This window comes from Rhinichthys klamathensis, unplaced genomic scaffold, assembly GCF_029890125.1.
Source record: "Rhinichthys klamathensis goyatoka isolate OS25496 unplaced genomic scaffold, OSU_Roscu_1.1 h1tg000357l_1, whole genome shotgun sequence".
NCBI lineage: Eukaryota > Metazoa > Chordata > Actinopteri > Cypriniformes > Leuciscidae > Rhinichthys > Rhinichthys klamathensis.
Window position 1 is genome coordinate 336,082 of NW_026606866.1, and position 68,721 is coordinate 404,802.

At 49.7% G+C, this 68,721-nt stretch overlaps 1 protein-coding gene and 17 non-coding genes across 18 annotated transcripts; 6 read left to right on the forward strand and 12 right to left on the reverse strand.

Annotated features, from left to right (window-relative positions):
- Positions 1-7,872: 7,872 nt before the first annotated feature.
- Positions 7,873-16,330, reverse strand: LOC130069130 (uncharacterized). The gene is made up of 10 exons (XM_056232853.1): positions 15,586-16,330; positions 15,245-15,466; positions 13,524-15,116; positions 13,186-13,389; positions 12,510-13,061; positions 12,321-12,385; positions 11,946-12,199; positions 11,508-11,753; positions 8,411-8,884; positions 7,873-7,942 (listed from the first exon to the last, which is right to left on the reverse strand). Exons 1-10 carry the CDS (start codon positions 16,328-16,330, stop codon positions 7,873-7,875), a joined length of 4,425 nt encoding a protein of 1,474 aa, XP_056088828.1.
- A 1,897-nt stretch (positions 16,331-18,227) lies between these two features.
- trnay-gua (transfer RNA tyrosine (anticodon GUA)) lies at positions 18,228-18,314 on the reverse strand. The gene is given in 2 exon segments: positions 18,228-18,263; positions 18,278-18,314. It is a non-coding gene; the product is annotated as a tRNA-Tyr (tRNA).
- A 598-nt stretch (positions 18,315-18,912) lies between these two features.
- trnae-cuc (transfer RNA glutamic acid (anticodon CUC)) lies at positions 18,913-18,984 on the forward strand. The gene has a single exon. It is a non-coding gene; the product is annotated as a tRNA-Glu (tRNA).
- Positions 18,985-20,384: 1,400 nt separating this feature from the next.
- Positions 20,385-20,471, reverse strand: trnay-gua (transfer RNA tyrosine (anticodon GUA)). Its single transcript is given in 2 exon segments — positions 20,385-20,420; positions 20,435-20,471. It is a non-coding gene; the product is annotated as a tRNA-Tyr (tRNA).
- Positions 20,472-21,069: 598 nt separating this feature from the next.
- On the forward strand, positions 21,070-21,141 carry trnae-cuc (transfer RNA glutamic acid (anticodon CUC)). Its single transcript has one exon. It is a non-coding gene; the product is annotated as a tRNA-Glu (tRNA).
- A 1,400-nt stretch (positions 21,142-22,541) lies between these two features.
- On the reverse strand, positions 22,542-22,628 carry trnay-gua (transfer RNA tyrosine (anticodon GUA)). The gene is given in 2 exon segments: positions 22,542-22,577; positions 22,592-22,628. It is a non-coding gene; the product is annotated as a tRNA-Tyr (tRNA).
- Positions 22,629-23,869: 1,241 nt separating this feature from the next.
- On the reverse strand, positions 23,870-23,956 carry trnay-gua (transfer RNA tyrosine (anticodon GUA)). Its single transcript is given in 2 exon segments — positions 23,870-23,905; positions 23,920-23,956. It is a non-coding gene; the product is annotated as a tRNA-Tyr (tRNA).
- Positions 23,957-24,554: 598 nt separating this feature from the next.
- Positions 24,555-24,626, forward strand: trnae-cuc (transfer RNA glutamic acid (anticodon CUC)). The gene has a single exon. It is a non-coding gene; the product is annotated as a tRNA-Glu (tRNA).
- A 1,400-nt stretch (positions 24,627-26,026) lies between these two features.
- Positions 26,027-26,113, reverse strand: trnay-gua (transfer RNA tyrosine (anticodon GUA)). Its single transcript is given in 2 exon segments — positions 26,027-26,062; positions 26,077-26,113. It is a non-coding gene; the product is annotated as a tRNA-Tyr (tRNA).
- Positions 26,114-28,183: 2,070 nt separating this feature from the next.
- On the reverse strand, positions 28,184-28,270 carry trnay-gua (transfer RNA tyrosine (anticodon GUA)). Its single transcript is given in 2 exon segments — positions 28,184-28,219; positions 28,234-28,270. It is a non-coding gene; the product is annotated as a tRNA-Tyr (tRNA).
- Positions 28,271-30,340: 2,070 nt separating this feature from the next.
- On the reverse strand, positions 30,341-30,427 carry trnay-gua (transfer RNA tyrosine (anticodon GUA)). The gene is given in 2 exon segments: positions 30,341-30,376; positions 30,391-30,427. It is a non-coding gene; the product is annotated as a tRNA-Tyr (tRNA).
- Positions 30,428-31,025: 598 nt separating this feature from the next.
- Positions 31,026-31,097, forward strand: trnae-cuc (transfer RNA glutamic acid (anticodon CUC)). The gene has a single exon. It is a non-coding gene; the product is annotated as a tRNA-Glu (tRNA).
- A 1,400-nt stretch (positions 31,098-32,497) lies between these two features.
- trnay-gua (transfer RNA tyrosine (anticodon GUA)) lies at positions 32,498-32,584 on the reverse strand. Its single transcript is given in 2 exon segments — positions 32,498-32,533; positions 32,548-32,584. It is a non-coding gene; the product is annotated as a tRNA-Tyr (tRNA).
- Positions 32,585-33,182: 598 nt separating this feature from the next.
- On the forward strand, positions 33,183-33,254 carry trnae-cuc (transfer RNA glutamic acid (anticodon CUC)). The gene has a single exon. It is a non-coding gene; the product is annotated as a tRNA-Glu (tRNA).
- Positions 33,255-34,650: 1,396 nt separating this feature from the next.
- On the reverse strand, positions 34,651-34,737 carry trnay-gua (transfer RNA tyrosine (anticodon GUA)). Its single transcript is given in 2 exon segments — positions 34,651-34,686; positions 34,701-34,737. It is a non-coding gene; the product is annotated as a tRNA-Tyr (tRNA).
- A 2,070-nt stretch (positions 34,738-36,807) lies between these two features.
- Positions 36,808-36,894, reverse strand: trnay-gua (transfer RNA tyrosine (anticodon GUA)). Its single transcript is given in 2 exon segments — positions 36,808-36,843; positions 36,858-36,894. It is a non-coding gene; the product is annotated as a tRNA-Tyr (tRNA).
- Positions 36,895-37,492: 598 nt separating this feature from the next.
- On the forward strand, positions 37,493-37,564 carry trnae-cuc (transfer RNA glutamic acid (anticodon CUC)). The gene has a single exon. It is a non-coding gene; the product is annotated as a tRNA-Glu (tRNA).
- A 762-nt stretch (positions 37,565-38,326) lies between these two features.
- On the reverse strand, positions 38,327-38,399 carry trnar-acg (transfer RNA arginine (anticodon ACG)). Its single transcript has one exon. It is a non-coding gene; the product is annotated as a tRNA-Arg (tRNA).
- Positions 38,400-68,721: the final 30,322 nt, after the last annotated feature.

Genomic DNA, 68,721 nt, shown 5'->3' on the forward strand with positions numbered 1-68,721 from the left:
CAGAACATACATTTAACACATATCTCACTGTAGCTCCCGCTACCTGTATCGTCACATAATTTTGTTCATCCTTGGGATAGACTGTCATTTTCACCAATTGAACAGACAGCATGTTTCACCTGTCACTGTAATCATATTCACCCATGAATAACAAAATTATTAGAATAGCAATCCTATCTCCTATCATTAAGCCTTTTCCATTAATCTACGCCCATCTCCATATTTCACCTCGGTTTTCCTAACCATATTTTGTTCACTTCTAATTCAATTTAGTAAGCTCTATTTAATGCCATATTTAACTAAATCTAACCAGAGAAGTCTTATAATTTTATCCATTCTTCTAACCAATGCAGTTGTTCAATATTAACTCTAATATTTCCATTACGGACACAATCAATATATTTTCTACATTTACAATCAAATCAATACCTAGTTTGATTCAATCAAACAAAATCATCACAAAAACAGATTCTTCTGTTAAACTTAAACCATCAGTTGTGTTGATCATCTCGTTCGCCCCACGGACGTTCCGTGTTCTTTTACCTCTAACTTTTAATTCAAACATGCTGTGGTTCTACTTAATAAGCTTCAACAATTATCCCTACAATTTACATTAATTAATAGATCTTCTCTTCCCAAAAACATTTTCCTTAAATATTTCCTAATGAATAAGTAACCAATCAAATCTTTTGATCTACTGTATATCAATACTAAGCCCTATTTTGATTTAATCAAATAAAATCCTCAAAATAATCACAAAACCACATTCTTAAACCATTAGTTGGTACACATCCTCCTCCAGGCGTGTTGATCATCTCGTTCGCCCCATGGACTATGGGATGGTTGTGGCCTGTTGGTGTAGGTGAGAGGCTTGGACCCAGGTGTCACACTCTCCAACCATTTTCTGATCCTTATAAGGTTTTCCCTTAAATCACGACCGCACCCCCACTGGAGTGAACTGTCACCTGTGAATGGAGACCTTAAGTATTTTGTTAGTGGCCGCTTGTCTTTCCCTCGTCCCTTTTGATGTGACCTGTGGAATTTTCACCATCTGTTTACAAACTGAAACATTATCTCCGGATAATTTCTTGCTCACTTAATAGCACTCGGGGTCCTTTTACCCTGAAAAACACTCAACCCACTTTGCTCATGTCCACACAATATTTATACATTTGGAACAGAATTAGTTCTGTTTGATCCAATCCATCCCGACATTCTGCAAAAGGAAAATCTTAAGTTATGCGCTGCGCAGGTGTGGCACCTTTCTGCTACAATAATAACCCAGGCCAGGATAGTTAGCCAAATTCATCCATAGCCATCATTTTATTGGGCACATTTTGCCCTGTCTCCCAATCCTGCATGCTCTCTGTAAAGAGAAACAGATTTCGAGGTTATTGTCAGATAGTAAAGTACGTAGTTTCTTTTGTCTACTGTTCTCCCGTGGCCTTCGATGCCCTGGCGTTTCCTGTTGAAACAATCTTTGTTATTGGTGTGTGCGGCACACTCACAGACATCAATTTTGTTAGGCAGAAAAATGGCTTCTTTCAGGGCTTTTATCCAATTACCCCTAGTGTTCTCCCAACATTTATTCAGCAAATGTGAACCCCTTAATAAACCATATTTGGCAATTGACATACCATCTCCCTCTTGATGCACGACACAACTCGAGCATCAATTTAACATAACATTTAACATAGTGTTTTTTATAAAGTTTGCCATCAACACTAACCCAAACGTTGTCCTTCAGACAAATTTCCTCCAGACATCTTTCTCTGCCTCTGAAACAAAAATATTACATTCTTCACTTAAAGCCACAATCTCATCTTCTTCTCGAAGTATTTGAAAGGCAACGGCCCTCAGTCTCACATCGAATCTTGCTTTTCAGGCCTGTTGTTTGGTCTCTCAAGTCAGTCATCTACAAACATTTCCAAAGTCATCAATTTTCCCTATCAGGTCAGGTCGTGCTGTACAGACTTGGTCAATGTCAGTCAATCATTTCTCCCCCTTTGTTCACAATAATCATAAATGTGGGAGGCTCTCTTGATAATTTCATGTTGACTTAGCCAATATGTCACTTTGTTGTTTCCATCAAATCTACAACATTTTCATTTATCTCAGCCCATGCCAGATGGTGATCTACAACTACACAATTCCAATTTACATAAACTGATCTTCAAATCTACATTATGTATGACAAAAGTATTACTACCAGACAGAGCTTGATGGCCAATCAACTTAAAGCTTGTCCCATGTTCTGTATTGTCTTTTCATCAGAATTATCAGCTTCTTTAAAATTTGTCATTTGCCTTGACCCATCTGTAATGATAAACTCATTCCAGAGGTTAATGACGCAATATACACACCATTCAGGCGGAATATTAGTGCCCCAAACTAATACATACAAGACATAAAGTGCTGTCACCATCACACACACTCATACTAGACACACATATGTTAACTGCTCATTCTCAATGTTAACTTTTCTTTATATTATTGCTTAAAGATTTAAATTTTAAATAAGATTTTAACCTCTAAAATCTATTTTAACCTCTAAAATCTAATTTTACATGGTCTCTTAACCACTTTCAAAGCATGTCTTGTTCATTATTCATTTGATTTTTAGACAAGTCAGCTGGGTTGTTTTGATTCCTTATCATTATTTTCCTTCAGCTTGCTCAGGCAGGCCGATAACAGAAAGACAGACACAGTTACCATCCCTTCCTCCAACTCAGGCAGTCTCTCTCACTATAAACAAATCATTTTTCCACCAGCCTCCTAAGGCTGTAACTTGGACAAAATTTGTATTCATTACAATAACCTTTGACCATTCACCTTTGTCATCCAGACTTTCCTTAAATCAAAAGCTGTCTTCATCTTTAGCCACCACCATGTCTAACGACCTTCAAGAGTTAAAACTATGTCATAGACCCATTAGTTCAAAATCAACACTATGATTTTCCTCGCCCATAAGGCAACCAGTACATAAAAAGTTTTGCTACTGTCTCCTAGGGATGTAACGATTCACTCGCAACCGGTTGAAAATCGATAAAAATGTGTGACGATTCAAGTCGGTTGAAATGTTAAACGAATCGCGATACACGTTTTAAACAGCAGGGCGCGTTTACTATAGCCTACTGTGAAGTTGTGAACCTCGCTTTACAATAGCACAATAGCAGCGAGCACACACTGGCGTGAAGCTAGCGAGTGTTTTCACTTCATTCATGGAACTTGATCTTGTGTGAGCCAAGCTCAACTTCCATAGGAATGAACTGAAAACGCTCGGTTTGCTCCGCTCGCGCCGCACCAGTGTGTGCCATAGACTGCTGTGCACGTGCCGTCAAACAGTAGACATGGCTTTGGCGACGGCAAGCGTAGATGTTGACGTTGACTCATTCAAATCGGAGGTGTGGCGGCATTTTGACTTTCCGTAGACTAATAATAATCACCACCGTGAGTAACACCAGTCACCTCCGTTTTCATGTAAAAGTCATTAATACTACAATTGCGAGAGCCACGGAGATCACAAGGTGCATCAGTGTTTCCGTGGCAACCAGGTGTTGTATTTATTTTACTATCTCTTTCTCTAAATGTGTTTTTTTTTTTACTCTTACTAGTGTAATGATACAAATTATAACAAAATTAGAATCTTGCCTTTATTACAATGTAAAACCCCTGTCAATCTGGTACTACTAATTTTACACAGTCTTTTACATAGTGTGCGAAGGTACCAGTGTCCAGCCTCTTGACCAAACAGACAGAAAGACTGAGTTGAAACAACCTTGAAGGGAATTTTTTTAATGTAGTTTTATTATTTGAGAAATATATTTTAAATTAAAAAGAAATGTGCAGCATTTTGTCTGAGAAATAATAAAAGGGACACTTTTGTCTTAAATCGCATTTGTTAAAAAAATCGTGAGAAAATCGTATCGTGAAACCAGTATCGTGAATCGTATCGCATCGTGAGATGAGTGAATCGTTACATCCCTACTGTCTCCACAACAACTAATGGCAATCCCCTCATGGTCTCAGCTGGCCCTTGAAAGCCCATTTCTGTTAGCCCTTTATCTATAATCTCCATCAGGGTGTTTTCCCCTGGCATATTTGCAGACAATGAAAAACAAGCCATACAATGAATGCGGTTTCTGGTGATTGGTATAGAGGAACACTCACGTTTCTGGGTCAGACTGCCTGTAACTCCTCACAGCTCATCCGCCCTAAAGATAAAGGATGCTGCTGGCCTCACAGTCATCCGCTCCACTCTCATACCTTTCTCACATAAACACCTCCATCTCGAGATGCCCAGTGTCTGCGGTGACTCTCTGTCTTAGGTTGCCCTCTGTCTGGCCAAAGAAGGGCTTACCCGTCGTCGAGAAATCACCTCGTGCACAACTGGTACCCGCTCTTTTCCATCACAGACTGTTTGCTTCAACAGAACTCAGCTGTTTTCTGGAGCTTAGAAAGGCACGTTCAAGAGTCACCAGAGCCATTCCGATTGCCTAATAGTGTTCACACAGGGAGACAGGTTAATAACAGCAGTATTTAATCACTTAAATCCATTAACCATCTTAAAAGCAGAAACCTAGCTGCTTAGATTATACTCAGTGAATTTAGATCACAACCGTACATTCAGTGTACTTCATCTGTAGCCGGAGCCATCGGTCCTGAATGGTGGAGACTAAATGAGACAAAGAAGTTACTGGTCCTACAATAAGCTAATCAAAATGTCATATCTATCTGTATTATTATTTTAAATACTTCTTTAAAGTCATTCAGTTTTATTTTTAAAACATCTCTGTGTCTATGATCCTTCAACTGAAACACTGTGCTTTACTTATTATCACTCATTGAATGAGAGAGACTCTGAGACTCTATTGGATGGTTCACTGCTCTCTCATATACTTCTAACATCAAACTTTTATCTATCATCTTTTAACTCTATCCCAGCTGAAGGCATCTTTGCCAGAAATTACATACGGTTTTAAATAAACATATTATTTATATTTGTCTTTTGCCCACCTCAGGGAATTTAGACATTACAAATTTCCACTCAGATTGAGTCTCTGTCGCACTGGCAGTTTCAGGCACAGCACACATCAGATTTTAGATAAGCGAACTGTTTCATTACAGCCAATAACAAACTTATCTTTTGAAAACAAAACATCAGCTTCTAGTTCTTTCATGGTCAACTTTTCAAGCTGTTTGTTTAATCAGATGCCTTTCAACACATTTTACATTTAGCAACTGTTAATTTCAGTAGCCTACTGCTTCTGCTTATTTGTTCTTACATAATGGTAATTATTCTAGTTCTCAATAACGTTTCACATTTCTCAATCTCAATTACCATAGTTTAATCTCTGACTTCAAAGTTTTCTCTTCTAGGAGTTTATCAGTCTCCAATCAGGATTCACACTAACTTTGACAAGGCTACTCTGCATCTTTTGCAGTTATTATAAATCATCTTTGAGATCTGTCTCTCTATATTACCTTTACATATTTTGCAACTCACATTTGTTGGAGTGACAAAAGGATTCACTTTAAGACTTCAATCTTTTGACCTTGTTTTTTATCTCTTATTTCTCAGACCAAAAATTGTCACTGTCGTCATTTAAACACTGATCTATTTTCAAACCAATATTATTACCAGAAATGTGTTGTCATTTTATCACATTTTTAAACACCTTCTTGGTGGTCATTTACAGTTACCTATTAAATGGTCCTGATGACCACCATTAAAACACTCTCTGTCATCTTGTGAATTTGTTTCAGCCTCAACTTCAGCATCAGACACCTGTCCTTGACTATAGTTTGATCACTGTGAGCTTGCAAACGGCTCCAACTAACTGCACACCCTTGAAGCAGTGTGTGTCCCATTCAGGAATGTAAACAGACCCACTGATAAGCAGTTCTCTGTATTCCTTTGACCATCCACCAATGGCGGATTCAATCACAATAGCCAAATCATACTCTTCATCATTATTATTGGCAGAACATAATTTCATGAGCAGCACAGAAAATGCTCAAAATATTCAAATTTGTTTTCTGTCTTTACCTTACTAATTTGGTATTATCATCAACAACACTAATTACAAGTACTGTTGCTGTTATCCCAGCTTATCTTTTACAAAACATCATCTGCAAATCTCTTCAAAGTGAGATCTTCAGAGCAGAGCTGTTTACAGCATTTGCTCTCTTCTGTCTCACTATTTATTTATTTATTTATTTTCCCGGACTGTTCCGTTACTCTTAAGTGTAACAATTTGTACATCATTATTTTCATTACAACTGGTTTGAAGCCTTTTTCCTTCCATCACATGGTTAGTCTGCAGATTCAACTTAATATTATCATTATTGTCTCAGTCTTATCTCTACTGTTTCTCCAAAACAGATTATATTACTCAGTTCGTAAATTACACAGACAACCATTATAGCTACTTGCTTCAATACCCTTATTTTCTTAACATTAATAAAATAAAGCAGATATATCATCATTTCAATCATTATTTTATCAAAATCTAGAATTGTTCCCCATTCTGCTTAAAACATTCTTCATATCATGTTAATCCCTGTCAATCATACAATGCCTTATTTTATTCTAAAACTTTTCATATCATTTAAACAGTTAATTTGACTTCCATAAATTCTGTCAGACTATGTCTATTTTCATCACATATAGTTTTCTACTATATTTCTCCTTTCTTTTCCCTACATGCCAGTTCCTTCATTATCCTCTCCTTTCTTTTCTCAAACATGCCAGTTCCTTCATTATCTAACCAGTACATGATTGTTTGCACAATCCCCACACACACATGTCTCACACACCAACCTTTTGTTTTTTTCACTTCCCTCTTCCACCAAGTCTCACTTACAGTTCCCTCTATTTCACACAGACAGCCTTATTGCTTCTTGCTACTTCAATCCTTGTCATATAAATTTAAGTTCTATAGACATCTAATGTCATGCATCCATTTACTGGATGAAGAAGTAAAAACATTATTTCTCCTGGCAGTTCGACATTTTATCTTCAAGCCAACAATCCATTATCTGTTCACATTTTTTACACACATGTTGAACGCAGCCACAACAACCTTTTGTCCCGCTGCCCTGTTCCACTGATTCTCGCACACTCTTAGTCTATTTGTGCTCAGTGTTCCCTCCCTGGGGAAATCATGGTATTTTCTCAGTTTTTTTCAATATCTAAAACATACATTTCCCCCCATACTTTCCTAGTTCTACAGAAAACCGGTGTGTCAAATTTGGCATGCTTACTCTGAGATTTTCCCATACTGGCTGTTTTCTGTTCCCTGTGGATTTCTCTTCAACGCGCGTTTTCTCTAATCTGTTAGGCGTCCCCAACAGACCCGATTCTTTCTTTTAACCCAAATCGGTCGGGTTGCACTATTAGTGCCCTCCTAATTATGGTTTACCAAAAACAACTGTTCTGGTTCCCCCTAATTAGCCTCAGCACCTAAAAACAATTTGCTCCGTGGTGGAACAACTCATTTTCAGGTTACCTATCTGTTTGAAATCTCTTGATCTGTCACAGTTCTCACTTAATCCCAGATTATTTATCTGCTTGAAATTTCTTGTTCTGTTACAGACCTCAATTAATCTCAGATCACGTACCACAGAAACAGCCTTCAGCCAATATGGTTCAATTTCACTCTTCTCCCCAATTAAACTGAATTTAATTAACTTACCCAAAAGAAAATAAATTGAACTGTCTCTTACCAGAGATGCTTCTGTTGCCACCGGGTTCTTTCAATTGATTCCAGTGGAGTTTCTCCTGGCCCTGATAGCGGTCGGCCCCTCTCTCTGAAATTTACGAGGTAGAGCTGGAACTGCTCAGTCCAGGTGGCCAAACACCGTCCGCTCTCAGATCCAGAAGGCACTTCCAAGGAATCCCACTATTCTGACACCAATCTGTTGTGGCAAAAATTCATCTCTAACAAACATCACTGCGTAAGAGACACTCAGAGTCAAATTATATAAAATAGAAGTATTTATTCTTGCAAGAATAGGAGCAGTCTAATACACAGTTGTTACCCTGTGCAGAAGAGTGACACACCCCCAGACAGACTGAACTAGCTTTTATCTTAGTTTCAAGGCCTTCTTCCCCCCAGAGCCTTCCTCCCAGTAGTTTTCCATAGACGTCACTAGTTGGCCCACTAAGCTCCCCTGCACCAAATGGCCTTCTGACATCTAGGTCAGAGGTCCTTGTTCGTCTGTTCTCTGGAGTGTCTCCCTCTTCTGCCTCCCCAGGTACATAAACAGAATCTTCTCTCACTACAAGTGAGAGACACACATGTGACATTCTTTGAATCATCTATATTTAACTAAAGATCAATGAATATCATTAAAATTGCCACCACAGCACTTTCTGCAAAGAATGACGTCTGTCTTCCTAACATACTTTCTTGTCACTGTTCCAGCGCTCTCCCTCTTCTGTTTTCTCTTTCTATATTGCTGAGTGGAGTAAGGAACCGGTTGACTGGATGTCTGTGTCTGAGCTGATGGTGGCATAGCTGAAGGTAATGGGAGGTTGAAGAACATCACCTGTGAGCTACCAGGAACTGTAGGAAGCTGCACAGGTGGTAAAATGAAAGGGAGAGAGACAGTTGGTGCTGGTGCAATGACAGGAAGTCTTTGATGTGATGGTGGAGCCTGGAAGATGGCCTGAGGTTGCAACCTCCCTTTGAGTTTAGCCTCCCCAGCAGTATTTGGTGGCAGGATAAAAAGGTGTGGCTCTGACAAATTGCTGGAACAGAGAGTCGGTCCTCTCTGCATAGCAGCAGGAAGGTTCTCAGGTCCTGCCATGGGTGCTTCAGGGGCTTGGAGACCCTGTTTCAATATCTCCTGTTCCTGTGACTTACAACGCCTGCTGTACCTGGGAAAACATAAAGCAACCAATTTGAATAAACATTTAAGCAGTAATACAAAAGATGGTATGTTCAACTACTGTTTGATCATGACTATGATGCAACAGCAAGACACAGCTGAGATCACAGAGCAATTGATCTCACCCTTGTCTCGTGTATCATTGCTTTAGTAAAATGCCGCTGGTACGGTAGTAGCTGTTCGTTTGTGTGTTGGAAAGCTGTTAATGGAGATACGTTGTACTGATTATTGATTCTTGCAGTCTGTTGAAGACCATGTCGTGAGCAATAAATCTTATTTTTCATAATGGAGAAGAAAGCAGAAGTTGGACTCTTGTTGATTTGTTTCTAGCCAACAAGTCAAAGCAGCCATAGCTATATTACAGTTTTTTTCAGTCGCTAACAAGTATTTGTCCAAACAGTTGTCACATTTTCAAAACTCTAAACACAATTAGCACAGCATCGATCTTTTGTGGCCATACCATTCACACGTTATGTCGTTTTCACACAATATGCAGTCAGTGAACACATTTCCACAATGCTTACATTCTCTTAACAGACAAGCAATACCTCCCAACAAAATTATGGATTGTTTTTGTAGTATTTACAAATGTTACAGTAACACACACCATCCCACAATAGCAAAAACAATATTCCAAACCTTAGATATATTATAAAAACCTCTGCTTCTGCAATGATAAGTTCAAAAACAATATATCTCAGCTGATAATAATAAAAAAAATAATAATAATTGACCCCATGTAGTGAGAGATGCAGTGAGAGATGCAGTGAGAGATGCAGTGAGAGGTGCAGTGAGAGATGCAGTGAGAGATGCAGTGAGAGATGCAGTGAGTGATGCAGTGAGAGATGCAGTGAGAGATGCAGTGAGAGATGCAGTGAGTGATGCAGTGAGAGATGCAGTGAGAGATGCAGTGAGTGATGCAGTGAGAGATGCAGTGAGTGATGCAGTGAGAGATGCAGTGAGAGATGCAGTGAGAGGTGCAGTGAGTGATGCAGTGAGAGATGCAGTGAGAGATGCAGTGAGAGATGCAGTGAGTGATGCAGTGAGAGATGCAGTGAGAGATGCAGTGAGTGATGCAGTGAGAGATGCAGTGAGAGATGCAGTGAGTGATGCAGTGAGTGATGCAGTGAGAGATGCAGTGAGAGATGCAGTGAGTGATGCAGTGAGTGATGCAGTGAGTGATGCAGTGAGAGATGCAGTGAGTGATGCAGTGAGTGATGCAGTGAGTGATGCAGTGAGAGATGCAGTGAGAGATGCAGTGAGTGATGCAGTGAGAGATGCAGTGAGAGATGCAGTGAGTGATGCAGTGAGTGATGCAGTGAGAGATGCAGTGAGAGATGCAGTGAGAGATGCAGTGAGAGATGCAGTGAGTGATGCAGTGAGAGGTGCAGTGAGTGATGCAGTGAGTGATGCAGTGAGAGATGCAGTGAGTGATGCAGTGAGAGGTGCAGTGAGTGATGCAGTGAGAGATGCAGTGAGAGATGCAGTGAGAGATGCAGTGAGTGATGCAGTGAGAGATGCAGTGAGAGATGCAGTGAGTGATGCAGTGAGAGATGCAGTGAGAGGTGCAGTGAGTGATGCAGTGAGAGATGCAGTGAGAGATGCAGTGAGAGATGCAGTGAGTGATGCAGTGAGAGATGCAGTGAGAGATGCAGTGAGTGATGCAGTGAGTGATGCAGTGAGAGGTGCAGTGAGTGATGCAGTGAGAGATGCAGTGAGAGATGCAGTGAGTGATGCAGTGAGAGATGCAGTGAGTGATGCAGTGAGAGATGCAGTGAGTGATGCAGTGAGAGATGCAGTGAGAGATGCAGTGAGTGATGCAGTGAGTGATGCAGTGAGAGATGCAGTGAGAGATGCAGTGAGTGATGCAGTGAGAGATGCAGTGAGAGATGCAGTGAGAGATGCAGTGAGAGATGCAGTGAGTGATGCAGTGAGAGATGCAGTGAGAGATGCAGTGAGTGATGCAGTGAGAGATGCAGTGAGAGATGCAGTGAGAGATGCAGTGAGTGATGCAGTGAGAGGTGCAGTGAGAGGTGAAGGTGCAGAGAGAGGTGAAAAAAACTGATTTGCTTTTTACTGGAATGCTTTTGAATGTGAACAGTACGGTAAATGTGGACATAAAAGTCCCAACCAAGAAATTTAGTGTAAAAATGGGGGATTGCATTTTTTGCATGCAAATACCTGTAAAACTGACACATAAAAGTCTATGTAGTTTTTGTAATGTCAACAATAGCCATTATTTTGAAACCTGGTGTACTTTGATTGACTGCATGTACCTTGTGAAATGAAAACAAGTGTTATTCTTTGACAGAATAATTTCATTTTCAGATTTCCAGTGTTTTGGGAAATTTAGTGTGTAGAGAAAGATGTGTTCTATTTTGAAAGTTAGTATATATTTAACAAAATGTGTTTTTGAGAAGAAAATCATCCATTTGGCCAATTGTGTTTTGTTGGTGTGAGTCTGTGTTAAGAGTTTCGAAAAAGTATCTGAAGTATGGGTAAGCGCTTGTTGGCGATTGAAAAAAAAACTTTAAGACAACCACATAAAAGACTTTAACGCTTTGTGTGGCACTTCAATTTATGCTTAGCTGGAACAATGCTAATTTACTCACCATTGTGTGACTGTTGCAGTGTTAACTTCTGGGAGCTGGATGGTGGTCTCGCTCATCACCTTAGCATTGTTGAGGATGCACTCTCGGATGTGCTTGTAGGCACGCACCACCATTGTGAAGCGGGACACCCTCACTCCATCACACCGCACCACGTTTGGATAGAGGGCACAGAGCCTTGTGAAGATGGCCTCCACCACTCGGTTGCAGCTAGGCCACTGTGCAGGACTATGAGCCCCAACGAAACACCTGCAAATTACAGCAGAATACATATTCATTTCAATGTGTGATCTTACTCTGTTATTTTTCTTGTTTTTTTCCCCCTTTTCTAATCTGTCTGTTTTGTCTAATTTTTAATATCTGTGCATAGTTATGTTTTGTGGTTTGTTTTATACAAAATTTAAGACAATCAAGAACCTGTGTTTGCTAAATTTAACATACCTTTTGGTGCTCTCCACACCTGGTGCCACAATCTTCTTAGTGGCTCTGAATCGTCCCTGTTTTAGGGAGGTTTGGTGACGTCGTGGGTAAATGGTTTTCCTCTTGTCATACTCCCCCAATGCCTGCCATAGGGTGATGATCTTGACGCACTCTTCTCCAGTCAAGGCCAGACGGTGGTCTCTGAGGCTAACCAAGAACTCTGCCAAGTCCTGCACGGCTCCATACCCCCCAATATTATCAGGTCCAACAGAATCCTAAAATAAAAGATAATTAAGGAACTTTTGATAGCAGCAATGAATACAAATATTTACATGAAAGCACAGCAAACATAACTAAGATTTTGTTTACAGACGTAAATGTACACTGGGCCCTTACATCATGTGAAGTGTTCTCTTCAGATGTCAGAAGACCAGTTTCAGCTGATAATTGGTCCACTGGAACTACATGAAAAAGGCAAACATTCAGTTTAAATTTGTATTTTTGCCTTTCAATAAGACATATATACATAGAGGTGGTGATAATTGTTGTCACAATAACTCTATATAGATACTTTGGTAAACTCACAGCTATGTGCTCCAGGAAAGAGTCCTGGCTTTGAATGACTGTGCAGTGGGCTGGTGACAGAAGACGGAGGGACCACAGACAATGATGAAATGGAGCAGGTGACAGATGTCACTGGTGATGGAGGAACCACAGACGATGATGAAATGGAGCAGGTGACAGATGTCACTGGTGATGGAGGAACCACAGACGATGATGAAATGGAGCAGGTGACAGATGTCACTGGTGATGGAGGAACCACAGACAATGATGAAATGGAGCTGGTGACAGGAGATGTCACTGGTGATGGAGGAACCACAGACAATGATGAAATGGAGCTGGTGACAGGAGGGGTTGGAGATGATGCTGCAGACACTGATGCTTGTGAAGAGGCAACAGGTGTCCGTTCTGTGTCAAAGGTGGGGACAGTGATGTCCTGAAACTCCTCAAGTTCAGCATAACCTTCATCCACTTCTATACCAACCTCAGTGGTCTCGGACTCTTCAATGGCCAACTTGTAGTCCTGCAGAACTTTACCAGTTTGCTGGTAAAGGTATTCCACTCCAATAAGCTCACCTTTAAAATATTAAAACATTGAAAATTAGATAATATACCAGGATATTATATTATAATTCAGAGGTTAAATGGTATGTGTACACTTAAAAAAAAATGTGACCAAAAACAACAAATAGTTATCTACCAGTGTACTTTCTTGGCCCAACATAAGGGATGATTTTCTTGCCCATAACCTCCTCTGCAAGAGTATTGACAGCATGACGCAGAAGATGATTGTAGGAATGGGGCTGCTGCTCATCAGTTGTTGCTGCCACAGCCCGGTCCTCATTCCACCTTGCAAGTCCATCCAAAAGATACGCCTGGAAGAAGGTGTCACTCGCCAGCGTACCTGTAAATTAAAAAAATAAAAATAAGACCACACAAAAATGTCATATGGATACACAAATAGCTGTTCCCATAGTTATTTTAATATATAATTAAATCAAATCTTATTTTAATAATTCAGTTAAGTCACTTATTTACCTGGGATGAATCTGTTAAGGTGCAGGTGAAATGACTCAAGCGAAGTGGAACCTCTGGCACAGCGGTAGGTTGGCAGACGGTGCCCTCCCTTCACTACAGTGCCCGTCTGCATGTAGAGCTGCACACCAACAGGATCCTGGATGCAGGCCACATGCTTCCGCTGGGACTTCAATATCTCTCTCATCCGGGCTGAGTTTATTAGTGGGACTCCCATAGTGTCACGACCAGCATCTCCATCAAAGGCCTGAATATGGCTCTCAATCAGCGCCAGGGTGTCCTTGGTCCCGCGAGTGGTTCTCCTGCAATGTAGGGCTAGCTCGTTACGGCTGATACTGCGCAGCACATCAGCCTCGGATGTAGGTTTCCAGTTAGCTTCTAGCTCTGCATGCTTTGCCTTCTTCAGGGCCGTCAGGTCAACCTGGTCCCACATGAAAATACAGTGGCTGAGGCGACTCATAAATGTGGCATACAACTGATGAGAGTCAGTGGTGCAACCCACAGCAAACCTCCGCATGAAGTGCCATACATCCAAACGGATGATCATTTGCTCCCACTCTTCAAACATTCTTCTCAGAAGAGTGTTGCCACAGCAGTCTCGGTCGACGTACAGTATCTCGGGAGGAGCCACCCCAGCCACTCTGTATCTTTTAATGAGGCCTTCAATCATTGGCCCGAGACCAAAACCTTCACTGGCTGTGAGCACGGACATGATCACCTGTCCGTGCTCATTGCCAACATTGGTTGCCCAGGTAGCAGTGCCATGGCTGCGTCCAGCTAGTTTTCTGGCCACTTTTTTTGTTGAATCCAATTTTAAGATCCGACCATATTGCGATGTGATAGTGGCCTTGATCTCATCCAGCCTTTGCAGGACATCCTGGGCGTACACCTGCATCAGCCACCGATGCTTAGGGACAGAAGGCATTGAAGGAGCAGATTCAAATGTCACAGGCAGGATCAGGCTCGAAGTGACAGCACTGGCAATCCCCTTGCAATCTGTCAGATACTGGACTGTCTTTTGCAACCACACCTCAGTATGACGTTCCTGCAGCTTGCGCTGGATCTGGCTGCTGCTGTTTCCCAGCCCTCGCTGACGCATCAAACATACTACCTCGACGTCACATGCAAGTTTTGATGTAAGAATGCAAGGGAACTGCACCCTGTGGCCAATGTCGAGCTGGGAGACGATATCATGGCTCCAGCTGATGACCTTCCTCTTACATCTTCGGCAGGCCAGGTACTCAGATGCCACAAAGTATATCTTACCCAAGGCAAACACCTGCCTGATCTTTTGATGCAAGCCAGCTGAGGTCAGAAGGTCTTTCTGACAGTCTGGATGTGGACAGGTCAGCTTCACTTGCCACAGTTTTCGTGGCATCCAGAGCAGCAGGGGATGGCCAAAGTAGTTCTCTAAGGGAGGGCAATTACTGGTCTTCAGTGGAACCTGTGGAGGATACCACCAAAGTTTGTCCACCCTGCTAAAGATCAGCTCAGGATGGCCCTGTGCTGTCCACCTGAACAGGGCCTTGGAAATCCACCTCTGATCCACTTCAGGCAGAGTGTGTATCCATCCAGATGGAAGACAGACTCGTTGTGCTGGGGAAAAAAACAAAAAATGTAATAAATACAACAAATGCAAATTCACAATAACTTCCCTTAACTTTTTTATCCCTGGAATGGAACTTGAATATTTTGTTGCATATTTTAAATAAGTATAAACGTACATGCCAGATGTGCCATCTCAAACTTAGTTGCCTCTGCCAGCAGTGTGCTGTCATCTATCTCAATGGACACAGTCGGGCGAGTGAGGATAGCTGAGGTCCCTGTGGCTGCCTCAATGGACACAGTCGGGCGAGTGAGGGTGGCTGAGGTCCCTGTGGCTGCCTCAATGGACACAGTCGGGCGAGTGAGGGTGGCTGAGGGCCGCGTACGTGCCTGGGCCAAAGCTTCAAAACAAAACACAGAACAGATAAACATGACTACAGAACAATAAATCCTAAAATCCTACAAAGCAATAAATACTAAACACACCAAAAAAGTGTTATACAAATAAATGTTTGCTTACAAGGTGTGGATTTGACGGGGGAAACCAGCCTTTCAATGGTCTTGGTCAGGCTTTTCTGGTTAGGCAACTTCCTAAACAAGAGGGAGCGGAGAGAGGCGGTGGAAGTATGGGTGGAGGCAGCGTGCTGGGTGGTGGTTGTAGCGTGCTGGGTTGAGGCAGCGTGCTGGGAGGTGATGGTAGCGTGCTGGGTGGAGGCAGCGTGTTGGGTGGTGATAGCGTGCTGGGTGGTGGCAGCGTGCTGGGTGGTGGTAGTGTGCTGGCTGGTGGTAGCATGCTGGGTGGAGGTAGCGTGCTGGGTGGTGGCAGCGTGCTGGAGAGCTTTCCCAGCATATTGCTCTTCCTTCATGGCAATGGCAATTCTGCCAGAAGGAAAAAGCTCAAAATACTCCCTGAAACTCTCTTTGTTGTGGGCATGTTCTTGGGAGTCTTTGCTGCCTCCTGTGGGGTCCCTCTTCATAGCTGCCACCAAGTAAGCTGCATTCCCCAGGGCATTTTCAGCCACCCACTTGAATGTTTGCCCTCGAAATACACCAAACTGGATTTCAAAGAAACCCAGCAGGTGCTTTCTGTTAGCTAGATCTCCGTGGTGCTGACTTAAGCTTTTCTTGGCCTTGTCCAGCACTATGTCAGGGGACAGGGGTCTTGTGTACGGCTTTCCTTTGTTGGCCTCCTTCACCTTTGCCGCTTCCATTGTATCAGTCAGATTCAGGCTGCCATCAGCTCGTCTCCTGAAGCGAGGTTCCATCTAAATAAATAAAAAAGTTTGAAGATATAAAGACTTTAGAGAAAGAAACAGACAAACACATTTGGTAACACATTAGTTAATACAGCCGTGCATATTACATTACTATATTTACTCATGATCACCTTGTAATGTTGATTATATATTATGCTTTGTGTGTCTATATTTTTCTACCTTGTAATGTTGATTATATATTATGCTTTGTGTGTCTATATTTTTCTACCTTGTAATGTTGATTATATATTATGCTTTGTGTGTCTATATTTTTCTACCTTGTAATGTTGATTATATATTATGCTTTGTGTGTCTATATTTTTCTACCTTGTAATGTTGATTATATATTATGCTTTGTGTGTCTATATTTTTCTACCTTGTAATGTTGATTATATATTATGCTTTGTGTGTCTATATTTTTCTACCTTGTAATGTTGATTATATATTATGCTTTGTGTGTCTATATTTTTCTACCTTGTAATATTGATTATATATTATGCTTTGTGTGTCTATATTTTTCTAACAGGCTTAAAATGTTGATTTACATATCAGAATCTCAGAATGATCCCAGAGTAAGAGGTCATTTTTTCAATAATTATTATACCATTATTATACCATTGTTATACCACTACTTTCCCCTCTTTTAAATCCTTTGCTCTATTACAAGTAACAGTTAAATGCAATGCATTCAAAATGTTAGCCTACTTAACGTTAGCTAAAACAAGTTAGTTTAGCATCAAAATATAGTAAAAGTACTAAAAGTAGAAGCATAATGTACACTATATTACAGTAATTGAATTATAATTAGTGATGCCTTAGTGTGTAACAATCATTTTAATGTTGCAACTGGTAAAGCTGTAGTAAACTGTAACGTTATATGCTTTGTTCTGCTTGGTCGCTTTATCTATAAATACATTTTTTAATTATATTTTGTATTAATTACTTGAATTATTAGCTAGTCTGAGACACAGGTTATTCATATAAAACAACTATATATTTGGCACTTCACTTTTATTGACAAAAGACTGACTTACTTTGCGAATTTTGATCCGAAGTTAATCAATGAATGTTATCCTCTTCTCCGGTCCCAATTCGCAAGTCTCTGGGGGGGAGGTGACTCTTGACGTTTATTGGTCAATTCTTGGTTAGTTACTAGGCTGAATCATGGTAGCGATGAGAGCCGCGATTGGCCATAAGCGTACGAATCTTGGTTGCAGCAGGGAACGTGATTGGCTGTCATAACCAAGAATAGTACGAATCTTGGTTGCAGCAGGGAACGTGATTGGCTGTCATAACCAAGAATAACCACGATTTACAGGCGGCATGAAGCGCCACTGGCCCACCGATCAGGTGTCCTTGAGCTTACACGGGACCTGTTGGTGTTCGACTGGGCAGAGGCCTGTCATGACATCTACTCTTTCTCATGCCATTAACAGGCCTCGAGCCAACGTCAGGAAGGGGTCCGATGAGGGGCCTGCTATAAAAACCTTTGAGATGGAGGCTTCACATATTGGGGATCTCGGTTGCTTTGTTTTCATGGCAAGTTGTGGTGTTGTTAGGATATTCCTACAGAGCCTGTGACAGTTTCTCAGCGGAAGAACTGGGATCCAGAGTCAGAGACGTCTCCTCTCCTGGAGGAAAATACAAGCCATAGTGGTCTTGCTGGGAAATGTGATAGAGTCCCACAGCCGGGCTTGAGGGGAAGGGCTCAACAGACCTTCCCTGGTTGTCTAGTGGTTAGGATTTGGTGCTCTCACCGCCGCGGCCCAGGTTCGGTTCCCGGTCAGGGAACGAGCTTTTGCCCTCCAGCGGCGGACGTGATTGCAAAATGGCGGACTACGAAAACAAACGCTGATGGCCTCGTCGAGAAGCACGGCCAAATAAATGTTTGCATGTGAAAAAGAACTCCTTCGAGCCGGAGTCGAACCAGCGACCTAAGGATTGCCAATTTGCCTCCTACAGTCCTCCGCTCTACCAGCTGAGCTATCGAAGGCACGCTGGTTGGGGACAAAACCTCAACCTATCAGGTTGCTGAAGCTCCGCCGCTGGCTAAAAGTGCTACTAGCACAGACAGACGTGCTGGCTGTTTCGATAAGTGAAGTAAAGGCAAACCCAGCTTCCCATACCGGGAGCCGAATCCGGGCAGCCTGGGTGAAAACTAGGAATCCTGACTGCTAGAGCATATGGGATCTTCCTCCCGCCTGGAGCAGGCCTTTTGGCTTTTAGTGTTTGACCGCCCCCTTTAAGAACATGGGAATGATCAGAAGGGATTGTTTACTGAATTCAATTTCATCAGGCTCACCGGAGGGAGCTCTCATTTGCCTTGCCCAGGGGGTTCAGTTTCCTCCCATTCCTGCGTTGGCATAACAGACACTGTAAACTGGTCGTAAAGCAAGGTCCTTGTGACAGTACTCATGCAATGCATTTGAAAAGACGCATGGTATTGTATGGTAACCGCAATCCCACTGACAAAGCAGCCTATTGTTGGACTGTCAATTTTCTCCTGGAGGAAAATACAAGCCCTAGTGGTCTTGCTGGGAAATGTGGTAGAGTCCCACAGCCGGGCTTGAGGGGAAGGACTCAACAGACCTTCCCTGGTGGTCTAGTGGTTAGGATTCGGCGCTCTCACCGCCGCAGCCCGGGTTCGATTCCCGGTCAGGGAATGAGCTTTTGCCCTCCAGCGGCGGTCGTGATTGCAAAATGGCGGACAACGAAATCAAGTGCTGATGGCCTCGTTGAGAAGCACTGCCAAAGAAATGTTTGTGCGTGAAAATGAACTCCTTCGAGCCGGAGTCGAACCAGTGACCTAAGGATTGCCAACTTGCCTCCTATCGAAGGCACTCTGGTCAAGGACAGAACCTCAACCTATCAGGTTGCTGAAGCTCCGCCGCTGGCTAAAAGTGCTACTAGCACAGACAGACGTGCTGGCTGTTTCGATAAGTGAAGCAAAGGCAACCCCAGCTTCCCATACCGGAAGTCAAACCCGGGCCGCCGCTAGACCATACGGGATCTTCCTCCCGCCTGGAGCAGGCCTTTTGGCTTTTAGTGTGTGACCGCCCCCTTTAAGAACATGGGAATGATCCGTAGGGATTGTTTACTGAATTCAATTTCATCAGGCTCACCGGAGGGAGCTCTCATTTGCCTTGCCCAGGGGGTTCAGTTTCCTCCCATTCCTGCGTTGGCATAACAGACACTGTAAACTGGTCGTAAAGCAAGGTCCTTGTGACAGTACTCATGCAATGCATTTGAAAAGACGCATGGTATTGTATGGTAACCGTAATCCCACTGACAAAGCAGCCTATTGTTGGACTGTCAATTTTTAATATTAATCAACCAATCCAATAATAAGAATAACAAAAACTACGGGCTAATAAAACGGAATAATAAAATGGCTATGGGCTGACAGCGAAGCAAAAGAGGCAGAGTGAGCCAGCCAGGAGTCAAACCTAGAATCTTCTGATCCGTAGTCAGACGCGTTATCCATTGCGCCACTGGCCCACCGATCAGCTGTCCTTGAGCTTACACGGGACCTGTTGGTGTTCGACTGGGCAGAGGCCTGTCATGACATCTACTCTTTCTCATGCCATTAACAGGCCTCGAGCCAACGTCAGGAAGGGGTCCGATGAGGGGCCTGCTATAAAAACCTTCGAGATGGAGGCTTCACATATTGGGGATCTCGGTTGCTTTGTTTTCATGGCAAGTTGTGGTGTTGTTAGGATATTCCTACAGAGCCTGTGACAGTTTCTCAGCGGAAGAACTGGGATCCAGGGTCAGAGACGTCTCCTCTCCTGGAGGAAAATACAAGCCATAGTGGTCTTGCTGGGAAATGTGATAGAGTCCCACAGCTGGGCTTGAGGGGAAGGGCTCAACAGACCTTCCCTGGTTGTCTAGTTGTTAGGATTTGGCGCTCTCACCGCCGCGGCCCAGGTTCGGTTCCCGGTCAGGGAACGAGCTTTTGCCCTCCAGCGGCGGACGTGATTGCAAAATGGCGGACTACGAAAACAAATGCTGATTTCCTCGCCGAGAAGCACGGCCAAATAAATGTTTGCATGTGAAAAAGAACTCCTTCGAGCCGGAGTCGAACCAGCGACCTAAGGATTGCCAATTTGCCTCCTACAGTCCTCCGCTCTACCAGCTGAGCTATCGAAGGCACGCTGGTTGGGGACAGAACCTCAACCTATCAGGTTGCTGAAGCTCCGCCGCTGGCTAAAAGTGCTACTAGCACAGACAGACGTGCTGGCTGTTTCGATAAGTGAAGTAAAGGCAAACCCAGCTTCCCATACCGGGAGCCGAATCCGGGCCGCCTGGGTGAAAACTAGGAATCCTGACTGCTAGACCATATGGGATCTTCCTCCCGCCCTGAGCAGGCCTTTTGGCTTTTAGTGTGTGACCGCCCCCTTTAAGAACATGGGAATGATCCGAAGGGATTGTTTACTGAATTCAATTTCATCAGCCTCACCGGAGGGAGCTCTCATTTGCCTTGCCCAGGGGGTTCAGTTTCCTCCCATTCCTGCGTTGGCATAACAGACACTGTAAACTGGTCGTAAAGCAAGGTCCTTGTGACAGTACTCATGCAATGCATTTGAAAAGACGCATGGTATTGTATGGTAACCGTAATCCCACTGACAAAGCAGCCTATTGTTGGACTGTCAATTTTCTCCTGGAGGAAAATACAAGCCCTAGTGGTCTTGCTGGGAAATGTGGTAGAGTCCCACAGCCGGGCTTGAGGGGAAGGACTCAACAGACCTTCCCTGGTGGTCTAGTGGTTAGGATTCGGCGCTCTCACCGCCGCGGCCCGGGTTCGATTCCCGGTCAGGGAATGAGCTTTTGCCCTCCAGCGGCGGTCGTGATTGCAAAATGGCGGACAACGAAATCAAGTGCTGATGGCCTCGTCGAGAAGCACTGCCAAAGAAATGTTTGCGCGTGAAAATGAACTCCTTCGAGCCTGAGTCGAACCAGTGACCTAAGGATTGCCAACTTGCCTCCTATCGAAGGCACTCTGGTCAGGGACAGAACCTCAACCTATCAGGTTGCTGAAGCTCCGCCGCTGGCTAAAAGTGCTACTAGCACAGACAGACGTGCTGGCTGTTTCGATAAGTGAAGCAAAGGCAACCCCAGCTTCCCATACCGGAAGTCAAACCCGGGCCGCCGCTAGACCATATGGGATCTTCCTCCCGCCTGGAGCAGGCCTTTTGGCTTTTAGTGTGTGACCGCCCCCTTTAAGAACATGGGAATGATCCGTAGGGATTGTTTACTGAATTCAATTTCATCAGGCTCACCGGAGGGAGCTCTCATTTGCCTTGCCCAGGGGGTTCAGTTTCCTCCCATTCCTGCGTTGGCATAACAGACACTGTAAACTGGTCGTAAAGCAAGGTCCTTGTGACAGTACTCATGCAATGCATTTGAAAAGACGCATGGTATTGTATGGTAACCGTAATCCCACTGACAAAGCAGCCTATTGTTGGACTGTCAATTTTTAATATTAATCAACCAATCCAATAATAAGAATAACAAAAACTACGGGCTAATAAAACGGAATAATAAAATGGCTATGGGCTGACAGCGAAGCAAAAGAGGCAGAGCGAGCCAGCCAGGAGTCAAACCTAGAATCTTCTGATCCGTAGTCAGACGCGTTATCCATTGCGCCACTGGCCCACCGATCAGCTGTCCTTGAGCTTACACGGGACCTGTTGGTGTTCGACTGGGCAGAGGCCTGTCATGACATCTACTCTTTCTCATGCCATTAACAGGCCTCGAGCCAACGTCAGGAAGGGGTCCGATGAGGGGCCTGCTATAAAAACCTTCGAGATGGAGGCTTCACATATTGGGGATCTCGGTTGCTTTGTTTTCATGGCAAGTTGTGGTGTTGTTAGGATATTCCTACAGAGCCTGTGACAGTTTCTCAGCGGAAGAACTGGGATCCAGGGTCAGAGACGTCTCCTCTCCTGGAGGAAAATACAAGCCATAGTGGTCTTGCTGGGAAATGTGATAGAGTCCCACAGCCGGGCTTGAGGGGAAGGGCTCAACAGACCTTCCCTGGTTGTCTAGTGGTTAGGATTTGGCGCTCTCACCGCCGCAACCCAGGTTCGGTTCCCGGTCAGCGAACGAGCTTTTGCCCTCCAGCGGCGGACGTGATTGCAAAATGGCGGACTACGAAAACAAACGCTGATGGCCTCGTCGAGAAGCACGGCCAAATAAATGTTTGCATGTGAAAAAGAACTCCTTCGAGCCGGAGTCGAACCAGCGACCTAAGGATTGCCAATTTGCCTCCTACAGTCCTCCGCTCTACCAGCTGAGCTATCGAAGGCACGCTGGTTGGGGACAGAACCTCAACCTATCAGGTTGCTGAAGCTCCGCCGCTGGCTAAAAGTGCTACTAGCACAGACAGACGTGTTGGCTGTTTCGATAAGTGAAGTAAAGGCAAACCCAGCTTCCCATACCGGGAGACGAATCCGGGCCGCCTGGGTAAAAACTAGGAATCCTGACTGCTAGACCATATGGGATCTTCCTCCCGCCCTGAGCAGGCCTTTTGGCTTTTAGTGTGTGACCGCCCCCTTTAAGAACATGGGAATGATCCGAAGGGATTGTTTACTGAATTCAATTTCATCAGGCTCACCGGAGGGAGCTCTCATTTGCCTTGCCCAGGGGGTTCAGTTTCCTCCCATTCCTGCGTTGGCATAACAGACACTGTAAACTGGTCGTAAAGCAAGGTCCTTGTGACAGTACTCATGCAATGCATTTGAAAAGACGCATGGTATTGTATGGTAACCGTAATCCCACTGACAAAGCAGCCTATTGTTGGACTGTCAATTTTTAATATTAATCAACCAATCCAATAATAATAATAACAAAAACTACTGGCTAATAAAACGGAATAATAAAATGGCTATGGGCTGACAGCGAAGCAAAAGAGGCAGAGCGAGCCAGCCAGGAGTTGAACCTAGAATCTTAGTCTGACGCGTTATCCATTGCGCCACTGGCCCACCGATCAGGTGTCCTTGAGCTTACACGGGACCTGTTGGTGTTCGACTGGGCAGAGGCCTGTCATGACATCTACTCTTTCTCATGCCATTAACAGGCCTCGAGCCAACGTCAGGAAGGGGTCCGATGAGGGGCCTGCTATAAAAACCTTTGAGATGGAGGCTTCACATATTGGGGATCTCGGTTGCTTTGTTTTCATGGCAAGTTGTGGTGTTGTTAGGATATTCCTACAGAGCCTGTGACAGTTTCTCAGCTGAAGAACTGGGATCCAGGGTCAGAGACGTCTCCTCTCCTGGAGGAAAATACAAGCCATAGTGGTCTTGCTGGGAAATGTGATAGAGTCCCACAGCTGGGCTTGAGGGGAAGGGCTCAACAGACCTTCCCTGGTTGTCTAGTTGTTAGGATTTGGCGCTCTCACCGCCGCGGCCCAGGTTCGGTTCCCGGTCAGGGAACGAGCTTTTGCCCTCCAGCGGCGGACGTGATTGGAAAATGGCGGACTACGAAAACAAATGCTGATTTCCTCGCCGAGAAGCACGGCCAAATAAATGTTTGCATGTGAAAAAGAACTCCTTCGAGCCGGAGTCGAACCAGCGACCTAAGGATTGCCAATTTGCCTCCTACAGTCCTCCGCTCTACCAGCTGAGCTATCGAAGGCACGCTGGTTGGGGACAGAACCTCAACCTATCAGGTTGCTGAAGCTCCGCCGCTGGCTAAAAGTGCTACTAGCACAGACAGACGTGCTGGCTGTTTCGATAAGTGAAGTAAAGGCAAACCCAGCTTCCCATACCGGGAGCCGAATCCGGGCCGCCTGGGTGAAAACTAGGAATCCTGACTGCTAGACCATATGGGATCTTCCTCCCGCCCTGAGCAGGCCTTTTGGCTTTTAGTGTGTGACCGCCCCCTTTAAGAACATGGGAATGATCCGAAGGGATTGTTTACTGAATTCAATTTCATCAGGCTCACCGGAGGGAGCTCTCATTTGCCTTGCCCAGGGGGTTCAGTTTCCTCCCATTCCTGCGTTGGCATAACAGACACTGTAAACTGGTCGTAAAGCAAGGTCCTTGTGACAGTACTCATGCAATGCATTTGAAAAGACGCATGGTATTGTATGGTAACCGTAATCCCACTGACAAAGCAGCCTATTGTTGGACTGTCAATTTTCTCCTGGAGGAAAATACAAGCCCTAGTGGTCTTGCTGGGAAATGTGGTAGAGTCCCACAGCCGGGCTTGAGGGGAAGGACTCAACAGACCTTCCCTGGTGGTCTAGTGGTTAGGATTCGGCGCTCTCACCGCCGCGGCCCGGGTTCGATTCCCGGTCAGGGAATGAGCTTTTGCCCTCCAGCGGCGGTCGTGATTGCAAAATGGCGGACAACGAAATCAAGTGCTGATGGCCTCGTCGAGAAGCACTGCCAAAGAAATGTTTGCGCGTGAAAATGAACTCCTTCGAGCCTGAGTCGAACCAGTGACCTAAGGATTGCCAACTTGCCTCCTATCGAAGGCACTCTGGTCAGGGACAGAACCTCAACCTATCAGGTTGCTGAAGCTCCGCCGCTGGCTAAAAGTGCTACTAGCACAGACAGACGTGCTGGCTGTTTCGATAAGTGAAGCAAAGGCAACCCCAGCTTCCCATACCGGAAGTCAAACCCGGGCCGCCGCTAGACCATACGGGATCTTCCTCCCGCCTGGAGCAGGCCTTTTGGCTTTTAGTGTGTGACCGCCCCCTTTAAGAACATGGGAATGATCCGTAGGGATTGTTTACTGAATTCAATTTCATCAGGCTCACCGGAGGGAGCTCTCATTTGCCTTGCCCAGGGGGTTCAGTTTCCTCCCATTCCTGCGTTGGCATAACAGACACTGTAAACTGGTCGTAAAGCAAGGTCCTTGTGACAGTACTCATGCAATGCATTTGAAAAGACGCATGGTATTGTATGGTAACCGTAATCCCACTGACAAAGCAGCCTATTGTTGGACTGTCAATTTTTAATATTAATCAACCAATCCAATAATAAGAATAACAAAAACTACGGGCTAATAAAACGGAATAATAAAATGGCTATGGGCTGACAGCGAAGCAAAAGAGGCAGAGCGAGCCAGCCAGGAGTCAAACCTAGAATCTTCTGATCCGTAGTCAGACGCGTTATCCATTGCGCCACTGGCCCACCGATCAGCTGTCCTTGAGCTTACACGGGACCTGTTGGTGTTCGACTGGGCAGAGGCCTGTCATGACATCTACTCTTTCTCATGCCATTAACAGGCCTCGAGCCAACGTCAGGAAGGGGTCCGATGAGGGGCCTGCTATAAAAACCTTCGAGATGGAGGCTTCACATATTGGGGATCTCGGTTGCTTTGTTTTCATGGCAAGTTGTGGTGTTGTTAGGATATTCCTACAGAGCCTGTGACAGTTTCTCAGCGGAAGAACTGGGATCCAGGGTCAGAGACGTCTCCTCTCCTGGAGGAAAATACAAGCCATAGTGGTCTTGCTGGGAAATGTGATAGAGTCCCACAGCCGGGCTTGAGGGGAAGGGCTCAACAGACCTTCCCTGGTTGTCTAGTGGTTAGGATTTGGCGCTCTCACCGCCGCAACCCAGGTTCGGTTCCCGGTCAGCGAACGAGCTTTTGCCCTCCAGCGGCGGACGTGATTGCAAAATGGCGGACTACGAAAACAAACGCTGATGGCCTCGCCGAGAAGCACGGCCAAATAAATGTTTGCATGTGAAAAAGAACTCCTTCGAGCCGGAGTCGAACCAGCGACCTAAGGATTGCCAATTTGCCTCCTACAGTCCTCCGCTCTACCAGCTGAGCTATCGAAGGCACGCTGGTTGGGGACAGAACCTCAACCTATCAGGTTGCTGAAGCTCCGCCGCTGGCTAAAAGTGCTACTAGCACAGACAGACGTGTTGGCTGTTTCGATAAGTGAAGTAAAGGCAAACCCAGCTTCCCATACCGGGAGCCGAATCCGGGCCGCCTGGGTGAAAACTAGGAATCCTGACTGCTAGACCATATGGGATCTTCCTCCCGCCCTGAGCAGGCCTTTTGGCTTTTAGTGTGTGACCGCCCCCTTTAAGAACATGGGAATGATCCGAAGGGATTGTTTACTGAATTCAATTTCATCAGGCTCACCGGAGGGAGCTCTCATTTGCCTTGCCCAGGGGGTTCAGTTTCCTCCCATTCCTGCATTGGCATAACAGACACTGTAAACTGGTCGTAAAGCAAGGTCCTTGTGACAGTACTCATGCAATGCATTTGAAAAGACGCATGGTATTGTATGGTAACCGTAATCCCACTGACAAAGCAGCCTATTGTTGGACTGTCAATTTTCTCCTGGAGGAAAATACAAGCCCTAGTGGTCTTGCTGGGAAATGTGGTAGAGTCCCACAGCCGGGCTTGAGGGGAAGGACTCAACAGACCTTCTCTGGTGGTCTAGTGGTTAGGATTCGGCACTCTCACCGCCGCGGCCCGGGTTCGATTCCCGGTCAGGGAATGAGCTTTTGCCCTCCAGCGGCGGTCGTGATTGCAAAATGGCGGACAACGAAATCAAGTGCTGATGGCCTCGTCGAGAAGCACTGCCAAAGAAATGTTTGCGCGTGAAAATGAACTCCTTCGAGCCGGAGTCGAACCAGTGACCTAAGGATTGCCAACTTGCCTCCTATCGAAGGCACTCTGGTCAGGGACAGAACCTCAACCTATCAGGTTGCTGAAGCTCCGCCGCTGGCTAAAAGTGCTACTAGCACAGACAGACGTGCTGGCTGTTTCGATAAGTGAAGCAAAGGCAACCCCAGCTTCCCATACCGGAAGTCAAACCCGGGCCGCCGCTAGACCATATGGGATCTTCCTCCCGCCTGGAGCAGGCCTTTTGGCTTTTAGTGTGTGACCGCCCCCTTTAAGAACATGGGAATGATCCGTAGGGATTGTTTACTGAATTCAATTTCATCAGGCTCACCGGAGGGAGCTCTCATTTGCCTTGCCTAGGGGGTTCAGTTTCCTCCCATTCCTGCGTTGGCATAACAGACACTGTAAACTGGTCGTAAAGCAAGGTCCTTGTGACAGTACTCATGCAATGCATTTGAAAAGACGCATGGTATTGTATGGTAACCGTAATCCCACTGACAAAGCAGCCTATTGTTGGACTGTCAATTTTTAATATTAATCAACCAATCCAATAATAAGAATAACAAAAACTACGGGCTAATAAAACGGAATAATAAAATGGCTATGGGCTGACAGCGAAGCAAAAGAGGCAGAGTGAGCCAGCCAGGAGTCAAACCTAGAATCTTCTGATCCGTAGTCAGACGCGTTATCCATTGCGCCACTGGCCCACCGATCAGCTGTCCTCGAGCTTACACGGGACCTGTTGGTGTTCGACTGGGCAGAGGCCTGTCATGACATCTACTCTTTCTCATGCCATTAACAGGCCTCGAGCCAACGTCAGGAAGGGGTCCGATGAGGGGCCTGCTATAAAAACCTTCGAGATGGAGGCTTCACATATTGGGGATCTCGGTTGCTTTGTTTTCATGGCAAGTTGTGGTGTTGTTAGGATATTCCTACAGAGCCTGTGACAGTTTCTCAGCGGAAGAACTGGGATCCAGGGTCAGAGACGTCTCCTCTCCTGGAGGAAAATACAAGCCATAGTGGTCTTGCTGGGAAATGTGATAGAGTCCCACAGCTGGGCTTGAGGGGAAGGGCTCAACAGAACTTCCCTGGTTGTCTAGTTGTTAGGATTTGGCGCTCTCACCGCCGCGGCCCAGGTTCGGTTCCCGGTCAGGGAACGAGCTTTTGCCCTCCAGCGGCGGACGTGATTGCAAAATGGCGGACTACGAAAACAAATGCTGATTTCCTCGCCGAGAAGCACGGCCAAATAAATGTTTGCATGTGAAAAAGAACTCCTTCGAGCCGGAGTCGAACCAGCGACCTAAGGATTGCCAATTTGCCTCCTACAGTCCTCCGCTCTACCAGCTGAGCTATCGAAGGCACGCTGGTTGGGGACAGAACCTCAACCTATCAGGTTGCTGAAGCTCCGCCGCTGGCTAAAAGTGCTACTAGCACAGACAGACGTGCTGGCTGTTTCGATAAGTGAAGTAAAGGCAAACCCAGCTTCCCATACCGGGAGCCGAATCCGGGCCGCCTGGGTGAAAACTAGGAATCCTGACTGCTAGACCATATGGGATCTTCCTCCCGCCCTGAGCAGGCCTTTTGGCTTTTAGTGTGTGACCGCCCCCTTTAAGAACATGGGAATGATCCGAAGGGATTGTTTACTGAATTCAATTTCATCAGGCTCACCGGAGGGAGCTCTCATTTGCCTTGCCCAGGGGGTTCAGTTTCCTCCCATTCCTGCGTTGGCATAACAGACACTGTAAACTGGTCGTAAAGCAAGGTCCTTGTGACAGTACTCATGCAATGCATTTGAAAAGACGCATGGTATTGTATGGTAACCGTAATCCCACTGACAAAGCAGCCTATTGTTGGACTGTCAATTTTCTCCTGGAGGAAAATACAAGCCCTAGTGGTCTTGCTGGGAAATGTGGTAGAGTCCCACAGCCGGGCTTGAGGGGAAGGACTCAACAGACCTTCTCTGGTGGTCTAGTGGTTAGGATTCGGCACTCTCACCGCCGCGGCCCGGGTTCGATTCCCGGTCAGGGAATGAGCTTTTGCCCTCCAGCGGCGGTCGTGATTGCAAAATGGCGGACAACGAAATCAAGTGCTGATGGCCTCGTCGAGAAGCACTGCCAAAGAAATGTTTGCGCGTGAAAATGAACTCCTTCGAGCCGGAGTCGAACCAGTGACCTAAGGATTGCCAACTTGCCTCCTATCGAAGGCACTCTGGTCAGGGACAGAACCTCAACCTATCAGGTTGCTGAAGCTCCGCCGCTGGCTAAAAGTGCTACTAGCACAGACAGACGTGCTGGCTGTTTCGATAAGTGAAGCAAAGGCAACCCCAGCTTCCCATACCGGAAGTCAAACCCGGGCCGCCGCTAGACCATATGGGATCTTCCTCCCGCCTGGAGCAGGCCTTTTGGCTTTTAGTGTGTGACCGCCCCCTTTAAGAACATGGGAATGATCCGTAGGGATTGTTTACTGAATTCAATTTCATCAGGCTCACCGGAGGGAGCTCTCATTTGCCTTGCCTAGGGGGTTCAGTTTCCTCCCATTCCTGCGTTGGCATAACAGACACTGTAAACTGGTCGTAAAGCAAGGTCCTTGTGACAGTACTCATGCAATGCATTTGAAAAGACGCATGGTATTGTATGGTAACCGTAATCCCACTGACAAAGCAGCCTATTGTTGGACTGTCAATTTTTAATATTAATCAACCAATCCAATAATAAGAATAACAAAAACTACGGGCTAATAAAACGGAATAATAAAATGGCTATGGGCTGACAGCGAAGCAAAAGAGGCAGAGTGAGCCAGCCAGGAGTCAAACCTAGAATCTTCTGATCCGTAGTCAGACGCGTTATCCATTGCGCCACTGGCCCACCGATCAGCTGTCCTTGAGCTTACACGGGACCTGTTGGTGTTCGACTGGGCAGAGGCCTGTCATGACATCTACTCTTTCTCATGCCATTAACAGGCCTCGAGCCAACGTCAGGAAGGGGTCCGATGAGGGGCCTGCTATAAAAACCTTCGAGATGGAGGCTTCACATATTGGGGATCTCGGTTGCTTTGTTTTCATGGCAAGTTGTGGTGTTGTTAGGATATTCCTACAGAGCCTGTGACAGTTTCTCAGCGGAAGAACTGGGATCCAGGGTCAGAGACGTCTCCTCTCCTGGAGGAAAATACAAGCCATAGTGGTCTTGCTGGGAAATGTGATAGAGTCCCACAGCTGGGCTTGAGGGGAAGGGCTCAACAGAACTTCCCTGGTTGTCTAGTTGTTAGGATTTGGCGCTCTCACCGCCGCGGCCCAGGTTCGGTTCCCGGTCAGGGAACGAGCTTTTGCCCTCCAGCGGCGGACGTGATTGCAAAATGGCGGACTACGAAAACAAATGCTGATTTCCTCGCCGAGAAGCACGGCCAAATAAATGTTTGCATGTGAAAAAGAACTCCTTCGAGCCGGAGTCGAACCAGCGACCTAAGGATTGCCAATTTGCCTCCTACAGTCCTCCGCTCTACCAGCTGAGCTATCGAAGGCACGCTGGTTGGGGACAGAACCTCAACCTATCAGGTTGCTGAAGCTCCGCCGCTGGCTAAAAGTGCTACTAGCACAGACAGACGTGCTGGCTGTTTCGATAAGTGAAGTAAAGGCAAACCCAGCTTCCCATACCGGGAGCCGAATCCGGGCCGCCTGGGTGAAAACTAGGAATCCTGACTGCTAGACCATATGGGATCTTCCTCCCGCCCTGAGCAGGCCTTTTGGCTTTTAGTGTGTGACCGCCCCCTTTAAGAACATGGGAATGATCCGAAGGGATTGTTTACTGAATTCAATTTCATCAGGCTCACCGGAGGGAGCTCTCATTTGCCTTGCCCAGGGGGTTCAGTTTCCTCCCATTCCTGCGTTGGCATAACAGACACTGTAAACTGGTCGTAAAGCAAGGTCCTTGTGACAGTACTCATGCAATGCATTTGAAAAGACGCATGGTATTGTATGGTAACCGTAATCCCACTGACAAAGCAGCCTATTGTTGGACTGTCAATTTTCTCCTGGAGGAAAATACAAGCCCTAGTGGTCTTGCTGGGAAATGTGGTAGAGTCCCACAGCCGGGCTTGAGGGGAAGGACTCAACAGACCTTCCCTGGTGGTCTAGTGGTTAGGATTCGGCGCTCTCACCGCCGCGGCCCGGGTTCGATTCCCGGTCAGGGAATGAGCTTTTGCCCTCCAGCGGCGGTCGTGATTGCAAAATGGCGGACAACGAAATCAAGTGCTGATGGCCTCGTTGAGAAGCACTGCCAAAGAAATGTTTGTGCGTGAAAATGAACTCCTTCGAGCCGGAGTCGAACCAGTGACCTAAGGATTGCCAACTTGCCTCCTATCGAAGGCACTCTGGTCAAGGACAGAACCTCAACCTATCAGGTTGCTGAAGCTCCGCCGCTGGCTAAAAGTGCTACTAGCACAGACAGACGTGCTGGCTGTTTCGATAAGTGAAGCAAAGGCAACCCCAGCTTCCCATACCGGAAGTCAAACCCGGGCCGCCGCTAGACCATACGGGATCTTCCTCCCGCCTGGAGCAGGCCTTTTGGCTTTTAGTGTGTGACCGCCCCCTTTAAGAACATGGGAATGATCCGTAGGGATTGTTTACTGAATTCAATTTCATCAGGCTCACCGGAGGGAGCTCTCATTTGCCTTGCCCAGGGGGTTCAGTTTCCTCCCATTCCTGCGTTGGCATAACAGACACTGTAAACTGGTCGTAAAGCAAGGTCCTTGTGACAGTACTCATGCAATGCATTTGAAAAGACGCATGGTATTGTATGGTAACCGTAATCCCACTGACAAAGCAGCCTATTGTTGGACTGTCAATTTTTAATATTAATCAACCAATCCAATAATAAGAATAACAAAAACTACGGGCTAATAAAACGGAATAATAAAATGGCTATGGGCTGACAGCGAAGCAAAAGAGGCAGAGTGAGCCAGCCAGGAGTCAAACCTAGAATCTTCTGATCCGTAGTCAGACGCGTTATCCATTGCGCCACTGGCCCACCGATCAGCTGTCCTTGAGCTTACACGGGACCTGTTGGTGTTCGACTGGGCAGAGGCCTGTCATGACATCTACTCTTTCTCATGCCATTAACAGGCCTCGAGCCAACGTCAGGAAGGGGTCCGATGAGGGGCCTGCTATAAAAACCTTCGAGATGGAGGCTTCACATATTGGGGATCTCGGTTGCTTTGTTTTCATGGCAAGTTGTGGTGTTGTTAGGATATTCCTACAGAGCCTGTGACAGTTTCTCAGCGGAAGAACTGGGATCCAGGGTCAGAGACGTCTCCTCTCCTGGAGGAAAATACAAGCCATAGTGGTCTTGCTGGGAAATGTGATAGAGTCCCACAGCTGGGCTTGAGGGGAAGGGCTCAACAGACCTTCCCTGGTTGTCTAGTTGTTAGGATTTGGCGCTCTCACCGCCGCGGCCCAGGTTCGGTTCCCGGTCAGGGAACGAGCTTTTGCCCTCCAGCGGCGGACGTGATTGCAAAATGGCGGACTACGAAAACAAATGCTGATTTCCTCGCCGAGAAGCACGGCCAAATAAATGTTTGCATGTGAAAAAGAACTCCTTCGAGCCGGAGTCGAACCAGCGACCTAAGGATTGCCAATTTGCCTCCTACAGTCCTCCGCTCTACCAGCTGAGCTATCGAAGGCACGCTGGTTGGGGACAGAACCTCAACCTATCAGGTTGCTGAAGCTCCGCCGCTGGCTAAAAGTGCTACTAGCACAGACAGACGTGCTGGCTGTTTCGATAAGTGAAGTAAAGGCAAACCCAGCTTCCCATACCGGGAGCCGAATCCGGGCCGCCTGGGTGAAAACTAGGAATCCTGACTGCTAGACCATATGGGATCTTCCTCCCGCCCTGAGCAGGCCTTTTGGCTTTTAGTGTGTGACCGCCCCCTTTAAGAACATGGGAATGATCCGAAGGGATTGTTTACTGAATTCAATTTCATCAGGCTCACCGGAGGGAGCTCTCATTTGCCTTGCCCAGGGGGTTCAGTTTCCTCCCATTCCTGCGTTGGCATAACAGACACTGTAAACTGGTCGTAAAGCAAGGTCCTTGTGACAGTACTCATGCAATGCATTTGAAAAGACGCATGGTATTGTATGGTAACCGTAATCCCACTGACAAAGCAGCCTATTGTTGGACTGTCAATTTTCTCCTGGAGGAAAATACAAGCCCTAGTGGTCTTGCTGGGAAATGTGGTAGAGTCCCACAGCCGGGCTTGAGGGGAAGGACTCAACAGACCTTCCCTGGTGGTCTAGTGGTTAGGATTCGGCGCTCTCACCGCCGCGGCCCGGGTTCGATTCCCGGTCAGGGAATGAGCTTTTGCCCTCCAGCGGCGGTCGTGATTGCAAAATGGCGGACAACGAAATCAAGTGCTGATGGCCTCGTCGAGAAGCACTGCCAAAGAAATGTTTGCGCGTGAAAATGAACTCCTTCGAGCCTGAGTCGAACCAGTGACCTAAGGATTGCCAACTTGCCTCCTATCGAAGGCACTCTGGTCAGGGACAGAACCTCAACCTATCAGGTTGCTGAAGCTCCGCCGCTGGCTAAAAGTGCTACTAGCACAGACAGACGTGCTGGCTGTTTCGATAAGTGAAGCAAAGGCAACCCCAGCTTCCCATACCGGAAGTCAAACCCGGGCCGCCGCTAGACCATATGGGATCGTCCTCCCGCCTGGAGCAGGCCTTTTGGCTTTTAGTGTGTGACCGCCCCCTTTAAGAACATGGGAATGATCCGTAGGGATTGTTTACTGAATTCAATTTCATCAGGCTCACCGGAGGGAGCTCTCATTTGCCTTGCCAAGGGGGTTCAGTTTCCTCCCATTCCTGCGTTGGCATAACAGACACTGTAAACTGGTCGTAAAGCAAGGTCCTTGTGACAGTACTCATGCAATGCATTTGAAAAGACGCATGGTATTGTATGGTAACCGTAATCCCACTGACAAAGCAGCCTATTGTTGGACTGTCAATTTTTAATATTAATCAACCAATCCAATAATAATAATAACAAAAACTACGGGCTAATAAAACGGAATAATAAAATGGCTATGGGCTGACAGCGAAGCAAAAGAGGCAGAGCGAGCCAGGAGTCGAACCTAGAATCTTCTGATCCGTAGTCAGACGCGTTATCCATTGCGCCACTGGCCCACCGATCAGGTGTCCTTGAGCTTACACGGGACCTGTTGGTGTTCGACTGGGCAGAGGCCTGTCATGACATCTACTCTTTCTCATGCCATTAACAGGCCTCGAGCCAACGTCAGGAAGGGGTCCGATGAGGGGCCTGCTATAAAAACCTTCGAGATGGAGGCTTCACATATTGGGGATCTCGGTTGCTTTGTTTTCATGGCAAGTTGTGGTGTTGTTAGGATATTCCTACAGAGCCTGTGACAGTTTCTCAGCGGAAGAACTGGGATCCAGGGTCAGAGACGTCTCCTCTCCTGGAGGAAAATACAAGCCATAGTGGTCTTGCTGGGAAATGTGATAGAGTCCCACAGCTGGGCTTGAGGGGAAGGGCTCAACAGACCTTCCCTGGTTGTCTAGTTGTTAGGATTTGGCGCTCTCACCGCCGCGGCCCAGGTTCGGTTCCCGGTCAGGGAACGAGCTTTTGCCCTCCAGCGGCGGACGTGATTGCAAAATGGCGGACTACGAAAACAAATGCTGATTTCCTCGCCGAGAAGCACGGCCAAATAAATGTTTGCATGTGAAAAAGAACTCCTTCGAGCCGGAGTCGAACCAGCGACCTAAGGATTGCCAATTTGCCTCCTACAGTCCTCCGCTCTACCAGCTGAGCTATCGAAGGCACGCTGGTTGGGGACAGAACCTCAACCTATCAGGTTGCTGAAGCTCCGCCGCTGGCTAAAAGTGCTACTAGCACAGACAGACGTGCTGGCTGTTTCGATAAGTGAAGTAAAGGCAAACCCAGCTTCCCATACCGGGAGCCGAATCCGGGCCGCCTGGGTGAAAACTAGGAATCCTGACTGCTAGACCATATGGGATCTTCCTCCCGCCCTGAGCAGGCCTTTTGGCTTTTAGTGTGTGACCGCCCCCTTTAAGAACATGGGAATGATCCGAAGGGATTGTTTACTGAATTCAATTTCATCAGGCTCACCGGAGGGAGCTCTCATTTGCCTTGCCCAGGGGGTTCAGTTTCCTCCCATTCCTGCGTTGGCATAACAGACACTGTAAACTGGTCGTAAAGCAAGGTCCTTGTGACAGTACTCATGCAATGCATTTGAAAAGACGCATGGTATTGTATGGTAACCGTAATCCCACTGACAAAGCAGCCTATTGTTGGACTGTCAATTTTCTCCTGGAGGAAAATACAAGCCCTAGTGGTCTTGCTGGGAAATGTGGTAGAGTCCCACAGCCGGGCTTGAGGGGAAGGACTCAACAGACCTTCCCTGGTGGTCTAGTGGTTAGGATTCGGCGCTCTCACCGCCCCGGCCCGGGTTCGATTCCCGGTCAGGGAATGAGCTTTTGCCCTCCAGCGGCGGTCGTGATTGCAAAATGGCGGACAACGAAATCAAGTGCTGATGGCCTCGTCGAGAAGCACTGCCAAAGAAATGTTTGCGCGTGAAAATGAACTCCTTCGAGCCTGAGTCGAACCAGTGACCTAAGGATTGCCAACTTGCCTCCTATCGAAGGCACTCTGGTCAGGGACAGAACCTCAACCTATCAGGTTGCTGAAGCTCCGCCGCTGGCTAAAAGTGCTACTAGCACAGACAGACGTGCTGGCTGTTTCGATAAGTGAAGCAAAGGCAACCCCAGCTTCCCATACCGGAAGTCAAACCCGGGCCGCCGCTAGACCATATGGGATCGTCCTCCCGCCTGGAGCAGGCCTTTTGGCTTTTAGTGTGTGACCGCCCCCTTTAAGAACATGGGAATGATCCGTAGGGATTGTTTACTGAATTCAATTTCATCAGGCTCACCGGAGGGAGCTCTCATTTGCCTTGCCCAGGGGGTTCAGTTTCCTCCCATTCCTGCGTTGGCATGACAGACACTGTAAACTGGTCGTAAAGCAAGGTCCTTGTGACAGTACTCATGCAATGCATTTGAAAAGACGCATGGTATTGTATGGTAACCGTAATCCCACTGACAAAGCAGCCTATTGTTGGACTGTCAATTTTTAATATTAATCAACCAATCCAATAATAATAATAACAAAAACTACGGGCTAATAAAACGGAATAATAAAATGGCTATGGGCTGACAGCGAAGCAAAAGAGGCAGAGCGAGCCAGCCAGGAGTCAAACCTAGAATCTTCTGATCCGTAGTCAGACGCGTTATCCATTGCGCCACTGGCCCACCGATCAGGTGTCCTTTAGCTTACACGGCACCTGTTGGTGTTCGACTGGGCAGAGGCCTGTCATGACATCTACTCTTTCTCATGCCATTAACAGGCCTCGAGCCAACGTCAGGAAGGGGTCCGATGAGGGGCCTGCTATAAAAACCTTCGAGATGGAGGCTTCACATATTGGGGATCTCGGTTGCTTTGTTTTCATGGCAAGTTGTGGTGTTGTTAGGATATTCCTACAGAGCCTGTGACAGTTTCTCAGCGGAAGAACTGGGATCCAGGGTCAGAGACGTCTCCTCTCCTGGAGGAAAATACAAGCCATAGTGGTCTTGCTGGGAAATGTGATAGAGTCCCACAGCTGGGCTTGAGGGGAAGGGCTCAACAGACCTTCCCTGGTTGTCTAGTTGTTAGGATTTGGCGCTCTCACCGCCGCGGCCCAGGTTCGGTTCCCGGTCAGGGAACGAGCTTTTGCCCTCCAGCGGCGGACGTGATTGCAAAATGGCGGACTACGAAAACAAATGCTGATTTCCTCGCCGAGAAGCACGGCCAAATAAATGTTTGCATGTGAAAAAGAACTCCTTCGAGCCGGAGTCGAACCAGCGACCTAAGGATTGCCAATTTGCCTCCTACAGTCCTCCGCTCTACCAGCTGAGCTATCGAAGGCACGCTGGTTGGGGACAGAACCTCAACCTCTCAGGTTGCTGAAGCTCCGCCGCTGGCTAAAAGTGCTACTAGCACAGACAGACGTGCTGGCTGTTTCGATAAGTGAAGTAAAGGCAAACCCAGCTTCCCATACCGGGAGCCGAATCCGGGCCGCCTGGGTGAAAACTAGGAATCCTGACTGCTAGACCATATGGGATCTTCCTCCCGCCCTGAGCAGGCCTTTTGGCTTTTAGTGTGTGACCGCCCCCTTTAAGAACATGGGAATGATCCGAAGGGATTGTTTACTGAATTCAATTTCATCAGGCTCACCGGAGGGAGCTCTCATTTGCCTTGCCCAGGGGGTTCAGTTTCCTCCCATTCCTGCGTTGGCATAACAGACACTGTAAACTGGTCGTAAAGCAAGGTCCTTGTGACAGTACTCATGCAATGCATTTGAAAAGACGCATGGTATTGTATGGTAACCGTAATCCCACTGACAAAGCAGCCTATTGTTGGACTGTCAATTTTCTCCTGGAGGAAAATACAAGCCCTAGTGGTCTTGCTGGGAAATGTGGTAGAGTCCCACAGCCGGGCTTGAGGGGAAGGACTCAACAGACCTTCCCTGGTGGTCTAGTGGTTAGGATTCGGCGCTCTCACCGCCGCGGCCCGGGTTCGATTCCCGGTCAGGGAATGAGCTTTTGCCCTCCAGCGGCAGTCGTGATTGCAAAATGGCGGACAACGAAATCAAGTGCTGATGGCCTCGTCGAGAAGCACTGCCAAAGAAATGTTTGCGCGTGAAAATGAACTCCTTCGAGCCTGAGTCGAACCAGTGACCTAAGGATTGCCAACTTGCCTCCTATCGAAGGCACTCTGGTCAGGGACAGAACCTCAACCTATCAGGTTGCTGAAGCTCCGCCGCTGGCTAAAAGTGCTACTAGCACAGACAGACGTGCTGGCTGTTTCGATAAGTGAAGCAAAGGCAACCCCAGCTTCCCATACCGGAAGTCAAACCCGGGCCGCCGCTAGACCATATGGGATCGTCCTCCCGCCTGGAGCAGGCCTTTTGGCTTTTAGTGTGTGACCGCCCCCTTTAAGAACATGGGAATGATCCGTAGGGATTGTTTACTGAATTCAATTTCATCAGGCTCACCGGAAGGAGCTCTCATTAGCCTTGCCCAGGGGGTTCAGTTTCCTCCCATTCCTGCGTTGGCATAACAGACACTGTAAACTGGTCGTAAAGCAAGGTCCTTGTGACAGTACTCATGCAATGCATTTGAAAAGACGCATGGTATTGTATGGTAACCGTAATCCCACTGACAAAGCAGCCTATTGTTGGACTGTCAATTTTTAATATTAATCAACCAATCCAATAATAATAATAACAAAAACTACGGGCTAATAAAACGGAATAATAAAATGGCTATGGGCTGACAGCGAAGCAAAAGAGGCAGAGCGAGCCAGCCAGGAGTCGAACCTAGAATCTTCTGATCCGTAGTCAGACGCGTTATCCATTGCGCCACTGGCCCACCGATCAGGTGTCCTTGAGCTTACACGGGACCTGTTGGTGTTCGACTGGGCAGAGGCCTGTCATGACATCTACTCTTTCTCATGCCATTAACAGGCCTCGAGCCAACGTCAGGAAGGGGTCCGATGAGGGGCCTGCTATAAAAACCTTCGAGATGGAGGCTTCACATATTGGGGATCTCGGTTGCTTTGTTTTCATGGCAAGTTGTGGTGTTGTTAGGATATTCCTACAGAGCCTGTGACAGTTTCTCAGCGGAAGAACTGGGATCCAGGGTCAGAGACGTCTCCTCTCCTGGAGGAAAATACAAGCCATAGTGGTCTTGCTGGGAAATGTGATAGAGTCCCACAGCTGGGCTTGAGGGGAAGGGCTCAACAGACCTTCCCTGGTTGTCTAGTTGTAAGGGAAGTGGTGCAGTTCGTGGTATTTTCCCCATTCATTTAAATTGCCATTGTACGCTTAAGCACTCGGTGGGCCCGCTGCAGCATATGGACGCCCATTTGCCATTGTAGTGAACGGTGAAATGTACATTTTTCGTTTTTGGGGGTAAGGCGTGACAATGCAGTGCATGTCCTATAGGGCCCTTGACGTACACCTCTAGGGGGCGATCTCGCTCCACCGGGGGTTTCCACAGAGGGCCTACGATGTCCACGGGGGCCCCTTTGTCCAAGAACTGCACATACCATCCCCCTGTCAGCTTATTCTTCATCCTTTCGTCCACGGAGTGCGTTAGGTTTCCCCCTGACAGCCTATCCCCTACCATAGTCTTCCTCTTGTCCACCAAGTGCCCAGAGTGCCCCCTGACAGCCTATTATTGTCCACGGAGAGCCCATTATGTCCCCTTACAGCCTAAATGAAGTTAGGGGGCGGGGATCGATCCCGGACACGCCCCCTGTCCACGGAGAGCGTATCCGTCCCCCTTACAGCCTTTTTCCCTCACACCCGCTCCACGCCATTGGCCGAAGTCGCGGGGTGGGCGGGGCTGTCCACGGAGAGCCCATTATGTCCCCTTACAGCCTAAATGAAGTTAGGGGGCGGGGATCGATCCCGGACACGCCCCCTGTCCACGGAGAGCGTATCCGTCCCCCTTACAGCCTTTTTCCCTCACACCCGCTCCACGCCATTGGCCGAAGTCGCGGGGTGGGCGGGGCTGTCCACGGAGAGCCCATTATGTCCCCTTACAGCCTAAATGAAGCTGGGGGCGGGGATCGATCCCGGACACGCCCCCTGTCCACGGAGAGCATATCCGTCCCCCTTACAGCCTTTTTCCCGCACACCCGCTCCACGCCATTGGCCGAAGTCGCGGGGTGGGCGGGGCCGTCTATTTGTCCCCTTACAGCCTAAATGAAGCCAGGGGGCAGGGATCGATGCCGGTCACCGCAAATGACCACTTTATTCATGAAACATGACCTTTTAATGCAGTGTTCACAGGGAGCCCACAGGGGCTCCGTCGAATAAGTTGCAGGTGGAAATTCCACACATGTGTTGAAATCGCCTCGTAAATACGGGGATTCACCCGCTGAAAATGTCAAAGTTAAAAACAGCATCCCACCCGCACCTTATTCGACAGGGCCCCTGTAGGCTCCCCCTGGACAATATGATTTTGTGCAAATTTTGCACAATTAATATCTCGGGAGTTAAGCCGAGTTGGAGCTCCAAACTCCGGGCATGAGGGGGGCCCAGTGGGGCCCTTCAGACCCCACCGTCCCCGGCTCGTGGGACCTTCCGTTTCCGAGATACGGCCACTTCCTGTCCAGGTTTGACCGGGTGTATCTCGGAAACCAAGCCGACTTGGAGGTCCATACTCCGGGCGTGGGTAGGCACCCATGGGCCCCCCATTACCCCAGAGTATGGAGCCCAAAGTCGGCTTGGCTTTGGAGTTATGCCCGGTCAAAAATGGGACTTTGACCGGGTGTATCTCTGAAACCAAGCCGACTTGGGGCTCCATACCCCGGGCATGGGTAGGCACCCATGGGCCCCCCATGACCCCAGAGTATGGAGCCCCAAGTCGGCTTGGTTCCCGAGATATGGCAACTTCCTGTGGAAATTTGACCGGGTGTATCTCAGAAACCACGCCGACTTGGAGCTCCAAACTCCGGGTGTGGGTAGGTACCCATGGGCGCCCCATGACCCCGGAGTATGGAGCCCAAAGTCGGCTTGGTTCTTGAGATACACCCGGTCAAAATATCTTTATAAATTAAAGTCATTTCAAATTAAACCGTGTCCTCCTTGAAAATATACCAGAGACCTGAATGTATCATTTAAAGTAAGTCACTATCTAATGCATGTACAATCACTGCTCTGTGTCTTAAAGTATACTTGAGACTGCTATTATAACTTTAAGTAATTTTGCATGTAATAACAGTGGATTGCTTGAAATTATACATGCAGACATCCACTAGTAAATTTTGAAGTAAGGTGCATGTAGTTGCATTGATTTACTTTAAATTATCAGCACGCACCAGCTAGTATATCTTTAAGTAATTTTGCATGTAATAACAGTGGATTACTTGAAATTGTACCTTCACAACCTTAGTCAATTCCACAGGGAGACCACAGGGGCCCCGTCGAATAAGTTGCAGGTGGGAATTCCACACATGTGTTGAAATCGCCTCGTAAATACGGGGATTCACCCGCTGAAAATGTCAAAGTTAAAAACAGCATCCCACCCGCACCTTATTCGACAGGGCCCCTGTAGGCTCCCCGTGAACAATATGATTTTGTGCAAAATTTGCACAATTAATATCTCGGGAGTTAAGCCGAGTTGGAGCTCCAAACTCCGGGCATGAGGGGGGCCCATTGGGGCCCTTCAGACCCCACCGTCCCCGGCTCGTGGGACCTTCCGTTTCCGAGATACGGCCACTTCCTGTCCAGGTTTGACCGGGTGTATCTCGGAAACCAAGCCGACTTGGAGGTCCATACTCCGGGCGTGGGTAGGCACCCATGGGCCCCCCATTACCCCAGAGTATGGAGCCCAAAGTCGGCTTGGCTTTGGAGTTATGCCCGGTCAAAAATGGGACTTTGACCGGATGTATCTCGGAAAGCAAGCCGACTTGGAGCTTTAAACTCCGGGCATGGGTAGGTACCCATGGGCCCCCCATGACCCCAGAGTATGGAGCCCCAAGTCGGCTTGGTTCCCGAGATATGGCAACTTCCTGTGGAAATTTGACCGGGTGTATCTCAGAAACCACGCCGACTTGGAGCTCCAAACTCCGGGTGTGGGTAGGCACCCATGGGCCCCCCATGACCCCGGAGTATGGAGCCCAAAGTCGGCTTGGTTCTTGAGATACACCCGGTCAAAATGTCTTTATAAATTAAAGTAATTTTAAATTAAACCGTGTCCTCCTTGAAAATATACTAGAGACCTGAATGTATCATTTAAAGTAAGTCACTATCTAATGCATGTACAATCACTGCTCTGTGTCTTAAAGTATACTTGAGACTGCTATTATAACTTTAAGTAATTTTGCATGTAATAACAGTGGATTGCTTGAAATTATACATGCAGACATCCACTAGTAAATTTTGAAGTAAGGTGCATGTAGTTGCATTGATTTACTTTAAATTATCAGCACGCACCAGCTAGTATATCTTTAAGTAATTTTGCATGTAATAACAGTGGATTACTTGAAATTGTACCTTCACAACCCTAGTCAATTCCACAGGGAGCCCACAGGGGCCCCGTCGAATAAGTTGCAGGTGGGAATTCCACACATGTGTTGAAATCGCCTCGTAAATACGGGGATTCACCCGCTGAAAATGTAAAAGTTAAAAACAGCATCCCACCCGCACCTTATTCGACAGGGCCCCTGTAGGCTCCCCGTGAACAATATGATTTTGTGCAAATTTTGCACAATTAATATCTCGGGAGTTAAGCCGAGTTGGAGCTCCAAACTCCGGGCATGAGGGGGGCCCAGTGGGGCCCTTCAGACCCCACCGTCCCCGGCTCGTGGGACCTTCCGTTTCCGAGATACGGCCACTTCCTGTCCAGGTTTGACCGGGTGTATCTCGGAAACCAAGCCGACTTGGAGGTCCATACTCCGGGCGTGGGTAGGCACCCATGGGCCCCCCATTACCCCAGAGTATGGAGCCCAAAGTCGGCTTGGCTTTGGAGTTATGCCCGGTCAAAAATGGGACTTTGACCGGGTGTATCTCTGAAACCAAGCCGACTTGGGGCTCCATACTCCGGGCGTGGGTAGGCACCCATGGTCCCCCCATGACCCCAGAGTATGGAGCCCCAAGTCGGCTTGGTTCCCGAGATATGGCAACTTCCTGTGGAAATTTGACCGGGTGTATCTCAGAAACCACGCCGACTTGGAGCTCCAAACTCCGGGTGTGGGTAGGTACCCATGGGCCCCCCATGACCCCGGAGTATGGAGCCCAAAGTCGGCTTGGTTCTTGAGATACACCCGGTCAAAATATCTTTATAAATTAAAGTCATTTCAAATTAAACCGTGTCCTCCTTGAAAATATACCAGAGACCTGAATGTATCATTTAAACTAAGTCACTATCTAATGCATGTACAATCACTGCTCTGTGTCTCAAAGTATACTTGAGACTGCTATTATAACTTTAAGTAATTTTGCATGTAATAACAGTGGATTGCTTGAAATTATACACGCATAACTTCACTAGTAAATTTTGAAGTAAGGTGCATGTAGTTGCATTGATTTACTTTAAATTATCAGCACGCACCAGCTAGTATATCTTTAAGTAATTTTGCATGTAATAACAGTGGATTACTTGAAATTGTACCTTCACAACCCTAGTCAATTCCACAGGGAGCCCACAGGGGCCCCGTCGAATAAGTTGCAGGTGGGAATTCCACACATGTGTTGAAATCGCCTCGTAAATACGGGGATTCACCCGCTGAAAATGTCAAAGTTAAAAACAGCATCCCACCCGCACCTTATTCGACAGGGCCCCTGTAGGCTCCCCGTGAACAATATGATTTTGTGCAAATTTTGCACAATTAATATCTCGGGAGTTAAGCCGAGTTGGAGCTCCAAACTCCGGGCCTGAGGAGGGCCTATTGGGGCCCTTCAGACCCCTCCGTCCCCGGCTCGTGGGACCTTCCGTTTCCGAGATACGGCCACTTCCTGTCCAGGTTTGACCGGGTGTATCTCGGAAACCAAGCCGACTTGGAGGTCCATACTCCGGGCATGGGTAGGCACCCATAGGCCCCCCATTACCCCAGAGTATGGAGCCCAAAGTCGGCTTGGCTTTGGAGTTATGCCCGGTCAAAAATGGGACTTTGACCGGGTGTATCTCGGAAAGCAAGCCGACTTGGAGGTCCATACTCCGGGCATGGGGAGGCACCCGTGGGACTTCCACACATGTGTAGAAATGGCCTCGTAATTACGGGGATTCACCCGCTGAAAATGTCAAAGTTAAAAAGAGCATCCCACCCGCAACTCATTCGACGGAGCCCCTGTATTCTCCCCGTGGACAGTATGATTTTATGCAAATTTTGCACAATTAATATATGTAATGTACATCAGTGTGTTGTGCTGTGTCCCCTGAGGGGTGTACAGTAGGCCTGACCACAAATAACCACCTAATTTATGAAATATTACCTTTTAATGCAATTTCCACGGGGAGCCTACAGGGGGTCCGTCAAATGAGTTGCAGGTGGGCTCCGAACTTTAAACGGCTATAACTCGGGGACCCAACCACCTAGAGACACCAAACTCGGGTCAAAGTAGGGTCCCGAGGGGCCCTCTCCAACGCGCCCTAGCCCGTGCTTCTAGCGCCCCCACGGTCCGAGATACGGGGCCCAACAGGAAAGGGTTCACTTCAGAAGTAAGGGTCTCAGAACCTCGGGACTCTGGGGTCTGAGAGGGCCCCTAGGGACCCCTCACCACCCCAAATGACGATCCGCTGGGACCCGTCATTTCCGAGATATAGACCGTTTTCTGCAAAAGTTCCTTATGTATAACCGGGTGTATCTCGGGAGTTAAGCCGAGTTGGAGCTCCAAACTCCGGGCATGAGGGGGGCCCAGTGGGGCCCTTCAGACCCCACCGTCCCTGGCTCGTGGGACCTTCCGTTTCCGAGATACGGCCACTTCCTGTCCAGGTTTGACCGGGTGTATCTCGGAAACCACGCCAACTTGGCGCTCCAATCTCCGATTGTTGGTAGGTACCTATGGGCCCCCCTGTGACCCCAGAGTATGGAGCCCCAATTCGGCTTGGTTCCCGAGATATGGCAACTTCCTGTGGGATTTTGACCGGGTGTATCTCGGAAACCACGCCGACTTGGAGCTCCAATCTCCGGGTGTTGGTAGGTACCTATGGGCCGCCCATGACCCCAGAGTATGGAGCCCCAAGTTGGCTTGGTTCCCGAGATATGGCAACTTCCTGTGGAACTTTGACCGGGTGTAACTCGGAAACTACACCGACTTGGAGCTCCAAACTCCGGGTGTGGGTAGGTACCCATGGGCCCCCCATGACCCCAGATTATGGAGCCTCAAGTCGGCTTGGTTCCAAAGATATTGCAACTTCCTGTGGAATTTTGACCGGGTGTATCTCGGAAACCAGGCCGACTTGGAGCTCCAAACTCCGGGCGTGGGTAGGTACTCATGGGCCCCCCATGACCCCCTAGTATGGAGCCAAAAGTCGGCTTGGTTCTTAAGATACACCCGGTCAAAATAAGCATCAAACCTGTAGCTTAATACTCACTGGCCTTCAACACATGTGTTGAAATCGCCTCGTAATTACGGGGATTCACCCGCTGAAAATGTCAAAGTTAAAAAGAGCATCCCACCCGCAACTCATTCGACGGAGCCCCTGTAGGCTCCCCGTGAACAGTATGATTTTATGCCAATTTTGCACAATCAATATCTGTAATGTAAATCAGTGTGTTGTGCTGTGTCCCCTGAGGGGTGTACAGTAGGCTTGACCACAAATAATCACTTTATTTAAGCAATATGACCTTTTAATGCAATTTCCACGGGGAGCCTACAGGGGCTCCGTCAAATTAGTTGCAGGTGGGACTTCCACACATGTGTTGAAATCGCCTCGTAATTACGGGGATTCACCCGCTGAAAATGTCTAAGTCGAAAACTGCATCCCACCCGCAACTCATTCGACGGAGCCCCTTTAGGCTCCCCGTGAACAGTATGATTTTATGTAAATTTTGCACAATTAATATCTGTAATGTACATCAGTGTGTTGTGCTGTGTCCCCTAAGGGGTGTACAGTAGGCTTGACCACAAATAACCACCTTATTTATGAAATATGACCTTTTAATGCAATTTCCACGGGGAGCCTACAGGGGGTCCGTCAAATGAGTTGCAGGTGGGCTCCGAACTTTAAACGGCTATAACTCGGGGACCCAACCACCTAGAGACACCAAACTCGGGTCAAAGTAGGGTCCCGAGGGGCCCTCTCCAACGCGCCCTAGCCCGTGCTTCTAGCGCCCCCACGGTCCGAGATACGGGGCCCAACAGGAAAGGGTTCACTTCAGAAGGAAGGGTCCTAGAGGCTCGGGACTCTGGGGTCTGAGAGGGCCCCTAGGGACCCCTCACTGCCCCGAAGTACGATCCGCTGGGGCCCGTCATTTCCGAGATATAGATCGTTTTGTCCAAAAGTCCCTTTTGTATAACCGGGTGTATCTCGGGAGTTAAGCCGAGTTGGAGCTCCAAACTCCGGGCATGAGGGGGGCCCATTGTGGCCCTTCAGACCCCACCGTCCCCGGCTCGTGGGACCTTCCGTTTCCGAGATACGGCCACTTCCTGTCCAGGTTTGATCGGGTGTATCTCGAAAACCAAGCCGAGTTGGAGCTCCAAACTCTGGGCATGATGGGGGCCCATTGGGCCCCTTCAGACCCCACCGTCCCCGGCTCGTTGGACCTACCGTTTCCGAGATACGGCCACTTCCTGTCCAGGTTTGTTTGGGTGTATCTCGGAAACCAAGCCGAGTTGGAGCTCCAAACTCCGGGCGTGAGGGGGGCCCATTGGGCCCCTTCAGACCCCACCGTCCCCCGCTCGTGGGACCTTCCGTTTCCGAGATACGGCCACTTCCTGTCCAGGTTTGACCGGGTGTATCTCAGAAACCACGCCGACTTGGAGGTCCATACTCCGGGCTTGGGTAGGCACCCATGGGCCCCCCATTACCCCAGAGTATGGAGCCCAAAGTCGGCTTGGCTTTGGAGTTATGCCCGAGATACGGGGCCCAACAGGAAAGGGTTCACTTCAGAAGGAAGGGTCCTAGAGGCTCGGGACTCTGGGGTCTGAGAGGGCCCCTAGCGACCCCTCACTGCTCCGAAGTACGATCCGCTGGGGCCCGTCATTTCCGAGATATAGATCGTTTTGTCCAAAAGTCCCTTTTGTATAACCGGGTGTATGTCGGGAGTTAAGCCGAGTTGGAGCTCCAAACTCCGGGCATGATGGGGGCCCATTGGGGCCCTTCAGACCCCACCGTCCCCGGCTCGTGGGACCTTCCGTTTCCGAGATACGGCCACTTCCTGTCCAGGTTTGATCGGGTGTATCTCGAAAACCAAGCCGAGTTGGAGCTCCAAACTCTGGGCATGATGGGGGCCCATTGGGCCCCTTCAGACCCCACCGTCCCCGGCTCGTTGGACCTACCGTTTCCGAGATACGGCCACTTCCTGTCCAGGTTTGATCGGGTGTATCTCGGAAACCAAGCCGAGTTGGAGCTCCAAGCTCCGGGCATGAGGGGGGCCCATTGGGCCCCTTCAGACCCCACCGTCCCCCGCTCGTGGGACCTTCCGTTCCCGAGATACGGCCACTTCCTGTCCAGGTTTGACCGGGTGTATCTCAGAAACCACGCCGACTTGGAGGTCCATACTCCGGGCTTGGGTAGGTACCCATGGGCCCCCCATTACCCCAGAGTATGGAGCCCAAAGTCGGCTTGGCTTTGGAGTTATGCCCGGTCAAAAATGTGACTTTGACCGGGTGTATCTCGGAAAGCAAGCCGACTTGGAGGTCCATACTCCGGGCATGGGGAGGCACCCGTGGGACTTCCACACATGTGTTGAAATCGCCTCGTAATTACGGGGATTCACCCGCTGAAAATGTCAAAGTTAAAAAGAGCATCCCACCCGCAACTCATTCGACGGAGCCCCTTTAGGCTCCCCGTGAACAGTATGATTTTATGTAAATTTTGCACAATTAATATCTGTAATGTACATCAGTGTGTTGTGCTGTGTCCCCTAAGGGGTGTACAGTAGGCTTGACCACAAATAACCACCTTATTTATGAAATATGACCTTTTAATGCAATTTCCACGGGGAGCCTACAGGGGGTCCGTCAAATGAGTTCCAGGTGGGCTCCGAACTTTAAACGGCTATAACTCGGGGACCCAACCACCTAGAGACACCAAACTCGGGTCAAAGTAGGGTCCCGAGGGGCCCTCTCCAACGCGCCCTAGCCCGTGCTTCTAGCGCCTCCACGGTCCGAGATACGGGGCCCAACAGGAAAGGGTTCACTTCAGAAGGAAGGGTCCTAGAGGCACGGGACTCTGGGGTCTGAGAGGGCTCCTAGGGACCCCGCACTGCCCCGAAGTACGATCCGCTGGGGCCCGTCATTTCCGAGATATAGATCGTTTTGTCCAAAAGTCCCTTTTGTATAACCGGGTGTATGTCGGGAGTTAAGCCGAGTTGGAGCTCCAAACTCCGGGCATGATGGGGGCCCATTGGGGCCCTTCAGACCCCACCGTCCCCGGCTCGTGGGACCTTCCGTTTCCGAGATACGGCCACTTCCTGTCCAGGTTTGATCGGGTGTATCTCGAAAACCAAGCCGAGTTGGAGCTCCAAACTCTGGGCATGATGGGGGCCCATTGAGGTCCTTCAGACCCCACCGTCCCCGGCTCATTGGACCTACCGTTTCCGAGATACGGCCACTTCCTGTCCAGGTTTGATCGGGTGTATCTCGGAAACCAAGCCGAGTTGGAGCTCCAAACTCCGGGCATGAGGGGGGCCCATTGGGCCCCTTCAGACCCCACCGTCCCCGGCTCGTGGGACCTACCGTTTCCGAGATACGGCCACTTCCGGTCCAGGTTTGACCGGGTGTATCTCAGAAACCACGCCGACTTGGAGGTCCATACTCCGGGCTTGGGTAGGCACCCATGGGCCCCCCATTACCCCAGAGTATGGAGCCCAAAGTCGGCTTGGCTTTGGAGTTATGCCCGGTCAAAAATGTGACTTTGACCGGGTGTATCTTGGAAAGCAAGCCGACTTGGAGGTCCATACTCCGGGCATGGGGAGGCACCCGTGGGACTTCCACACATGTGTTGAAATCGCCTCGTAATTACGGGGATTCACCCGCTGAAAATGTCTAAGTCGAAAACTGCATCCCACCCGCAACTCATTCGACGGAGCCCCTGTAGGCTCCCCGTGAACAGTATGATTTTATGCCAATTTTGCACAATGAATATCTGTAATGTAAATCAGTGTGTTGTGCTGTGTCCCCTGAGGGGTGTACAGTAGGCTTGACCACAAATAATCACTTTATTTATGAAATATGACCTTTTAATGCAATTTCCACGGGGAGCCTACAGGGGCTCCGTCAAATTAGTTGCAGGTGGGAATTCCACACATGTGTTGAAATCGCCTCGTAATTACGGGGATTCACCCGCTGAAAATGTCTAAGTCGAAAACTGCATCCCACCCGCAACTCATTCGACGGAGCCCCTGTAGGCTCCCCGTGAACAGTATGATTTTATGCCAATTTTGCACAATCAATATCTGTAATGTACATCAGTGTGTTGTGCTGTGTCCCCTGAGGGGTGTACAGTAGGCTTGACCACAAAAAATCACTTTATTTATGAAATATGACCTTTTAATGCAATATCCACGGGGAGCTTACAGGGGGTCTGTCAAATGAGTTGCAGGTGGGCTCCGAAATTTAAACGGCTATAACTCGGGGACCCAACCACCTAGAGACACCAAACTCGGGTCAAAGTAGGGTCCCGAGGGGCCCTCTCCAACGCGCCCTAGCCCGTGCTTCTAGCGCCCCCACGGTCTGAGATACGGGGCCCAACAGGAAAGGGTTCACTTCAGAAGTAAGGGTCTCAGAACCTCGGGACTCTGGGGTCTTAGAGGGCCCCTAGGGACCCCTCACCACCCCAAATGACGATCCGCTGGGACCCGTCATTTCCGAGATATAGACCGTTTTCTGCAAAAGTTCCTTATGTATAACCGGGTGTATCTCGGGAGTTAAGCCGAGTTGGAGCTCCAAACTCCGGGCATGAGAGGGGCCCATTGGGGCCCTTCAGACCCCACCGTTTCCAGCTGCTGCGACCTTCCGTTTCTGAGATACTGCAACTTCCGGTCCAGCTTTGACTGGGTCTATCTCGGAAACCACGCCAACTTGGCGCTCCAATCTCCGGGTGTTGGTAGGTACCTATGGGCCCCCCTGTGACCCCAGAGTATGGAGCCCCAATTCGGCTTGGTTCCCGAGATATGGCAACTTCCTGTGGGATTTTGACCGGGTGTATCTCGGAAACCACGCCGACTTGGAGCTCCAATCTCCGGGTGTTGGTAGGTACCTATGGGCCCCCCATGACCCCAGAGTATGGAGCCCCAAGTTGGCTTGGTTCCCGAGATATGGCAACTTCCTGTGGAACTTTGACCGGGTGTAACTCGGAAACTACACCGACTTGGAGCTCCAAACTCCGGGTGTGGGTAGGTACCCATGGGCCCCCCATGACCCCAGATTATGGAGCCTCAAGTCGGCTTGGTTCCAAAGATATTGCAACTTCCTGTGGAACTTTGACCGGGTGTATCTCGGAAACCAGACCGACTTGGAGCTCCAAACTCCGGGCGTGGGTAGGTACTCATGGGCCCCCCATGACCCCCTAGTATGGAGCCAAAAGTCGGCTTGGTTCTTAAGATACACCCGGTCAAAATAAGCATCAAACCTGTAGCTTAATACTCACTGGCCTTCAACACATGTGTTGAAATCGCCTCGTAATTACGGGGATTCACCCGCTGAAAATGTCTAAGTTAAAAACAGCATCCCACCCGCAACTCATTCGACGGAGCCCCTGTAGGATCCCCGTGAACAGTATGATTTTATGCTAATTTTGCACAATTAATATCTGTAATGTACATCAGTGTGTTGTGCTGTGTCCCCTGAGTGGAGTACAGTAGGCTTGACCGCAAATAACCACTTTATTTATGAAATATGACCTTTTAATGCAATGTCCACGGGGAGCATACAGGGGCTCCGTCAAATTAGTTGCACAATGAATATCTGTAATGTAAATCAGTGTGTTGTGCTGTGTCCCCTGAGGGGTGTACAGTAGGCTTGACCACAAATAATCACTTTATTTATGAAATATGACCTTTTAATGCAATTTCCACGGGGAGCCTACAGGGGCTCCGTCAAATTAGTTGCAGGTGGGAATTCCACACATGTGTTGAAATCGCCTCGTAATTACGGGGATTCACCCGCTGAAAATGTCTAAGTCGAAAACTGCATCCCACCCGCAACTCATTCGACGGAGCCCCTGTAGGCTCCCCGTGAACAGTATGATTTTATGCCAATTTTGCACAATCAATATCTGTAATGTACATCAGTGTGTTGTGCTGTGTCCCCTGAGGGGTGTACAGTAGGCTTGACCACAAAAAATCACTTTATTTATGAAATATGACCTTTTAATGCAATATCCACGGGGAGCTTACAGGGGGTCTGTCAAATGAGTTGCAGGTGGGCTCCGAAATTTAAACGGCTATAACTCGGGGACCCAACCACCTAGAGACACCAAACTCGGGTCAAAGTAGGGTCCCGAGGGGCCCTCTCCAACGCGCCCTAGCCCGTGCTTCTAGCGCCCCCACGGTCTGAGATACGGGGCCCAACAGGAAAGGGTTCACTTCAGAAGTAAGGGTCTCAGAACCTCGGGACTCTGGGGTCTTAGAGGGCCCCTAGGGACCCCTCACCACCCCAAATGACGATCCGCTGGGACCCGTCATTTCCGAGATATAGACCGTTTTCTGCAAAAGTTCCTTATGTATAACCGGGTGTATCTCGGGAGTTAAGCCGAGTTGGAGCTCCAAACTCCGGGCATGAGAGGGGCCCATTGGGGCCCTTCAGACCCCACCGTTTCCAGCTGCTGCGACCTTCCGTTTCTGAGATACTGCAACTTCCGGTCCAGCTTTGACTGGGTCTATCTCGGAAACCACGCCAACTTGGCGCTCCAATCTCCGGGTGTTGGTAGGTACCTATGGGCCCCCCTGTGACCCCAGAGTATGGAGCCCCAATTCGGCTTGGTTCCCGAGATATGGCAACTTCCTGTGGGATTTTGACCGGGTGTATCTCGGAAACCACGCCGACTTGGAGCTCCAATCTCCGGGTGTTGGTAGGTACCTATGGGCCCCCCATGACCCCAGAGTATGGAGCCCCAAGTTGGCTTGGTTCCCGAGATATGGCAACTTCCTGTGGAACTTTGACCGGGTGTAACTCGGAAACTACACCGACTTGGAGCTCCAAACTCCGGGTGTGGGTAGGTACCCATGGGCCCCCCATGACCCCAGATTATGGAGCCTCAAGTCGGCTTGGTTCCAAAGATATTGCAACTTCCTGTGGAACTTTGACCGGGTGTATCTCGGAAACCAGACCGACTTGGAGCTCCAAACTCCGGGCGTGGGTAGGTACTCATGGGCCCCCCATGACCCCCTAGTATGGAGCCAAAAGTCGGCTTGGTTCTTAAGATACACCCGGTCAAAATAAGCATCAAACCTGTAGCTTAATACTCACTGGCCTTCAACACATGTGTTGAAATCGCCTCGTAATTACGGGGATTCACCCGCTGAAAATGTCTAAGTTAAAAACAGCATCCCACCCGCAACTCATTCGACGGAGCCCCTGTAGGATCCCCGTGAACAGTATGATTTTATGCTAATTTTGCACAATTAATATCTGTAATGTACATCAGTGTGTTGTGCTGTGTCCCCTGAGTGGAGTACAGTAGGCTTGACCGCAAATAACCACTTTATTTATGAAATATGACCTTTTAATGCAATGTCCACGGGGAGCATACAGGGGCTCCGTCAAATTAGTTGCAGGTGGGACTTCAACCAAAACATACCAGAGCCCCTGTAGGCTCCCCCTGTACAGTATGATTTTATGCTAATTTTGCACAATTAATATCTGTAATGCACACCATTGTGTTGGATTGTGGTCCCTGTGTGTTGTAAAGTAGCCTTTACCTAAAAAAAACTCAATAAACACACTAAACTGTAGCTTAATAAGATATCCAGTGGCTGCAACCAATCGGATGTCGCCCAAATTTGATGTGGTCGTTTTTGGCTAATATCTCAGCGAAAACACCACCAAAAATCATGAGACTGGTATCGTTCTTTTCAGTTTGGCGAGATGGTTCCATTGAGCTCACTTTCGCCGAGTTACGGGCTATTTAAAATTTTCGCAGTGGGTTACCATCCATGTAACTACATGCGCTCGTAGGTGAGTCTGCCCAGGCCGGGCCGCCCTGCTTCATACCCGGCTGGGATCCCCTTTCGCCGCAGTTCACCCTGGGGCCTGCTGGTGCGAGAGGGTACCCTGCAACAGTGTCCTCCATTGAGGCTTGATTCTCAGGGGTTGACCCTGGGGCTTGAGCCTCTCTGGGGTCCCGATCTTGGGGCTTGATTCTGGGGCTGAATTTGTTGTGGTGCCCTTGAGGATCCAGGCACTCTGGACTCCTCAGCCAGCCCCGGGGTGGGTGGCCCGTCCTGGGTCAAAGGCAGATTTAACCCCCACCCCTGGAGGTCCATCTGGAGCTAAGACGGTCCTAAAATGGACCTCCGGGGTTATATAGGAGAGGTAAAAGGAGCAATCCAAGCCCAGCACTGTGGCTGGGGAAAAACTCCTGGAGGGTGAGGGCCTCCAGGAGAAATCCAAGCCCAGCCAGGGGACTTTCTGGCTGGGGAAGATCCAAGAGTGCCCCCTGGCTGGGGAAAAAATCCTGACTGGGGAAAATCCTGACAGGGGAAAATATTCTGGAGGGAGAGGGCCTCCAGGAGCAATCCAAGCCCAGCCAGGGGGCTCTCTGGCAGGGGAAAATCCAAGCCAAGAGTGCCCCCCTGACTGGGGAAAACGTTTATCCTGACTGGGGGAAAAAAAATCTGGAGGGAGAGGGCCTCCAAGAGCAATCCAAGCCCAGCCAGGGGGCTCTCTGGCAGGGGAAAATCCAAGCCAAGAGTGCCCCCCTGACTGGGGAAAACGTTTATCCTGACTGGGGGAAAAAAAATCTGGAGGGAGAGGGCCTCCAAGAGCAATCCAAGCCCAGCCAGGGGGCTCTCTGGCAGGGGAAAATCCAAGCCAAGAGTGCGCCCCTGACTGGGGAAAACGTTTATCCTGACTGGGGAAAAAAAAATTCTGGAGGGAGAGGGCCTCCAGGAGCAATCCAAGCCCAGCCAGGGTGCACTCTGGCTGGGGAAAAATCCTGGAGGGAGGGGGCCTCCAGGAGCAATCCAAAACCTAAGTCCAAAACGTTGTGGTACTCATGTAGCTCCAGGCACTCGGGACTCCTCGGCCTGCCCCGGGGAAGGTGGCCTGTCCTGGGTGAAAGGCAGATTTAACCGCAACCCCTGGAGGTCCATATGAAGCTAAGACGGTCCTAAAATGGACCTCCGGGGTTATATAGGAGAGGTACAAGGAGCAATCCAAGCCCAACCAGGGTGCACTCTGGCTGGGGATAAATCCTGGAGGGATAGGGCCTCCAGGAGCAATCCAAGCCCAGCCAGGGTGCACTCTGGCTGGGGTAAAATCCAAGCCAATAGTGCCCCCTGACTGGGGAAAACGTTTATCGTGACTGGGGAAAAAATCCTGGAGGGAAAGGGCCTCCAGGAGCAATCCAAGCCCAGCCAGGGTGCACTCTGGCTGGGGTAAAATATAAATTTGTCCGTGCCATGGAGCTCTGGAAGTCCTGGAGGGAGAGGGCCTCCAGGAGCAATCCAAGCCCAGCCAGGGTGCACTCTGGCTGGGTAAAAATCCTGGAGGGAGGGGGCCTCCAGGAGCAATCCAAAATCTAGGTCCAAAACGTTGCGTTACTCGTGGAGCTCCAGGCACTCGGGACTCCTCGGCCTGCCCCGGGGAAGGTGGCCCATCCTGGGTCAAATGCAGATTTAACCGCCACGCCTGGAGGTCCATCTGAAGCTAAGACGGTCCTAAAATGGCCCTCCGGGGTTTTATGAGGAGAGGTACAAAGAGCAAACCAAGCCCAACCAGGGTGCACTCTGGCTGGGGTAAAATCCAAGCCAATAGTGCCCCCTGACTGGGGAAAACGTTTATCGTGACTGGGGAAAAAATCCTGGAGGGAGAGGGCCTCCAGGAGCAATCCAAGCCCAGCCAGGGTGCACTCTGGCTGGGGTAAAAATCCTGGAGGGAGAGGGCCTCCAGGAGCAATCCAAGGCCAGCCAGGGTGCACTCTGGCTGGGGTAAAATCCAAGCCAATAGTGCCCCCTGACTGGGGAAAACGTTTATTGTGACTGGGGAAAAAATCCTGGAGGGAGAGGGCCTCCAGGAGCAATCCAAGCCCAGCCAGGGTGCACTCTGGCTGGGGTAAAATATAAATTTGTCCGTGCCATGGAGCTCTGGAAGTCCTGGAGGGAGAGGGCCTCCAGGAGCAATCCAAGCCCAGCCAGGGTGCACTCTGGCTGGGTAAAAATCCTGGAGGGAGGGGGCCTCCAGGAGCAATCCAAAACCTAAGTCCAAAACGTTGCGTTACTCATGGAGCTCCAGGCACTCGAGACTCCTCGGCCTGCCCCGGGGAAGGTGGCCCATCCTGGGTCAAATGCAGATTTAACCGCCACGCCTGGAGGTCCATCTGAAGCTAAGACGGTCCTAAAATGGCCCTCCGGGGTTTTATGAGGAGAGGTACAAAGAGCAAACCAAGCCCAGCCAGGGTGCACTCTGGCTGGGGATAAATCCTGGAGGGAGAGGGCCTCCAGGAGCAATCCAAGCCCAGCCAGTGTGCGCTCTGACTGGGATAAAATATAAATTTGTCCGTGCCATGGAGCTCTGGAAGTCCTGGAGGGAGAGGGCCTCCAGGAGCAATCCAAGCCCAGCCAGGGGTCACTCTGGCTGGGCATAAATCCTGGAGGGAGAGGGCCTCCAGGAGCAATCCAAGGCCAGCCAGGGTGTACTCTGGCTGGGGTAAAATCCAAGCCAATAGTGCCCCCTGACTGGGGAAAACGTTTATCGTGACTGGGGAAAACATCCTGGAGGGAGAGGGCCTCCAGGAGCAATCCAAGCCCAGCCAGGGTGCACTCTGGCTGGGTAAAAATCCTGGAGGGAGGGGGCCTCCAGGAGCAATCCAAAACCTAAGTCCAAAACGTTGCGTTACTCATGGAGCTCCAGGCACTCGAGACTCCTCGGCCTGCCCCGGGGAAGGTGGCCCATCCTGGGTCAAATGCAGATTTAACCGCCACGCCTGGAGGTCCATCTGAAGCTAAGACGGTTTTAAAATGGCCCTCCGGGGTTTTATGAGGAGAGGTACAAAGAGCAAACCAAGCCCAGCCAGGGTGCACTCTGGCTGGGGATAAATCCTGGAGGGAGAGGGCCTCCAGGAGCAATCCAAGCCCAGCCAGTGTGCGCTCTGACTGGGATAAAATATAAATTTGTCCATGCCATGGAGCTCTGGAAGTCCTGGAGGGAGAGGGCCTCCAGGAGCAATCCAAGCCCAGCCAGGGGTCACTCTGGCTGGGCATAAATCCTGGAGGGAGAGGGCCTCCAGGAGCAATCCAAGGCCAGCCAGGGTGTACTCTGGCTGGGGTAAAATCCGAGCCAATAGTGCCCCCTGACTGGGGAAAACGTTTATCGTGACTGGGGAAAACATCCTGGAGGGAGAGGGCCTCCAGGAGCAATCCAAGCCCAGCCAGGGTGCACTCTGGCTGGGTAAAAATCCTGGAGGGAGGGGGCCTCCAGGAGCAATCCAAAACCTAAGTCCAAAACGTTGCGTTACTCATGGAGCTCCAGGCACTCGAGACTCCTCGGCCTGCCCCGGGGAAGGTGGCCCATCCTGGGTCAAATGCAGATTTAACCGCCACGCCTGGAGGTCCATCTGAAGCTAAGACGGTCCTAAAATGGCCCTCCGGGGTTTTATGAGGAGAGGTACAAAGAGCAAACCAAGCCCAGCCAGGGTGCACTCTGGCTGGGGATAAATCCTGGAGGGAGAGGGCCTCCAGGAGCAATCCAAGCCCAGCCAGTGTGCGCTCTGACTGGGATAAAATATAAATTTGTCCATGCCATGGAGCTCTGGAAGTCCTGGAGGGAGAGGGCCTCCAGGAGCAATCCAAGCCCAGCCAGGGGTCACTCTGGCTGGGCATAAATCCTGGAGGGAGAGGGCCTCCAGGAGCAATCCAAGGCCAGCCAGGGTGTACTCTGGCTGGGGTAAAATCCGAGCCAATAGTGCCCCCTGACTGGGGAAAACGTTTATCGTGACTGGGGAAAACATCCTGGAGGGAGAGGGCCTCCAGGAGCAATCCAAGCCCAGCCAGGGTGCACTCTGGCTGGGTAAAAATCCTGGAGGGAGGGGGCCTCCAGGAGCAATCCAAAACCTAAGTCCAAAACGTTGCGTTACTCATGGAGCTCCAGGCACTCGAGACTCCTCGGCCTGCCCCGGGGAAGGTGGCCCATCCTGGGTCAAATGCAGATTTAACCGCCACGCCTGGAGGTCCATCTGAAGCTAAGACGGTCCTAAAATGGCCCTCCGGGGTTTTATGAGGAGAGGTACAAAGAGCAAACCAAGCCCAGCCAGGGTGCACTCTGGCTGGGGATAAATCCTGGAGGGAGAGGGCCTCCAGGAGCAATCCAAGCCCAGCCAGTGTGCGCTCTGACTGGGATAAAATATAAATTTGTCCATGCCATGGAGCTCTGGAAGTCCTGGAGGGAGAGGGCCTCCAGGAGCAATCCAAGCCCAGCCAGGGGTCACTCTGGCTGGGCATAAATCCTGGAGGGAGAGGGCCTCCAGGAGCAATCCAAGGCCAGCCAGGGTGTACTCTGGCTGGGGTAAAATCCGAGCCAATAGTGCCCCCTGACTGGGGAAAACGTTTATCGTGACTGGGGAAAACATCCTGGAGGGAGAGGGCCTCCAGGAGCAATCCAAGCCCAGCCAGGGTGCACTCTGGCTGGGGTAAAATATAAATTTGTCCGTGCCATGGAGCTCTGGAAGTCCTGGAGGGAGAGGGCCTCCAGGAGTAATCCAAGCCCAGCCAGGGTGCACTCTTGCTGGGTAAAAATCCTGGAGGGAGGGGGCCTCCAGGAGCAATCCAAAACCTAAGTCCAAAACGTTGCGTTACTCATGGAGCTCCAGGCACTCGAGACTCCTCGGCCTGCCCCGGGGAAGGTGGCCCATCCTGGGTCAAAGGCAGATTTAACCGCCACCCCTGGAGGTCCATCTGAAGCTAAGACGGTCCTAAAATGGACCTCAGGGGTTTTATGAGGAGAGGTACAAAGAGCAAACAAAGCCCAGCCAGGGTGCACTCTGGCTGGGGATAAATCCTGGAGGGAGAGGGCCTCCAGGAGCAATCCAAGCCCAGCCAGTGTGCGCTCTGACTAGGGTAAAACATAAATTTGTCCGTGCCATGGAGCTCTGGAAGTCCTGGAGGGAGAGGGCCTCCAGGAGCAATCCAAGCCCAGCCAGGGGTCACTCTGGCTGGGCATAAATCCTGGAGGGAGAGGGCCTCCAGGAGCAATCCAAGGCCAGCCAGGGTGTACTCTGGCTGGGGTAAAATCCAAGCCAATAGTGCCCCCTGACTGGGGAAAACGTTTATCGTGACTGGAGAAAACCTCCTGGAGGGAGAGGGCCTCCAGGAGCAATCCAAGCCCAGCCAGGGTGCACTCTTGCTGGGTAAAAATCCTGGAGGGAGGGGGCCTCCAGGAGCAATCCAAAACCTAAGTCCAAAACGTTGCGTTACTCATGGAGCTCCAGGCACTCGAGACTCCTCGGCCTGCCCCGGGGAAGGTGGCCCATCCTGGGTCAAAGGCAGATTTAACCGCCACCCCTGGAGGTCCATCTGAAGCTAAGACGGTCCTAAAATGGACCTCCGGGGTTTTATGAGGAGAGGTACAAAGAGCAAACCAAGCCCAACCAGGGTGCACTTTGGCTGGGGTAAAATCCAAGCCAATAGTGCCCCCTGACTGGGGAAAACGTTTATCGTGACTGGGGAAAAAAATCCTGGAGGGAGAGGGCCTCCAGGAGCAATCCAAGCCCAGCCAGGGTGCACTCTAGCTGGGGTAAAAATCCTGGAGGGAGAGGGCCTCCAGGAGCAATCCAAACCCAGCCAGTGTGCGCTCTGACTGGGTTAAAATATAAATTTGGCCGTGTCATGGAGCTCTGGAAGTCCTGGAGGGAGAGGGCCTCCAAGAGCAATCCAAGCCCAGCCAGGGGGCATTCTGGCTGGGCATAAATCCTGGAGGGAGAGGGCCTCCAGGAGCAATCCAAGGCCAGCCAGGGTGTACTCTGGATGGGGTAAAATCCAAGCCAATAGTGCCCCCTGACTGGGGAAAACGTTTATCGTGACTGGGGAAAACATCCTGGAGGGAGAGGGCCTCCAGGAGCAATCCAAGCCCAGCCAGGGCTCACTCTGTCTGGGGATAAAACAAAATCCTGACTGGGGAAAACATTTATCCTGACTGGGGAAAAAAAATCTGGAGGGAGAGGGCCTCCAAGAGCAATCCAAACCCAGCCAGTGTGCGCTCTGACTGGGTTAAAATATAAATTTGGCCGTGCCATGGAGATCTGGAAGTCCTGGAGGGATAGGGCCTCCAGGAGCAATCCGAGCCCAGCCAGGGTGCACTCTGGCTGGCGAAAAAATCCTGGAGGGAGGGGGCCTCCAGGAGCAAGTCGATTTTGGGTTACCAGTGGCCCGGTTCTCTGGTGGCGCGGGGTGGCTTGGACAGTAATGCCCGGGCTTAAGTTTGGGACCCCGGGGTTCGCCTGGTGCTCGGGTGAGGGTGGAGGCCTTTGCTCTGGTTCTCCGAGTCGGGCAGAGGGTGGACCAGGGTGGGGGTCCCTGCCCAGAGCTCTGGTTCTCCAAGTCGGGCTAGAGCCGGAGAACCTCGGCCGGAGGGAACCAGAGAACCAGAGCGGCCGCCAAAACCTAAGTCGATTTTGGGTTACCAGTGGCCTGGTTCTCTGGTGGCGCGGGGTGGCTGGGACAATAATGCCCGGGCTTAAGTTTGGGACCCCCGGGTTCGCCTGGTGCTCGGGTGAGGGTGGAGGCCTTTGCTCTGGGGTAGCTCTGGTTCTCCGAGTCGGGCAGAGGGTGGACCAGGGTGGGGGTCCCTGCCCAGAGCTCTGGTTCTCCAAGTCGGGCTAGAGCCGGAGAACCTCGGCCGGAGGGAACCAGAGAACCAGAGCGGCCGCCAAAACCTAAGTCGATTTTGGGTTACCAGTGGCCTGGTTCTCTGGTGGCGCGGGGTGGCTGGGACAATAATGCCCGGGCTTAAGTTTGGGACCCCCGGGTTCGCCTGGTGCTCGGGTGAGGGTGGAGGCCTTTGCTCTGGGGTAGCTCTGGTTCTCTGAGTCGGGCAGAGGGTGGACCAGGGTGGGGGTCCCTGCCCGGAGCTCTGGTTCTCCGAGTCGGGCAGAGGGTGGACCAGGGTGGGGGTTCCTGCCCGGAGCTCTGGTTCTCCTGAGTCGGGCGGAGGGTTGACCAGGGTGGGTATCCCTGCCCGGAGCTCTGGTTCTCTGAGTCGGGCAGAGGGTGGACCAGGGTGGGGGTCTCTGCCAGAGGGGTTAGAGTTAGAAAATGTCTAAGTCGAAAACAGCATCCCATCTGTAAGTTATCCGATGGGTCCCATATAGGCTGTCTGTGGAAATGCCATAACCAGGCTTTGACCGGGTGTATCTCGGAAACCACGCCGACTTGGAACTCCAAACTCCGGGTGTGAGTAGGTACCCATGGGCCCCCCATGATCCCAGAGTATGGAGCCCCAAGTCGGCTTGGTTCTCGAGATATGGCAACTTCCTGTGGAACTTTGACCGGGTGTAACTCGGAAACCACGCCGACTTGGAGCTCCAAATTTCGGGCCTGGGTAGGCACCCATGGGCCCCCCATTACCCCTGAGTATGGAGCCCAAAGTCGGCTTGGCTTTGGAGTTATGCCCGGTAAAAAATGGGACTTTGACCGGGTGTATCTTGGAAACCACGCCGACTTGGAGGTCCATACTCCGGGCATGGGGAGGCACCCTTGGGCCCTCCATGACCCCAGAGTATGGAGCCCCAAGTCGGCTTGGTTCCTGAGTTATGCCCGGTCAAAAACAGCATCCCACCCGCAACTCATTCGACGGAGCCCCTGTATGCTCCCCGTGGACAGTATGATTTTATGCAAATTTTGCACAATTAATATCTGTAATGTACATCAGTGTGTTGTGCTGTGTCCCCTGAGTGGAGTACAGTAGGCTTGACCACAAATAACCACTTTATTTATGAAATATGACTTTTTAATTCAATGTCCACGTGGAGCATACAGGGGCTCCGTCAAATTAGTTGCAGGTGGGACTTCCACACATGTGTTGAAATCGCCTCGTAATTACGGGGATTCACCCGCTGAAAATGTCAAAGTTAAAAAGAGCATCCCACCCGCAACTCATTCGACGGAGCCCCTGTAGGCTCCCCGTGAACAGTATGATTTTAAGCAAATTTTGCACAATTAATATCTGTAATGTACATCAGTGTGTTGTGCTGTGTCCCCTGCGGGGTGTACAGTAGGCTTGACCGCAAATGACCACTTTATTCATGAAACATGACCGTTTAATGCAGTGTCCACAGGGAGCCCGCAGGGGCTCCGTCGAATGAGTTGCAGATGGGATTTCCACACATGTGTTGAAATCGCCTCGTAAATACGGGGATTCACCCGCTGAAAATGTCAAAGTTAAAAAGAGCATCCCACCCGCAACTCATTCGACGGAGCCCCTGTAGGCTCCCCGTGAACAGTATGATTTTATGCCAATTTTGCACAATTAATATCTGTAATGTGCATCAGTGTGTTGTGCTGTGTCCCCTGAGGGGTGTACAGTAGGCTTGACCACAAATAACCACCTTATTTATGAAATATGACCTTTTAATGCAATTTCCACGGGGAGCCTACAGGGGGTCCGTCGAATGAGTTGCAGGTGGGCTCCGAACTTTAAACGGCTATAACTCGGGGACCCAACCGCCTAGAGACACCAAACTCGGGTCAAAGTAGGGTACCGAGGGGCCCTCTCCAACGCGCCCTAGCCCGTGCTTCTAGCGCCCCCACGGTCCGAGATACGGGGCCCAACAGGAAAGGGTTCACTTCAGAAGGAAGGGTCTCAGAACCTCGGGACTCTGGGGTCTGAGAGGGCCCCTAGGGACCCCTCACCGCCCCGAAGGACGATCCGCTGGGACTCGTATTTTCCGAGATATAGATCGTTTTGTCCAAAAGTCCCTAATGTATAACCGGGTGTATCATGGGAGTTAAGCCGAGTTGGAGCTCCAATCTCCGGGAATGAGAGGGGCCCATAAGGACCCTTCAGACCCCACCGTTTCCAGCTGCTGGGCCCTTCCGTTTCTGAGATACTTCAACTTCCGGTCCAGGTTTGACTGGGTCTATCTCGGAAACCACGCCGACTTGGCGCTCCAATCTCCGGGTGTTGGTAGGTACCTATGGGCCCCCCGTGACCCCAGAGTATGGAGCCCCAATTCGGCTTGGTTCCCGAGATATGGCAACTTCCTGTGGGAATTTGACCGGGTGTATCTCGGAAACCACGCCGACTTGGAGCTCCAATCTCCGGGTGTTGGTAGGAACCTATGGGCCCCCCATGACCCCAGAGTATGGAGCCCCAAGTTGGCTTGGTTCCCGAGATATGGCAACTTCCTGTGGAACTTTGACCGTGTGTAACTCGGAAACTACACCGACTTGGAGCTCCAAACTCCGGGTGTGGGTAGGTACCCATGGGCCCCCCATGACCCCAGATTATGGAGCCTCAAGTCGGCTTGGTTCCAAAGACATTGCAACTTCCTGTGGAACTTTGACCGGGTGTATCTCGGAAACCAGGCCGACTTGGAGCTCCAAACTCCGGGCGTGGGTAGGTACTCATGGGCCCCCCATGACCCCCTAGTATGGAGCCAAAAGTCGGCTTGGTTCTTAAGATACACCCGGTCAAAATAAGCATCGAACCTGTAGCTTAATACTCACTGGCCTTCAACACATGTGTTGAAATCGCCTCGTAATTACGGGGAATCACCCGCTGAAAATGTCTAAGTTAAAAAGAGCATCCCACCCGCAACTCATTCGACGGAGCCCCTGTATGCTCCCCGTGAACAGTATGATTTTATGCCAATTTTGCACAATTAATATCTGTAATGTGCATCAGTGTGTTGTGCTGTGTCCCCTGAGGGGTGTACAGTAGGCTTGACCACAAATAACCACCTTATTTATGAAATATGACCTTTTAATGTAATTTCCACGGGGAGCCTACAGGGGGTCCGTCAAATGAGTTGCAGTTGGGCTCCGAACTTTAAACGGCTATAACTCGGGGACCCAACCACCTAGAGACACCAAACTCGGGTCAAAGTAGGGTACCGAGGGGCCCTCTCCAACGCGCCCTAGCCCGTGCTTCTAGCGCCCCCACGGTCCGAGATACGGGGCCCAACAGGAAAGGGTTCACTTCAGAAGTAAGGGTCTCAGAACCTCGGGACTCTGGGGTCTGAGAGGGCCCCTAGGGACCCCTCACCACCCCAAAGAACGATCCGCTGGGACCCGTCATTTCGGAGATATAGACCGTTTTTTGCAAAAGTTCCTTATGTATAACCGGGTGTATCTCGGGAGTTAAGCCGAGTTGGAGCTCCAAAGTCCGGGCATGAGAGGGGCCCATTGGGGCCCTTCAGACCCCACCGTCCCCGGCTCGTGGGACCTTCCGTTTCCGAGATACGGCCACTTCCTGTCCAGGTTTGACCGGGTGTATCTCGGAAACCAAGCCGACTTGGGGCTCCATACTCCGGGCAAAAGTCGGGGCCCTCTCAGACCCCAGAGCCTCAAGTCGGCTTGGTTCCAAAGACATTGCAACTTCCTGTGGAACTTTGACCGGGTGTATCTCGGAAACCAGGCCGACTTGGAGCTCCAAACTCCGGGCGTGGGTAGGTACTCATGGGCCCCCCATGACCCCCTAGTATGGAGCCAAAAGTCGGCTTGGTTCTTAAGATACACCCGGTCAAAATAAGCATCAAACCTGTAGCTTAATACTCACTGGCCTTCAACACATGTGTTGAAATCGCCTCGTAATTACGGGGATTCACCCGCTGAAAATGTCTAAGTTAAAAAGAGCATCCCACCCGCAACTCATTCGACGGAGCCCCTGTAGGCTCCCCGTGAACAGTATGATTTCATGCAAATTTTGCACAATTAATATCTGTAATGTACATCAGTGTGTTGTGCTGTGTCCCCTGAGTGGTGTACAGTAGGCTTGACCACATATAACCACTTTATTTATGAAATATGACCTTTTAATGCAATGTCCACGGGGAGCATACAGGGGGTCCGTCAAATTAGTTGCAGGTGGGATGCTGTGTTTGACTTAGACATTTTCAGCTAGTAAAGGCTTCAGCAGTAAGGCCGTTGTGACTTTGGACCCCCGTTGAGGGGCCCCTGGGGGGTCTGGAGACATGGGTTTTTTTCCACGGACGTCGGGGGAGTCCCAAGATGAGGCCAGTGGCGTTTCGTTGTCCCTAAAAAATGTTTTGAGGTCAGCGCGCAGCGATCAGGGAATGCCGTCCACCGTGTGTCAATTCAACGCGGCGAGTAAGGAACTTCCCTTATTAACGGTAAGGGAATTTAGGCTGTTCGTGGAAATTTTCCCATTGATTTAAGCGACCATTGGTCAAACTGTATTACGGTGGACACGCTGGCTTCATTTTGGATCCCATTTGCCATTCAGCTGTGTTGTCCATTGGGATGATGTCCCTTACTTTTCTATAAGGGAGTGCAAGGGGCCATAGGCTCCGTAGGTACACCTCTAGGGGCGCTGTTCATGTCCAAGACCAGCCTAAAACGCCTACTTCCAACTTATTTAATGTGTTTATCCATGAAAGTGCCTATTTGTCCCCCTGACAGCCTACGTTTGTCCACGAAGTGCATTTTTAGTCCCCTGACAGCCTACGTTTGTCCACGAAGTGCATTTTTAGTCCCCTGACAGCCTACGTCTGTCCACGAAGTGCATTTTTGTCCCCTGACAGCCTACGTCTGTCCACGAAGTGCATTTTTAGTCCCCTGACAGCCTACGTTCGTCCACGAAGTGCATTTTTTGTCCCCTGACAGCCTACGTTTGTCCACGAAGTGCATTTTTGTCCCCTGACAGCCTACCTATGGTGTTCTTCGTGGTATTTTGTTCTTCAGGGGTCAAAAGGTCACAGGGGCTCCAAATTTGTCATGGAGGTAGTGCAGGGCCCCCCGGGCCAAGACCCCGGACCCCGGGGTCCAGGGTCATTTCCGAGTGTGCAAAAGGTCTCAGGGGCTCCAAATTTTGTATGGTGGTGATCGGGGTACCCCCGGGGTCCTATGTCAGTCATAAATACGTGTTTTTGCAGAAAAACATTCTCCACCCTATTTTTCAAACTGCCCATTCAAGAGGGTCTGCAGGTCTATGTGAGAAAGAGGTTCTATTGAGAATTTTTAACAAAGCGCACCAAAAATATTTCCCCTGTGTTCTAGAGGCCCTTCCTTTTGATATGCTCTCGTGGGGCCCCCAGACGAGCGGTACGTGAAGTTCCGACGAGTTCCGTGTCCCTTTGACCTATTTTCGTGCTCAATTGGCCCAATTGGACACCAACAGCCTATGTCGAATAAGTTGCCGGTGGTACGTCTGTAAAGCAGGGGTCAAAAGGTCTCAGGGGCTCCAAATTTTGCATGGTGGTGATCGGGGTACCCCCGGGGTCCTATGTCAGTCATAAATACGTGTTTTTGCAGAAAAACATTCTCCACCCTATTTTTCAAACTGCCCATTCAAGAGGGTCTGCAGGTCTATGTGAGAAAGAGGTTCTATTGAGAATTTTTAACAAAGCGCACCAAAAATATTTCCCCTGTGTTCTAGAGGCCCTTCCTTTTGATATGCTCTCGTGGGGCCCCCAGACGAGCGGTACGTGAAGTTCCGACGAGTTCCGTGTCCCTTTGACCTATTTTCGTGCTCAATTGGCCCAATTTGACACCAGCAGCCTATGTCGAATAAGTTGCCGATGGTACGTCTGTAAAGCAGGGGTCAAAAGGTCTCAGGGGCTCCAAATTTTGTATGGTGGTGATCGGGGTACCCCCGGGGTCCTATGTCAGTCATAAATACGTGTTTTTGCAGAAAAACATTCTCCACCCTATTTTTCAAACTGCCCATTCAAGAGGGTCTGCAGGTCTATGTGAGAAAGAGGTTCTATTGAGAATTTTTAACAAAGCGCACCAAAAATATTTCCCCTGTGTTCTAGAGGCCCTTCCTTTTGATATGCTCTCGTGGGGCCCCCAGACGAGCGGTACGTGAAGTTCCGACGAGTTCCGTGTCCCTTTGACCTATTTTCGTGCTCAATTGGCCCAATTTGACACCAGCAGCCTATGTCGAATAAGTTGCCGGTGGAACGTCTGGAAAGCAGGGGTCAAAAGGTCGCAGGGGCTCCAAATTTGGCATGGGGGTAGTCCAGGGGCCACCGGCCCAAGACCCCGGACCCCGGGGTCCTGGGTCATTTCCGAGTGTGTCATTCAGCCAACGGGTTGGTTAAAAAGGTCCGTTCGACCCGAAACCCGGTCGTGCGTCTCGTCACGGGCCCCTGGGGCGGCGTCCGAAGTTCCGCGCCCCTTCGACCTTTTTTCGTTCTTATTTGGTCTAGTTGGACACCACCAGCCTATGTCAAACGAGTTACAGATGGGACTACGGCTAGGGTTAGGGTTAAGCCAAGGTTCGGCGCTGTCGTCCCGAAACTGACTTGGGCGCCTCGTCACGGGCCCCTGGGACGGTGTGTGAAGTTCCGTGTCCCTTCGATATGTTTTCTTGCTTAATTGGCCCGTTTGGAAACCTATAGCCTATGTCGAATAAGTTGAGCAAGCAGGTGTCAAAAGGTCGCAGGGGCTCCAAATTTTGTACGGTGGTGATCGGGGGCCCCCCGGGGTCCTGTGTCAGTCATAAGAATGTGTTTTTGCAGAAAAACATTCTCCACCCTATTTTTTCAAATTGCCCATTCAAGAGGGTCTGTAGGTCTATGTGAGAAAGAGGGCCTATTGAGAATTTTTAACAAAGCGCACCAAAAATATTTCCCCTGTGTTCTAGAGGCCCTTCCTATTGATATGCTCTCGTGGGGCCCCCAGACGAGCGGTACGTGAAGTTTGGGGCCCCTCGAAGCTCCGGGTGCCCGACGGGGACTGTGTACACTTGCAACTCATACCATTTGTTTTCGAAGGTGTTTCGTGGAAAACGGACAGAATGGTCCAATCGACCCGAAACTGACTTGTGCATCTCGTCACGGGCCCCTGGGACGGTGTGTGAAGTTCCGTGTCCCTTTGACCTATTTTCGTGCTTAATTGGCCCAATTGGACACTAACAGCCTATGTCAAATGAGTTGCCGATGGGACTTCCACACATGTGTTGAAATCGCCTCGTAATTACGGGGATTCACCCGCTGAAAATGTCTAAGTCGAAAACTGCATCCCACCCGCAACTCATTCGACGGAGCCCCTGTAGGCTCCCCGTGAACAGTATGATTTTATGCCAATTTTGCACAATCAATATCTGTAATGTACATCAGTGTGTTGTGCTGTGTCCCCTGAGGGGTGTACAGTAGGCTTGACCACAAATAACCACCTTATTTATGAAATATGACCTTTTAATGCAATTTCCACGGGGAGCCTACAGGGGGTCCGTCAAATGAGCTGCAGGTGGGCTCCGAACTTTAAACGGCTATAACTCGGGGACCCAACCACCTAGAGACACCAAACTCGGGTCAAAGTGGGGTCCCGAGGGGCCCTCTCCAACGCGCCCTAGCCCGTGCTTCTAGCGCCCCCACGGTCCGAGATACGGGGCCCAACAGGAAAGGGTTCACTTCAGAAGGAAGGGTCCTAGAGTCTCGGGACTCTGGGGTCTGAGAGGGCCCCTAGGGACCCCTCACTGCCCCGAAGTACGATCCGCTGGGGCCCGTCATTTCCGAGATATAGATCGTTTTGTCCAAAAGTCCCTTTTGTATAACCGGGTGTATCTCGGGAGTTAAGCCGAGTTGGAGCTCCAAACTCCGGGCATGAGGGGGGCCCATTGGGGCCCTTCAGACCCCACCGTCCCCGGCTCGTGGGACCTTCCGTTTCCGAGATACGGCCACTTCCTGTCCAGGTTTGATCGGGTGTATCTCGAAAACCAAGCCGAGTTGGAGCTCCAAACTCCGGGCATGAGGGGGGCCCATTGGGGCCCTTCAGACCCCACCGTCCCCGGCTCGTGGGACCTACCGTTTCCGAGATACGGCCACTTCCTGTCCAGGTTTGACCGGGTGTATCTCAGAAACCACGCCGACTTGGAGGTCCATACTCCGGGCTTGGGTAGGCACCCATGGGCCCCCCATTACCCCAGAGTATGGAGCCCCAAGTCGGCTTGGCTTTGGAGTTATGCCCGGTCAAAAATCCGACTTTGACCGGGTGTATCTCGGAAAGCAAGCCGACTTGGAGGTCCATACTCCGGGCATGGGGAGGCACCCGTGGGACTTCCACACATGTGTTGAAATCGCCTCGTAATTACGGGGATTCACCCGCTGAAAATGTCAAAGTTAAAAAGAGCATCCCACCCGCAACTCATTCGACGGAGCCCCTGTAGGCTCCCCGTGAACAGTATGATTTTATGCCAATTTTGCACAATCAATATCTGTAATGTAAATCAGTGTGTTGTGCTGTGTCCCCTGAGGGGTGTACAGTAGGCTTGACCACAAATAATCACTTTATTTATGAAATATGACCTTTTAATGCAATTTCCACGGGGAGCCTACAGGGGCTCCGTCAAATGAGTTGCAGGTGGGACTTCCACACATGTGTTGAAATCGCCTCGTAATTACGGGGATTCACCCGCTGAAAATGTCTAAGTCGAAAACTGCATCCCACCCGCAACTCATTCGACGGAGCCCCTGTAGGCTCCCCGTGAACAGTATGATTTTATGCCAATTTTGCACAATCAATATCTGTAATGTACATCAGTGTGTTGTGCTGTGTCCCCTGAGGGGTGTACAGTAGGCTTGACCACAAATAACCACCTTATTTATGAAATATGACCTTTTAATGCAATTTCCACGGGGAGCCTACAGGGGGTCCGTCAAATGAGCTGCAGGTGGGCTCCGAACTTTAAACGGCTATAACTCGGGGACCCAACCACCTAGAGACACCAAACTCGGGTCA

Excerpts from the sequence above, each read along its gene's own strand:
- LOC130069130 (XM_056232853.1), bottom strand. The coding sequence starts at position 16,330 with ATGGAACCTCGCTTCAGGAGACGAGCTGATGGCAGCCTGAATCTGACT. Across the intron at positions 13,062-13,185 it reads TGGGCCAAGAAAGTACACTG|GTGAGCTTATTGGAGTGGAA; the intron begins GTAGATAACTAT and ends AATATTTTAAAG. Across the intron at positions 12,386-12,509 it reads CTTTCCTGGAGCACATAGCT|TTCCAGTGGACCAATTATCA; the intron begins GTGAGTTTACCA and ends TTTTTCATGTAG.